At 31.2% G+C, this 60,948-nt stretch overlaps 1 protein-coding gene across 2 annotated transcripts; it reads right to left on the bottom strand.

Moving 5' to 3' along the window:
- Positions 1 to 2,912: 2,912 nt before the first annotated feature.
- EcR (Ecdysone receptor) lies at positions 2,913 to 58,871 on the bottom strand. 2 transcript variants are annotated; one of them, XM_067269291.1, is made up of 8 exons: positions 58,658 to 58,871; positions 42,750 to 43,245; positions 29,671 to 29,847; positions 10,655 to 10,795; positions 9,007 to 9,236; positions 7,974 to 8,129; positions 7,677 to 7,899; positions 2,913 to 7,145 (listed from the first exon to the last, which is right to left on the bottom strand). In XM_067269291.1, exons 2-8 carry the CDS (start codon positions 43,198 to 43,200, stop codon positions 6,904 to 6,906), a joined length of 1,620 nt encoding a protein of 539 aa, XP_067125392.1. In that variant the 5' UTR covers positions 43,201 to 43,245; positions 58,658 to 58,871; the 3' UTR covers positions 2,913 to 6,903. The 2 variants fall into 2 exon arrangements, with proteins under 2 accessions (XP_067125392.1, XP_067125393.1); XM_067269292.1 differs by lacking the exons at positions 42,750 to 43,245; positions 58,658 to 58,871 and adding an exon at positions 29,930 to 30,311.
- Positions 58,872 to 60,948: the final 2,077 nt, after the last annotated feature.

Here is a 60,948-nt window from a genome sequence, read left to right as displayed (position 1 = left end):
TTTACACGTATATCGACATTGCTGGAAACATGCTAAAGGGTCAATATAGTACCAATTTATACAGCAGTTCCTCGGGAAATTTTTTATGCCTCAATATAATGTACTACTAATTAGTATCAACCCTTTAAAGTGCCAAAAAAATGCTGGCAAATGGATCTTTCTCATAAATATTAGAGAATCTTCAGTATCTGAATTACTAAATGTATGATTTTGCATTGTAAATCATACATTCATATGTAGATTTCATTATTATGTATAATTCTTATTGCTCAGAGTTTTCTTCAGTCTAGCACCAATTTCAGAGATGAACAAATGGCAACAATAAATTGAGGTTTGACTATATGAAATGTGCAATGCCATAATGTTGTAAATGCCAAAGAACCAACACTTTTTCTAGTGAATGAATAATTTCAATTTTACAATACAATAGTAAATAACTCACTAGGTTACACAAATTCTCTGGATGTAAATGTAAGCTGTAACATTTTAAGTGCCAAAAGTCACAGGAATTGCACTTTGGCACTTTAAACGTTACGGCGTCACATAAATTCAACCACGTTGCGGCAATATAGCGGCAATATACTGCGCCATATTGCCGCACAAATATTGCGGCAATATAGCCACTTAACGGTGCCACTATTGCCGCAATATTTTTTTGCAGCAGAAAACATTGCATTTAGAATTCAATTCTTCAATAAAATATACTTAGAGAAAAATGGCATTTAAAACATTATGGCATTGCACACTTCATATATGAATTGGTTATAAATAGAACACAAGTTTTTCTTTAAAAGAATGTATATTTTCTGGAAACGGAATGGTTGCAAATTGCAAATGAGGATATGAAAATGTCGAAAAAATTCAGACCTAAAACTGTTAATAAAAAAAATCTAAAGACAAGATTGAAGAACCTTGAAAGTTAATTGAGTAAGTTCTATTTGACTTTTTAAAAACTAAAAATAATTTTTAATTATAAATTAATTATATGTCGAGTTGAAAATATGATGGAATATCTACAAAAAAAATCAAAGAATAATTCTACGTATTTCATTTTGATATAAAATGTAGTCTTTGGTTTCACAATTTATTGTTAAATAGTGGTACAGTAGACCCCCCCTATAACACAGAACATATCTACTGTGTTATAGGGGGGGTCTACTGTACATAATGTTGCAAGATAATTAAACCAAGTATTTCCGTATACGGTTCTAACGTTATTGTTTTAAAATTTGTAAATTTAGAATAAGACAATTAAAGAATTAATACAACACTCAAACTTTTATGATTTCTAACATTTAAATTAGCTTAGTCAAATTTCTAATTTCTAATTAGACAGTTACTTACAATCATTTGTTTAGTGCAGAAACGGATTCGTTAAATGTAATAGTTACCGATGCAAAAAATGTAACACTTTTAACCCTTCCTGATAATTTATCAGGCAGATTATTTAGTGTCTACTTGGGAAGTTGCCACACGGCGTGATTTATTGTTGTTTGCTTACGTCGATAATGTTAACGTTCCGTCGAACGCGAGCGTCGGATGCATCTAGAAAGAAGTGGCTAAGTAATGAAGCCAACTATATAATCTGTTTAATGTGAAACTGACTTTTGTTTGAAATTTCTCAGTTCCATTTGAATCAATGGATGAAACCTATCTATCTAGAGTACATTGTTTTGGTCTAATGGTAGAGGCTCAACCACCTAACTTTAGGCCAAATTCCACAATTTATTCATAATTAGCTTAATTCTTGCCCAAGATAATCCAATTTTAAATGTTTTTATTAAATTTATCTTTTTTAATACTGTACAGGGTGGCTACAAAGTCTGGAAATGTAGGCAAATATACACAATTAGTGGTTTATCATTATTACATTACGATACACAAAAATGTTCAGTTGCTGTCCCGTAGTAAAATGTAGTTTTATGCCATGCAAAATCACAATAAATAGTATATTTATGATATAAGTAGTAATGTTTTCCCAGATTTCATAACCTTTCTGTATTACATTTTGCACATTTTTGTTGTTATCCGAGTCTCTAGATCTAGAAATATAAATAATGTCTTTTGTAGATCTAAAAATTACACAAAGAAATGCTCGGTTATATTATCTTGCAATACTTTACCGTTCGTTAAAAAATTTAATTTGTATATAAAAGCCGAGAATCCAACTGCTGTATTGGAATTATCAATATAAAATATTGGATTTATCTTTTGAGCAGAACGCTTATTCGAAAGCTACTCAATGGAACAAAGCTACCTTACAAAATGATTAGTCTATGCTTTTAATGAAACAAAAACTAATTAAAATATTTGTTAACGTTACCTCGGGTAGCCAAGATGGCGGCTCGTCTCCGATTCCGGCAAGGAAACGGTGGGACGCACGTTCTAACCTAACCTATTCTAATAAATTACCATAATTATTAGCAACCAAATTATTAGAATAGGTTAGGTTAGGTTAGGTTAGAACGTACATCCCGCCGTTTCCTTGCTGGAATTGGAGACGGGCCGCCATCTTGGCTACCTAAGGTAACATTAACCAAAATTTTATATGAGTTTAGTTCAAATGTTTTCATGTTACTGAAGATTAAGGCAAATCTGGGTGTTTGAACTGAATTCTTCCAATTTTTAGTTCATACTTAATTTGAATATCTATATTGTTTTATATAGATTAAATTTATGGAATCGTCTTTACAAAAATAAAGAATGCCTAACACTTTACACTCTTAAAGGGAAAAAATGAACAAAATACTTAGTTTTTGTTTTCAAAAACATTAAGATGTATCCATTTTTTATATAGATAACTCCAATGAATGAATTGAATTATTGGTTTTTCCCTGTGATGTCACTATTTTTTGTTTAATTTTGTTTTTTTAAACGTATGTTTAATTTAAAAAAAAGACAGCTGACTCCAGTTAGTAAATCTGGCCAGTTTTAATTTGAAAAATATAGAACATCGCAAAAAGATACAGTCAATATCTGTACAACAGTACACCTGTCCAAAGATCTTTCTCCATAGGTGGGTGCCTCTATCCCAGGCTATTTATTTTTAAAGATCTTTACCGCCGATTGCGGTAAGTTTAATTAGAACCCATATCTGTTTATGTGCACGTACATTTGGGTTCGTATAATCTCATACTTGATGTGTTTTATTTCTATTTAATTGAAAAACAAAAAAAATGGGAGGAAACATATGTAGCAACAAGTGTGAACTGTGAACAAAACTCATTTCCAAAAATGGACATATTCTTGAAATGAATAGTTTCTCACCAGAGTCAAAATGTTTTCTCGATAAAATGAATGATTATTTTTACAGTAATAACGATGAGAAACTGATCACACAGAACTATGTTCACTTCTGGATTACAGATAAGGATTATCAATGGTGGCTTCCCTCCTCCAATTCTAATTAAAGATTATCTTTTTATTATTATTATTATTATTATTATTATTATTTACAAGTGTGGAAAATGTGCAAAGTGATAAAATCTCTAGCTTAACGCACAGACTCGAGCAGATGCGCCAGTCGACGGAAACTGGGCGAGCGCCACTCGAGCTGCACACGTAATAAAACAATTATACAAAGGCACTCGCCAGTTGCCAAAACCACAACTGTACATTTAGTAACTATAATTTTAATATTGCCCATTGTCCACTGTTTCACTCTTACTAGTTATGCCACTGTTTGCAAATCTTATCACCTTAACCGACAGCAAGCACGGCGACAATTTTAAGTACAGTTAAACCCATACAAAGAAGCACGTGGGAAGCGTGCCAGACTAATTTCTAAAAAAGTCGGTCCCAATTCTCCCTCTTTTGCCGTAATAAATTTTGAGCAATCGACTCGTACTTTGTGTTTTGGATCTAAATTACTCATTTTAACCGGTTATATACAAAAATGTTTACGTTTAGATTTTACGAATCGGAAAATCCGAAATGCGTACACGCACCTCACAAATAGCTGGCTAACTTCCCACAATTTCTAACAAATTGACTGCAATTTCTGCAATAACTTTGATTGAGACAAATCATTTAGCAATCTTTGCTACATCATCAAACATAACTTTTATTACACACGTTTAAATATTTAATTGCACTCTTTAATTCACAATATGCACTTCAACTCTCTTCTAGCACAGCTGAGAAGAGAAAAATAATAACAATAGGTAATTATTTCAGTAAACAAACAGTAATTACAAAAGTTCTACCTTATTAAACAGTAAACAGCAATTAAAATAATAATATATTTATATATATTTATATATATATATATAATATTTATCCTTCACCTATAATTCAATAATTCCTCTATTTGCGGAGGAGGGAAGCCTCGTAAACATACATTTTTATATACCTTTCACTCACACTTTTCCATTGTACACTATATTGTTAGTACTAACTCTAAAAGGTACACATATATTACAACGACAACCTGTTACCCGAAACATTCTCAAATTTTAAGGCATTTGTCTTTTTTTTTTTAATTATAGTCGTTTTTGTTTTTGTACCCAAAGATTATCTTTTATCACAATTTATTATCCGTCATCAGAATAAATACACAACTTATACACTCACTTTGCCTGAGACAGCTAAACCCTGCCATTTATTATTTTTTACAACGAAAGATCAGTTATAGCAAAGCTCACCGTGAAAACTTCTAGCGGCTGGTCTGAGAAATGAAACAAAAAAATAATAATAAAACAAAAATAAAACAAAAAATAAGTCCATGTGATGATAATGGTTGGCATATATATATATCTCGATATACACACACAGAACATGATGGTATCTACAGAAGATGAATTTGTAGCAGGTACTTTGCAAGTGATATTCTATCATAGATACCCGGTCATGCCGTAGGAAGGAGAGAGAACCCCAATATTGTCGCTGCAGAGGAAATAAAAGACCAGAAGTAATATAATGCTTTATATAACGGTAATATTCAACAATATTTTTTGTAACAAGTACGAGTAATTGGAACAATAGTATATGGTTGATCTTCAGCACAGATAACATATGAGTACTGTGATTAATATTCTCTCTATAATTCTATTACATAAATTTCTATGAAAGAACCACAAAAATGAGTACTTTACAATTTGATTTCTCCATTTGGAAAATAAGCTTTTTTTAATCTTTTTATCACATCATAAAATTAAAAAATTTTTAATAACTGGATTTGTGCTCGATTGTGATAATGTATCCCTCTTATATATATAATACATACTTTTTTTAATTCTTGAGAAGAGAAAATTATACGATACCTCAGCTATAGAATAAGATATAAAATACGATCTTGAAGTTTAAATGCGGCATGATCTCGAAGATAGATATATAGAGTTAGAATAGATTAATTAATGTGTCGAGGGAGGATTTTCTAACGTGTGGTTTCCGAACGAGACTTTGGCCAGTGGAATTTTAATCTATTTTGTATCTTTTGAATTTTTTTTTTTTTTGGTAATTGCAGAGCCCATCCATTTTTTGCAATAAACTTTAGTACAACAGAAGGAAGAAACAACAGTGACCACATGACACTAAAGACATTGTGTTTACAATTTTATGGGATATAGGCTAGTGGGTTTTTCCTTTAAATCAAATACTCCAGACTACTAAACTACTGCTACATCTAAATCTGAGGTTTATGTATAAATCTCTAGAAATTTCATCCCCAGTAATATATATTTATATATAATATATATATATGTCGTATTGTATGTGTATGTGTGTGTTATGTGTATGTGTGTGTTTAAATGTTCCATGTTTGTGTGTTTCATTTCAAATATAATGATCAACCCAACAGGGGCATACCACATTTTTCTCCCAATTTCATGTTCAACAACTTAAAACATACACAGATCAACAACTTTTTAACGAAACAATGCTTCCTGGGAAGTTGGCTGGATGAATACACGAGACTGCTCACAGAGCTAAAATATACTTTCTCTTTCCCTATAAGACAAAAAAATGAAGGACCCATTTGTGTATAAACTTCAGAAGCATGTAACAAAAGAAAAAAAAACACATGTGATACTGAGGTACCATATACAAACATATCACATGACTTTAAAGAAAGACACGCACACCTTTATAATAAATCAGAAATAACATTGTTTCCCATCCCAAGACCCTTGGGTTCAATTAGCAATAGTTATAGAGCAATATTTTAAGCTGCACATTTTCTGCACATGCAGATCCATTTTTCTTTCCGGTGTTTGGACACAGTCTAAATATGTACTATCCACAGCGTTCCGATTACTCTCGTAATAATCGCATTCGTATGATAAGTGGGCAAATTGCCAAAGTCTTTTTTGATTGGTGATTCCGTAACACAGACCAATATTATTTTCACTTTGTGGGATGACAAGCACCATTCGTTTTCAAGTGTTCTTCCTCCTCTTCCTCAAAAGGGCAGGAGAATATTTCTTTCAGATCGTTGGCGGTAATCCATTAAATGGTGATATCGCCGCCATTGGCCGATCGCTGTCAGGTGCCATCACAGGTACAGTTTATAATAATCTTGTGCGTTGCCTACCACATGCAACCTGTCTAAACTTGATGGAAAGGTTAATATTAAGTGACACTCCCAGAACAATATGTGAGAATGAAGACATCACAACCATTGGAGCAAGAGACACCTGAAGGATCGGCCATGAGCCAAATGTGCAAAGACTGTGATGGCACCCTTTTGCATATTTTGACAGTTGTACTGTCAACCATCTTATAACACAAATACTGCAGCACCAAAATGTAAAACTTGGAGAATTTGACATTAACACTGTTATGCAGATGTCGTGTACACTTTGGTTACAGCAATTGCAGTGGCGCTGATGACTGACGACGGAATGAGGATGAGAGCTGGAGACAAGAAAGTCGATGGAATGATACTATTTGTTACATAGCTTTTTCTTATCCTTGAATGTCCCAAATTTCTGCCAAGAAAGGTGGTAACTTCTTGTTTTGAACTTTTAACGAAAAGCATAGTTCAGAGTTCATATTACCAAGGGTACGTAGTTCTGTCAAGATGGAAAGGAGACGTGCAAAATAATTTTTTCCGGGGAGCCTATGATTGTCAACATAAGCCCTAAGAGTATCAATATAGAATTCTTGTATACCTTCCACTTTAGACGGTTCCATGAGACATGGTCTCTCTGTAATAAAAGACATTTCAACTTATCAATAACAATCAAATTAAAATACTGATAAATAATTCTTTACATAATTTATGTTTTCTAAAAAGACAAGGAAAAAAGGAATCCCAAAGTGTGCTACAATGCACATTGGGGAAAGAGGCTTATGGCCCTCCCTATTCGTGGTACGGCCAGAGAAGTCGATGCTAATTTTATCCCAAGACCAAGTCAGACCTCGGACCCGTATAGATTGTAACGGACGGATGCCAGTCACTACCGAGATTTGATCCTAACTCGTCCGTTCGGTAGTCCAGTGCTGTATCACTAGACCACAACAGGGCAAATTCTTGTATAGAGAAAAGAATAGTTTCAATATTGAATATTCACGTGTCTCTGAAGAAATTGTCATCATTTAACTAGTCGTGAAATATTAACAGCTCAACAGGTACATTTAGTAAAAATGCTTTAAACTCACTTTTATAATTAATTGTCTTCTTAATCGTAAGAGAATTATCATTACATAAATACTTAAATAACAAAATAGTTTCTTACCGGAAAAAATAACAATAGCCGTCAACAATGCATATTCTGCATTGTCGACTTTCATGAGACACATTTTCCTACAGAAATGGAAGATGGCATCTGCAGATTCTCCCATACTGGCACTTCGATAATTCTCTCTGGTATATGGCTGGTTATTGGCAAAAACAATGGAATCTGTTTTAATGTCATATTTTCTTGCTGTTCTTAACATCATGACTTCACTGGAACATGCCTAAAATATCAAAACAATCCTCACAATTGTGAAAAAGCAAACAAATGTTTACAAATTGCAAAGGGTCAACAAACCTTTAACAACGTGATTTGATCTTCCCTTAAAAGGGTATCAAATCCTGGCACTCGTTTTGAAAATTCGACAATAAGTTGGACTGTGAGAATGGTTATTTCTGTTATGTGCTGAAACCTTTTTAGGCTGTCTTCTTCCGTATCTCCCAGAGGAAATGCCTAGAAGACACAAATACATTTGTAAATTTTCTAACAAACAAGAATATTATTCTGTTAAAGTGTGATTATAACATAACAAAACATGTATTATTTATTTTTTAATTAACTGTTATAACAGTGCAATATACCAGTAATGGTTTTTGTTCAAGCTTTATAATCTAATCATTTTCAATTCTTAGAATAAAGTCTCAAACACTAGATAAGAATAAATTTGATTAACACTACATGAAATTTAAAGTTTTGAAAACATTTGTCCTTACACATAACAATTGAACCTTCATGCTCAACTGTGACATTTGAGTATAGTTAATCAAAAATGTCTCTAAAGCTCCAAGAAAAACAGAAACTATAAAAATGCTTTCAGACAGACATTATATTGCTTCTGGCCAAGAGTTTCTCATCATTACTTGCACTGAATCACTCTAAGGAAGTTAAAACATGTTTTCTAATTCTTGACACTGCATTGTCAGAATTGAGATTTGCTTTTAAATAAGATGATATTTATTATAATCCATTTATCCATAGATTTGCTAGAAAATTTTCCAATGTTATAAGTCTAATCAAATGAAAACAGATAGGCTCGCAAACTAAAATTTGCAATATTAAATGATTACACGAGGACGAAGTGTTCGAAAGTACGTTCAAAGCAAATAGACACACTAACATTCTTATAATAGAATATTAATTTCCTCCAAACAATGACCGAACTTAATACGTAAATAATTTTCCTGTTTATCACATTTATGCAAATACTAAACTAGATTTTATGTTGATTTAATAAGAGTCAGAGTATTACTTTCAGTTTCAAATCATATTCTTTTTAAACTCCTTTAAACATTTGCGCAAAAGAAATTCCCTTAGAAAGTTACAAACTAACTGTGATTTTTCTGAAGTCTTCTTCAGATGGTGATTCAAATTCCTCTTGAAAGAAGACTAGTTTTTGGATAACTTCTTCTTGATCTGATCTCAGAGGATTTAAATCTGATGGTTTCTCCTCCTTGATTTCAATACAAGGACTGTCCTTAGTTGTACTGTTGGGTCTGTCCTTTTCCTTTTGAACCCTTTTTGATTCTCTTTTGATGGCACATTGATATTCTGGTACAACACCTGTTAATAAAATTATATATTTTAGAAATGAAGCATAATTTAAGCGAGACATTAATACATAATTATAAATAATTTGAGTAAATCACAAAATATGAGAAAAATTATATAATCGTGTCATGCAAAAACTAACTCATTTTCTACTTAAATAGGGCAAATATTTCTTGCAAAACTTTCTAAAGACAATTATTTCATATTTGGCAAATTCTTTTGGAAGTGAGTGTAGTAATTTCGCAATAGATACAATATTCTAATTAAACTATTAAATCACAATCAGTTTATAACAAGATTGTACTTTGGGAGTTATATAGATATATTCTATTGGTATAACCATAGCAGTTTAGGTTTCTCCCCAGTTTCGAGTAAAAACCTAAGTTATTCAAACACGTTAACTGACGTTTGGGCCACCTTATATTTGGTCTTGGTACTTTCCTTAGATCCTAGACGTTGTGCCGTAATGAGTATCGTGGCAATAAATAGAACTACCTCGAGCATGCTTGATTCCTCTGAACTAATTTCCTTAAAGGAATGGAGTTCTGTGATTTGTAATGCATGGAATCTGTAGAAATTATGTGCAAACACAGACTCAGAATAAAAATATTAGTAATAAGCAAAGATTCATTCTCAAAGGAGGTCAAGGCCCCATGATATATGCGTTATATTATATAAATTATATAAAGAGACCTTGCAAATTGTACTTGCCTAGCCAATAAAACCATTACTATTATAACATGTGAGATTCATGCAAGTTCATTTTTGAATTAAAATTTTCAGAGTTAAAATATAGGGTTAATGTTAACGATGATAATCTGCTCCAGTCAGAATGAATAAAATAATTTTTAAATTATATCTACTTATAAGATTGTTCCAACGTTCCAAACAAACACTAGATAACTTGCAAATTTTTTTCATATATTAAATAACATTCAGAATTACTAATATTTGTAGTACTACTGACATTAGACAAAAAAAACAGCATCTCTAGTGTCGAATCTTTAATTAGAGGTGTAATTAATACTATCTTGTCGTATAAATCATTCTTTATGATGATTGTAAACATGGCACGATTTAGAAACTAAAATAATTGCCGTTTATATCAATGGTCTATTAAGATAATTACTTTTGAGATTTTTAATGGATGTAATGCGTTATGTATCACTTTCCTCAAAGATCTGTTTAGTAAATGGGCCTCGAGATTGGCAAGTCATTCTATTTGCAGGCAGAATCGTAATTAGCTTAAAATACTTCCGATACTTTAGAGTTTGTTTGATTCAAATTAATAATTAAGTTCGTCAAAAAGCAATCAGTTATAAACAACTTTTTAACGTTAATTTTGTAGAATTAATGTAGAAGGTCATATACCGACTAGTGACAAACAATAACTAAGATCGCTAAAAGTAAATAGGTGTACCAATACTTACATTCTGGCCGCATTCCGACACTGAGACACTTTTTGAGCCTACATTCTTGGCACTTTCTACGCATGTACATATCGATCTCGCAATTATTCCCATATTTGCATTGATATACGGCATTTTTTGTTATACTCCTTCGGAAGAAACCTAAATCGCAGAAAAAAAAAATATACGAATGAGTGCGACTTCCCTCGAATCGGTCGACGTAAATTATCCGAAAGCATTCCGTAGCAAAACTACGTATTTAATCTGCCCGGCGAGAGAGAATTTTTAAAAGATTAATTTCGAGTAAAAGAAGAATAAGGTTTCTCGGGTTTTAGAAGAATTCTTAAATTCGATATTTATAATCATAAATTCATATGTATATATATATAAATATTTTTAATGGGAGTTTGCCAAAATCGTCCAAGTGCCAAAATTTTTAACTTATTTCTCATCGGCTTTACTACTTCTAAATTTAAACAAATATTTGAAAAGTTTTATAAAAATCCTTTCCTATTGTTCTAAACAATATTTTTATATAAATAATGCAAATTCAACATTTTGATTAAGTTTTCCATTAATCAGAAATAAACTTACAATTAAATTAATTAAGAAATGTTTAAATAACGATAAGCAATTAAAAAAAATACATTTTTATTAGCTTATTTTAAAATTCATTTAAAAACTATTAAATAATAATCTTATGTCGGTTAATATAACCGAAGCATTGTTCTGCAGAGCAGTTACTGATCGGTAAAAGTTGGTATCTCCTCCAATACAGTCTATACTTTCCTTATTTCTTATACTTCGGAGGAAAATAACGCCATTTTTAGAATCTGCAGTTTCGTATATAATTATAACTTTCAAAATTTATAAATTGGCCATGTATGCTCATAACAATAGCATGTGACATTTACATATTTATAATAATAATACAAACAAAAATTGAAAATAATTACACAAAAACAAATCAAATTCAGTTTTAGTTATTCAGAAATAGGGGTATAACAATTTTATATCATCATCATATATGCACATAATACCGAAAGCAAAATGTTTTATTGGTTAATGTTACCTATGGTTCCAAGATGGCGGCTCGTCTCCGATTCCAGCAAATAGAAGGGAAACAGTGGGGATGCACGTTCTAACCTAACCTAACCTATTCTAATAAATTACCATAATTATTACCAACAAAATTATTAGAATAGGTTAGGTTAGAACGTGCATCCCCACTGTTTCCCTTCTTCTATTTGCTGGAATCGGAGATGAGCCGCAATCTTGGAACCATAGGTAACATTAACCGTTTTATTTTATGCGCTTTGGGAACAAAAGAATGAATTTGAGTAAAAGCCAGTTTAAAAAAATTTTAATGAAAATTATTGGTACTTTCTTCTCACTATATAGATTAGTTAATAATAATTGCCGGTATTTTCATTTGCACAAAAGCATCGTCGGATAAAGTATAAATACAAACGTTTGATTCTGTAGGGAAAAAACATTTGAAATTTCTTTTCTTATAAGATATCTTTCCTTTTATTGAACAAATAGTAATGATTAGTTTTATCATTTCTGTTTGACTTCATCAAATCTGTAGCATGAGTCAGAATAATTCATCTGATATGCAACATGTCATAGCAATGCATTTAAGTTTTATTTTATTAACACTTTGATATGAAATATTGCAAAATCATTCTAGCAAAGTAAATATCACATAAATGACATTAAAATTAAAAACTTTGCTTTTTTCAAAACACTATTCAAGTCCTAATTTTTTTAAATTAAATGTGTGAACTGTGACACAAAGACTCGAAAAGATTTACCAGATCTGCTACAGATGGTAAGGACTGTATCATTTTCACTTTAATTTATCATTATCATGTCAAGTAGTAATAAAATTTATTTATAAGAATATTTAAATGTAATTGTTAGCACGTTAAATTCTTATTTAAAATAACCATTACCGTTTAAAATGTTTTTGTATAGCATCGTCTGTATAGCCTTTGCCCAATGATGCTTCCACCAAAAAGCAATTTAAACACTTTAATTTTAAAAATTTTAAAATTTCTGCATAAATATATTCATTTCCATGTTTACTAACAATTATTTGAATAATTTGTGACAATTTCTGATGCTGTTTTAACTGAATAGGATCTTTGATCTGCATGTTTTTTCAATAAACTCATTAATCATATTTATTTAATTCTATTCATGTACGAATATAAATTCATAAATTAAATGTAAATATAACATATGTTTGTACAAAAAACAATAATATTACATTGCGAAAGATAAATGGCCTATAAATCTTACCTAAAGGGAACAATACGGCTTTTATAACTCAAAACCATCTCGTATATCTTTATTACTAGAATTCTGTATCTTATGATAGAAAATATATAGTTTCTAAACTAGAATATACATTATAATTTATGGATTTTCAAACTTCCGAGCCCAAACTTTGGCTGTAAGATCATCATTGCATATCTTCCATCTTTAATTATATTGTTCCCTAATATTTGTCATTCAATACAAATAAATAGGATCTAAAATCACACAAAAGCCATTTCAATTTCCAGAAAATTCAAAGAAAATCTGATTAGCCAGCAACCAATTACAAAATTTAAACCTTTTTAAGAATATTTATATGGAAAATTGACTACAATGATGGAAAGAACAAATACAGAACAGCTCAAAAATCATTTAACCAATTTAATGGCTATTTTCTTGTTTAATATTCGAAGTACGACAGCTTTAGTAAGTTAAATCATAACGCTTCTTTAAACCCTTTAATTGTTTGTTTAAACTATTTGTCTGACTTTTGAGCTAACCAGTACTTACAATAAATGTAAAAGTTTGAAAATTAAAAACTGATAATCATTACACTAACATCAGAAATAAAGAAGTGGCATTTGACAAGATATCAGTGGCGTAGCGAACACAAGTGGCGCCCCCTCCAGAAACACATACAATTTTGTCTCGGAGACCATTTGGGTGCCCCTCTGCGAGTGGTGCCCGGTGCACGATACACCCCCTCGCTACGCCACTGCAAGATAGCTCCGATTTCTTCGTCATACGACAGAAATTTGCTAATGGATAGCATCTATTACGACGACGATATTAAAAGATATGTCATTTGATCATTATTTTATTTTCAAAAAAAAAATGATTTTTAAAAGCTCCGTCGATTTGATTAAATTTAATAAAACCTAACATAGTTAATTTGAAATGTATATATAGTCTTCAAAACTTTTTTGTATTATACTATGTATTATCATTGATTTATATAAAACTTTAATAATAAGTATAGCATCAAAAACATACAACTTGCTGTTTATTTTATTACATAGTAATTTTTTCTTTAATAAAATATATGTAATTTACTAGAATAAACTAATAAAAAATACATAAATTAGTGATGTATATGGATGCCAGTAATAACATATATGATTATATATAATTGAATAAATATATGTAATTTTTTTTAACTTACTGCAATATTGAATTCTTCAGATATAAGTATTATAATTCACTAGAGTATATGGTATTATGGAATTTGAAGAGAATAATTTACAGATCCCATGTAAACTGAAAACATGCTTTAAAAACCTGTCTCTAGGTTCAAACCTCCAACTAAATATAACTATGAATTTTATAAGAAAATATAAAATCTTACTTTTAATATTTCACACTATTTTTGTTTCTTCTTTACAAGAAAAAGAAACATCATTTTAAAATTAGACATATTTTTTTACACCAAAATATGTCTAAAGTGTTTTTATTTGATTGCCAATCTTTCGGCAACCATTTTGCTTCCGTAAGAATGAATTTCGCTTTGTGTTCTTAGCGTCGGTTTGTATACTTTTCGTGTAATTCTAACAATATGTTTGCAACGTTTACAAATTTATAAAAGACAATATCGAGAATATATAAATTTAATCCGGTATTTAGGTATTAAGTTCATTTACCAAAAGCCGCTTTCTTTAAACCTCGAAAATCCATTTCTTTCTACTCGTTAGTCGGTCTCGGACAAAGAAACGACTTAAAAAATTCATTATCTCGTCTTGTCTACGTCCTTAAAAGATTAATTGACTATCAACATATATCTTTCTCTTTATTTTAATGATAAATACGCATTAATTTGTAAATTAGTCTACTTAAATTTCATTCCATCATCTATTCTAGTTAACTAGTGTTTAGATATAAACAAATCAAAATTATCTTTATATTTACATTTTATGTATACGTGCAAACTAAATGCTGATTCAAGGGATTGTAGCACCCAGGGCCAATTTAGTTGTCAGCACTCCCATACTTTTGATAAACCAAACTCATTTTTTGGGTTTTTCTGTATGTACAGGATGTTTTTTTTGTGTGTGTGTATGTGTGCACGCGCGCGCATGTGATTTTATTCACTCACTTTGAAGTTTAATAAGTTTTCTGCATTTTGTCAAAAATTTCTGGAATTTTGCAGGAAGGTTTGTGTATTAGGGAGATTGATGCTATTAAATTTTGGTGGTTAAAGGTCAAGGGGTGGAGAGATAGAAGAGGTTGTGTCATTTATTGAGTGGGAATGGATTTAACGAAGATTTTACTTATTATTAGCATTTAAAATTTTTTATAAAACTCGTCTCTATATAAATTTTGTATTATTTGAGGGTAAAGATTTTATAATAATTAATAATACAAAGGTTTTTTAATAAAATGTACTAATAAATGGCACCGCACACAATTTTAAATTTTTGCCAGAAAACTTACACAACTCATTGCTGGATTTTTTAATTTACAAATGTTGTAATTTGTTAATTAAAAAAATTAAAATTATAGTTTTGTTAAAAATGAATTTTTTTTTTATAGCAAGGTTTTTACTTCTACATCCTGAACCAATGCCTACTTGGCTCATACTTAAAACAGCACTTGGATATATGTATATACACAGGTACATTTACATGTAGAATCTTGCCAAAATTATTTCCAAGTTATATTCAAATCTTTCGGGAAAAATTCTGTCATTGCCAGCCAACCAAATTTTAACATAGTGTTTAACTTTCTCACAAAAGCTGTAACATCTTATGCATAATGATGCACTTTTTGTAGTGCTAAAAGAATGGAAATCGGAAAGAGTAAGTCGGGACTGTATGACGTGAGTGAGCACCTCCCATCCGTAATATTAAAACCACTACCGGGTGTGCCTAGATGTGTGGGTGGTTGCATATTCACGTAACAACATATTCTCTTATCTCGAGGAAGCATCCAGGACTTCTTTGAGGACTATTTTTGGTTTTCATATTGCGATATTAGAGCATTCACAGATATAAGAATAAGTTTTGTAAATCAATTGATGATAATGACACCAAATTTTATTTCTGACATATAAATTATATTTGTGTCAGGATAATTACCTGTCAAATATTAAAGAACTCGCGTACCTTCCTTGATATGTTTTCATTTTAACTAAATGTCATTTGAATAAAATGTGGTACCTTGCTTCTCAAAAATCTTGTATACTCATACAAAGTGAAATAAAAAATATACAGTGAAGTGATAAACACAGCACACTGGAAAATGAAATATAATTTGCACATAGTTTAATGAACTACTTGAAACAAATGGCATAAAACTATTTGTCATGTTGGGGTGTGGTAACAAATGTACAATCTATAAAATCTATCAATTCAGTTGAGTAAAGATTTAATCTGCATGCATGTTTATTATATATGACTGAGTGTATAAGTTCAATGCAGTTATAGCCAAATCATGATAAATATTTTTACACTAAGAAAACTGATTAACTATTCTACCCAATTTGTTTATTATCTTGCAATAATAAAAATAAAGCTGTTATGGGATGGTAAACAAATTCTTTCGTATCTTAAAAATGACATTCTCAATCTTTAACAGTCTATACAAATAATTTACAATGATAGCAGATAAAAGATTGTATAGAAATAAACGGTATTTTCTATTGTATATTCTTATTAAAATGATATTTTAAATCAATACAGAAATGAATATATGTTCATATTTACAGTGGAACTGTTCTATGAGACAATGTCGACCGCAAAGAAGCATTGCTCATTAAGCAGTTTGAAATATTGCCTTTGACAGAAAAGTTCTCATTAGTTACATATAATATTCATGCATAAACAACATTATTTTCATTTTATTAAATCCTTTTGATATTGGAAATGAATAATTAAAAATCATAATATATATTTACAATATTTATAGCAACAATTACTTTTTGCTTTACAATAACATATAGCTATTATAAAACACCTTTCTTATTTTGTAAAATGATAGCAACTTATGACAGTTATCATATGAAATGGGACTTCAATCTACTAAGTTATTTATAGATCTTATTTTAAATTTAAATTACATATGCATAAGTTTTTAAATCTAAATTACATATGATATATTTTAAATTTAAATGACAGCATATACTTATTCGGGAATGGAGAAGGAACAAAAACCTTGAAATTGTTTTTCATTTTAATAAAACTCAGACATTAATGTAATCAGCCGTTTTATTTTGCCGGTGGCTAATTAATATATAAATTCTATAAAATTTAACTAAATTTTTAAGCGAGAATAAAAGAGATAAGATTGGGTCTAGTCCTTTCACATCCACGGCTGTGAGAAATGGGGGGTCCCACCGTCCTTTGAAAGTCATTGAAATGACTTTCATACAATCTATAAAACAATAACATTTTTTACCATTTTATATTACTTTTGTATCACAGATTTTAGAGGCTCTTCTATGTTCAGAACCAGGCCAAATGGTTCTTCTGGATCTCCTCTATCTGAGCATGTACATGAATATGTATAGTATGTTCAATCGAATTTGTTACATAAAGTTATCTCCAGTTTCCTATTGAAGAAACAGACTGAACTGACAGAATAATATCTTAGAAGGAAAATTCTCATACAGCAAGACATGCCAAATATCTAATATAAAAGACAAGAAAACAACAGTAAAATTTAATAAAACCATTTGCCATTATGTGATTCAAACCTAATCCTATCAGAAGTCTGCATTTTTACAAACTGAAAGGAAAACTTCATTGCTGTATCATTGTAAGTATCAACAAAAATCAAAAAAATTATGTTATAAGCATAATATTACATAAATCTTGATGATAAAAATGTAAGATATTATCCAAAAGTCAAGAATTATAATTAAAAACATGTTTTAAAAAATTAAGGATTTATACTAAATTAAAAGACTTCCAGAAATGAATGTAATAATTTTTTCAACCAAAAATAAATAAAATTACTATTTTTTTAAATGATGTTAACTATTTATTAATGGTTATTAAGCGATTGTAAAAATGCCAAGAAAAGTAGGACAATTTTACAATTTGTTGAATTAAAAATAGGACAAATATAAAGAGCTCAAAAAGGAAAAGCTATTTATTAGAGAGTCAAAATTGCAGATTTTGAGACTGAAGTCTGCAGATAGAACAAAATCTACTGCCAAAACTCAAAATAACCACAATGAATGAAGGATGATTTTTTTTATATCGAAAGTCTTTTTTAAATGGTGCCGTTTAGTACAAAGATAAAAACCCAATGGATAGGATAAAATATTTCCATAAGTCAGATAGTTCGTACAAACATTAAAATTCATAATGAACGTCCGAGATCATTTTAAAAAGGAATTTTTAACAAACGTCGGACATTCGGTAATCTTAACTTACACTAATGCGCTGTAACGGTTTTCTATTCTGTTTAATAAATCAATATAGTAAATTGATATATTTATTATAATGAAGCACTATGTGTAAAACCAATATCCAGCAGGAACTACAAAAATCTACAAAAGCAAATGTTTTCACCCATGTTGAATTGTCATTGTCATTGTCAGGCTAAAAGACCTTTGCAGTTCAAATGCAATTCAAACTGTCAATGTCTTTTAGCTCTGTACCTAGTTTGAACTGTCGAATTTAATTATTATGTTTACTAACTAAATATTTAATTATTGTAAAATTTAAAAAATAGAAGCATCAACTTTGTATTGAAACAAGTATTGAATTATAAAGTGTCATTTAATCAAATATAAATCAGACCAACCATCATATATAGAAAGAAAAGGCAAATAAGACTTTTTTTCAGATGTTTCCCTTCTTTTATTTCCGACGTTCTTTTAGGTATTTAAGCATGGAATGGCACAAGGATGATCAACAGGTACTATCTATTGTTCACTTTGCATTAATAATTAATAAAGTTAATTGCAATTCCATGATTCTTTCTTTATCCTCTTTGTCTATTCTGCAAGTTTTATCTATATTTTTCTTTGAGAGAATTAAAAAATCTAGGAATATATCATCCCAGTAATAATTGTGTATGCATATGTATAGTACATTGGTTATTTGAAAATTAAAAATCCTTAGACTTTGTAATAATGCAAATGATTTAAGTCATTCGCAACAGTTATGCTAGATTCTTTGACTTTTATATTAATATAATGTCTAATATATTCTTGCATTACTGTATATAAATAATTTAGAAATACCTCAATTCTTTATCTAATTCAAAAACAAATATGAAACTCTGCTCGCAAATTATCAATGGCAAATTATATCAAGTTTGTTAAAGATACAGGATAAAAAAGATAATATATTGATGCAAAATGATTACTTTAAATGTTACATTTACTTATATAATTTTTAGCAGCCATTATGTTTTAATATGAAACAAACAAAAAAAAACAGAGTTAATAAAATGAGTAATAATCCTTCTAATTAATTAAAAATTTCACAGGACATATATTTTGTGATAATTTAGAAGATAAGATCAAATTCTAGTCTGAGATTTCTAGATTTTTTTTACCAATGAAGACAATTTATCAATTATAAGCTAGGCTCAATTTGCAAAGGAGTTGTGTCAATATAGATGAAAGCACAATGAACAATGCCCTTTCCAAAACTATCCACAAAATATAATTTTTCACAGATAATTATGCCAATTTAAAACTATATTCTTAAGGCAGCAAAAGATCCTTTTAAGCAATCATTCAAATCAACTCCCACTTCGGAATTATATAGTTTCGGCTAACAAGTGTTTTACCATTGTATAATTAAATATGTCCGTACAATTACAATGACGGAATCGCTCGTATGTATATCTCATTTACTATTATCTATGCGAGTATATAAAAAAAATTGGAATAATTTCAATGCACAGGCTCTTCTATTAATCTAATAATTATTTGATACAAAATTGCTTTTTGAAAAGATAAGATAATGATTTAGATACAATGTAGTGAAAATGCTTGATTTATTGTTACTTACATAGTACTTAATTAACATTAAAAATACATACTAATTACACAGAGTAATTACGATTATCAAATATAATTATTAATTATAATTTACCGATATGCATATTTATGTTACCACCGAAATATTACATCAATATTTAATTTATTTTTAAACTTTTGTTAATATATTCTTCTGTAATTGAGATGTAACTTTATATTAATTTTCTTCTAAATCATAAAGATCATATATTTGTTGTTTATTAGAGTACCGGAAGGCCTTGGGTGCAAATAAACTTTAAGACTGCTATTTAAAGCATTAGTAAAAATTGAAAAATTAAATCATAATGATGAAAATGTAACACTGAATGTTGCAGTTATGACTTTTTGAGTTTTAAGGCCTATGCAAGACTACCGGATGGATACTTTACGCACCTGTGTAATAATCTATCACTGCTAACAATGCAATATTTGCCAATTTAGAAAAACCTAATAAAAATCTATATCATCTTATCTTGAATTACATCATCTTAAATCTTTCTCTTCCTATCAGAAGTATCTGCACACTCTTTGTTAAATTGATTCCTAATGAGTTTTTCTTCACAGATCCAAAACAATGTCTACTTAATCTTCTTAAATGAGATTCAATAAGATATTATTTACCTAAAACTATGATTATAGATGCAATATTCATTAATAAACTTATTTATGACAAGAATATCTGAATGCCATGATCAGTGTAATAAATATTGGGATAACGGTTTGTGCATTCAATAATTTTATTCTACGCTTAACAGACCTCTCCACGTTACTTCGCTTTTCTTTTCTAGACATCAGACTTCATCAATATTAAAATAATTTTTATTTATTGATGCTAAATCTAACCTTTTTAAGAGATTCAAACCTATAAATTTTGCTTGTAGAAAATTTCAAATTTTCTTTTTTTAATCGAGGGATAAACAGCTGCTCTATCATGTATCAGTTTTATGACTTCAAACTTAGTGACAAAAAACAAAAGAAAAACTTTAACAACACTTAGATTGCTATGATTATTTCCAATTCTGACATCTCTTTATACCTCCAGGAATTATTTTCCACATTGTTAGACACTAAAAATATGCCAAAATTAACTAGTTATTTGTCCCTCGGTAGAACAAGTTTTACAGTTTCTCTCAAAAAGAATTTAAAAAAGTAATTAATCTTTGGAAAAGTAAAAGTTTTAAAAATCCAAGACAGAGCCGACTATCTTCCAACAGTTGGAATGGACATGTAGAAGACTTCAAAATATTTCTGTATTAATCTTCGTAGGAAATGAAAAAACCAGTTGTTACTTTTGAATTAAAATTCAAATAATAATTCATTTGTTTTTATACATAATGAAGTTGCTTAATTATGATTATGCAGTAAGTGACAATGATGTAAAATATATAATAAAAATTCTGTATTTATCGTAATTAATACATATTAAATTCTGGTTTATAGTAACGAATTCAAAATTTTCAGTACCCAGACACCTTAGCAAACACGTTAATGAACTAAAAATAACTCCAGAGATTTATATCTGTTTAGAATAATTCTCCTGACTTTATTTTACACTACGTTCACATAGTGCATAAAAATACAAGACACTATACACAGTGTAGTACACAGTTCTTTTTCAAAATTTGCAATCATGGACCCGAGAAAAAGCAAATGCATTTTAATTAGTAAATGACTTTTATTAGTTACAGTGTAAAAAAAATTGCCAAAGTAATTTTAGATAACATACGTGAGTTACTTGATCTGTTTAACAAATTTGTAATTGTCATACCATCATAATAATGTACAATTCTTCAAGAAGCATTCTATATACGAAGTGGTACAAGTTTCTTATTATATATTCGAAATACACTTGTGGATATGAATCATTAACTAATTTTGTTAAGTGATAAAGTATTTGAGTAAGACAGCATTTTAGTCTTTACAATGGCTGACTTTTATCCCATCTCATAGGTAGAAAAAGTGGCAAATTCCATTTCTGAAATCACTAGTATTTCCCAAAATAATTGCTTTTAACAAAGAAATACTTAAATATTATTTATTCTAGCATTTAAATAAAATTTTAAGATTTCTATTCAACTCAAGCTGTAATAAATTCTGTAAATTGTTTATTGATTTTATGTTTGTATCCTGTCATTTTTCCATTGTGTTTTTTTGATGTACGAGTGCATAAAATTTTTAAAATGACAAGAATTCTTTTGGACAGTTAAACTAATCACTAAATTCTCTTTAGAAGAGTTTTGTCTTATGTAATAACTAAAATATGTAGTACGGATCTGCCGGATTTTTATCAAGCTGAAATGTGTAGTAATTTCATATACAAAATCAATAAATAAAGCATTGGATGGTCAATACAACCATATATTTTTATTTATAACCCTTAAAATATCTCATTAATTAATTATTGGAAGCTATCTTGCATTTCTTAATGACCTTAATGTTATGCTTGTAATATATTACAATTCACCAGTTTAATTATGTAGCCATGTCAATGATCTTATTTCACAAGTAACAATTAGATCTTGTAAAATTAATTTAAATGGTTAATTTATAAACCTAATTTATATATTTATTTTAAAATGTTGAAAATTAATAAATAAAGAAAAATTAAGATTATAAAACTTATAATTTCTAATATTTTATTCAAGGTTTATGGCTCTTAGAGTATTGTCATATTTTAAAGTTCTAAATATTGAAGTGAAACTGTAATGTTTCACTTCATGCCTTAGAATAAAATAAAGTCTGCTATTTTTTAAATATTTATCTTTTGTATTTATTTCAAATTTAATTCAAAATTTCCTGCAGCAAAATATAGATCTGATCTTTATGATTATTCTGTTTCACTTTCCAAAGATCCATCAGAGATTAATTAATTATTATTGTCTGTCAGATATTCAACCAACAGTTTTTTATGAAGAATTTACAATACAGCAAAGATATAAGCTCATTGAATTCAAATGAAACAATTTCTATAAACTGATATTCAAGAATAAGCTTCAGAATGCAAATCTTGATTGAAATTAAGGTTAATGTTACCTTAGGTAGCCAAGATGGCGGCTCGTCTCTAATTCCAGCAAAGAAACAGTGGGACGCACGTTCTAACCTAACCTAACCTATTATAATAATTTATTAGAATAGGTTAGGTTAGGTTAGAACGTGCGTCCCACTGTTTCTTTGCTGGAATTAGAGACGAGCCGCCATCTTGGCTACCTAAGGTAACATTAACCGAAATGAATAAATTATAAATTTTTGATATATATCAATATTATTTTGTAATGGACATTCGATTACAAAATAAATATATATCACAATAAAGGCCAGTTTAAACTTATTATGGCCCTAAGCTGTAATAGATAAGAGACCATTCTCCTCTATCAAATAAGTGTAAAACCTTAAGTTTAGCTCATTTAGCTTACATGTAAATTCAACCTTGGTTACAATACTCAGAAGGTTTCAACCATTCCTGAGCAATATCAATGTTTGCATTAAAAATGGTAAAGTAAGGCTAATACATATTTACAACATTCTCAAGTATTTCAAGATTCAATTAATGTTAACTTCTCAATCACTTTTAATAGTCAGCCATTTTATTTTTAATTTTTATAAAGCAATTCAAATATAAAAGATCAAAACAATTACTATTATGTAGAAATGAATAGGTAATATAAAAATATTTAATTAAAAAGTTCAATTTTTTCAGTTTTACAAAGTAAGAAAAATAACTTTATATAAAAACACTGATTTGTGGATAAATAAGAATGTTCAACTATTAAATGAAGGCAAAAGAATTTAACATAATTTGCATTATCATTATTTTATATGTTAAAATTTACTTATATTCTGGATTCTGTAACCAACTAAATATACAATTTTATCAACTTATATAGAGAATTTTCAATTAATTTTAATTAAATGCCAAATTTAGTTATGCCAATGGCTTAAAAGCACTAATATTGATACAATGAGCCATTGTTAACTTGTTCCTATCCTCCAGAATGTTTAAGTCCTCCAAAATTTATCTAATTTGGTCCACTGCCTAAAAATGTAGGCTACCCTGAGGTAAAGAAAGCAAGACATTCCATTACAAAATAACAATGAGCATTGTCACTGCCTGTTACATTAATCATAATTTTCTGAAGAGAAAATTATCCAATGCAAAAAAAAAAAAGACTGGTATGCATTTTAATTTCCAAAATTTAAATTTTATTATTTTGCTACATGAAAATAAACATAAATACAAAATAATTCAAATATTAAAAGTATTTAACTATTCGATAACCTCAATTATTATTTTTTGTCCTCTTTCAACTCAGTTTTATCTGATTTTAAATTCGGTGTTCTGCATAAATAATGAGAAAAACAATAAAATTGTACATTTTAAATTATTTAGGCCTATACTAATTTTTTCCGTTTCAAATTTTTTATGAATTATGTACTAAATTGCATGTATGAAAGGATCATTATTTAAATTTTCTCACATTCATCTCGCTAAGATAATTAAAGTTTTCATCCTTTCAATAGATGGTAAAAAATTTTCCATAGATGGATAATTAATATAAGGAATGATGAGAAAGACAGTGTTATTGATTCTATATTGTCTGAAAAATGATAAAAACTAGTGATACTTTAAAATTCTTGCTAATTACAGAAATTAATAGAGAAAGTATAGCTGTAGTCTAAGTAACAGAAGATAAAATGATGAGATAATTGAGAATCTTTCTTTTTTCTATTTAGTTTATAGAAATGATTACTATATTTGATAATACAATATTGATTACTAGCATTAATACAAATTAAGTTAATAAACTTATTTAGAACATGAGATAAATCAGCACTTCTATCTGTGTCAGCAATTGAATTCAAACAACATTAAAAATTATATTGAATGGCATTTTATAGCAATATGGTAGTATTAATAGCAGATATAACAACATTTAGTAACAGTCACAGCAATAGTATGTGAATTAGTAACAGGTATTAATATTAATCATGGTAATATATTAGATAACAGCAACAGTTAGTAATAATCAATGTAATATCAGACTAATATAAGAAGCAGTTATAACAACAATTATTATTCTTCAGCAACACAATTTTTGACTAATAGAAAAATTTTCAATCAACAAACAACAAATTCTTGTTAATGAGTATCGTCGAATGATAATTTATTCCGAATTTTAACTTTCTTAACTTCATTTTATTAAAAAATTTATGTTAACAACAAAGTAAAATGATTATCATTTAAAAATACTGGGAACTGTCAATTATCTTGAAGACATATCCTGTTCTTAATATTAATTGTTTTTATACTGTTCTTAATTGACACTAGAGGAAATTGGATAACAGAAATTTATATACTTTTTTCCCTACTTTGTAATCTCAAAATTATGAGTTAGAAAAAAATCTAAAAGCATTAATTATTTATTTTTTAATTTAAAATATTGATAATTTATTCAATGGGACAACTCAAATGTCATTAATTTTATTAAGGTTGTTCTGTTGTAAGTTGTTAGTAAAATTCAATGAATAGAATCACCAGACCAGATTTAAATAAATAAACTAATTAGAAAATAATTTAAACAAAAACAGCACAGATTCCCAAGAAAGTGTCTAAATGATTAAACATGCACTTAATTTTAAATATTTAAGTTTTATCAGTTTTAAATGACAACGCTAAAGAAACTGCGCATGAATTTATTTATTTAGTGAAGTAATAAAGGCTTTGCCTTGTTACCAGAAACAAAAATATTTAAATAAATTATTAATTAAAATATAAATTAAACATATAAACTGGATATGTATGTCTCAACTAGTGTATGTTACAAAATAATATAAAGTTATATCAATATTTCATATAATAAATTCTTGGCAAATATTCCATTTAACAAAAGCAAACTTCTCAATTCTTTTGATCCTAATTAATTTACTTAAAAAATAGCTTCAATATTAAATTTACAATTCTAAATATGAATTAACAGAAATGCATTTGTCATTAAAAATAACTAAAGCAAAAATTTTGGGATATTTATATATATATATATATATAATATATATATGAGAAATTCTGCAAAATTAATTTGCTGAATTATCAGAATTTAGAATTGTTTACTTAATAAATAAGCTATTTTATTAAGTAAATTAATTAGGATCAAAAGAATTGAAAAGTTTGCTTTTGTTAAATGGGATATTTATCAAGACTTTACTTTGTTTGTCAACAAGTAGCCTCTTTGAAAGGAAGCTCTGATATAAACTGATAGGACTATTAAATTATTTACAAAGTTTACAGTATTCAATTTGGCAGATTAAATGCTTCTAAACAATTTCAATATTTGACAAGACTTTTGTTTTAATGCAAAGAATTCAAAAACTAAATCATTACATTAATTTTAATTATTTAAAATTTTCACGTATAAAAAATAAACTCCAACTTTCCTAATAAAATCTAAAGTTTTCTTTACCGGGTTGGACAGATATACATATGTCAATATGTTAAATATATAAGTATAAATTCATCAATGCAAACTTTAACGAAACAAATTAAAATTAAAAAGTTTTAATTCGTCTCATTAAAGTTTATACTTTTTGCATTTGTTAAACTAGAGAAAATTTTCTTTCGAGTCTCGTCATATCTATCGGTATTCGGTAACTATTTGTCAAATATGTATTCCGAATCCAAGTGTATTCAAGCTTTTAGTCTAATCTAATCTAGTCTAAGCAAATTTAGTTTGAATAAATATAATAGGAATTTCAAAATCACTCCCTCTACAGAGCAACTAATGGACACAAAATAGAGAAAAACCACAAATTAAGTTCTGGCAATATGTGATGCAAAAGTCAAATCTCTCTCCGGCATCTTCAATTTTGCTTAAGACAGAGAGGCGCGGAGAAATCGAGTCCCGCGTATAGTAACCCTTTGTCCGTATTGTTTCCCTATTCGCAAATGCAATAAATAATATATCGTAAATCGTAAAAATTTTAATATTCGAGATATCTATCAAATGTAAACGTACCGTACAAAGTACCGACAAAGTCGTTTTTAACGATTAAAAACTTTTATACGTGGCAAATTTTTTCACACGACAAAAAGCTTATCGTGTCCTTATACAGAACCGTCTTTGACTTAAAAAACACTACAGAAATCGGGCAAACTAGTAGTAAGATACGTCTATTATCACGAGAAATGGTTTCGTGAATGGTTTATATTAGAGCTCTCTATGCCATTTAACAATATAGAAGATTAGGTTAACCAATTACAGATAAAAACTAAGGATAACACCAATCTAAGCAACTTCTTACGAAAGCCACGCTTGAACAAATTGATTGAAAATCATAAGAAAAATCTTCAATTTTGATAGGAATTAATTAGGAATATATTAATAAGTTTATTTAATTATTTTTTAAATATAAATAAAGATTTGAAAAAATTATCGGATTAAAATAAAACATTTGGTTAATGTTACCTATGGTTCCAAGATGGCGGCTCGTCTCTGATTCCAGCAAATAGAAGGGAAACAGTGGGGACTCAAGTTCTAACCTAACCTAACCTATTCTAATAAATTACCATAATTATTACCAACAAAATTATTAGAATAGGTTAGGTTAGGTTAAAATGTTCGCCCCCACTGTTACTTGCTGGAATCAGACGAGCCGCCATCTTGGAACCATAGGTAACATTAACCAAAAATCTATGGTCAAACTTCAGCAGTTTGATTCATTATATAAGTCATAGAGGTAAAATATTAATTAAAAAACAAACCTACAAAGAACAAATTACAGAATCTTCCATCCCAGATCGCTAAAACTGTCAATTTTGAATGAAAGAAGAAGAAAAAACAATTTGGGGTAAAGCAATTTTTGTTCCTAAAGCCAAAGAACCCCCCCCAAAAAAAAGAAAAAATTGTAATAAACGTCACGCGATTCTACAGTTCATATTAATACCTAAAGCGATTTATTTTTCTATATAAAACCGAATTTAAATAATCGATATGCAAAATAAAAATCATAGATTCATCAATATAAGCTTTAATGAGACGAATTGAAACTTTTTAAATATTTATTACATTTATTAAACTAAAGGAAATTTTCGTCCAGTCTTCTTGTATCTATTATACTAATCATTAAATATTCATCTGAGATCAAACATATTTCAAGATAGAAAAATGTGGGCTATGACTCAAAATTTGGACTTTGGACCAAAAAAAAAAATTCAAAGTTGGAATATAATAATTTGGCATTTTAGAAAAGTCGCATCCTTACAACTCATGGTTAATGTAACCTCTGGTGCCAAGATGGTGGCTCGTCTCTGATTCCAGCAAGGAAACAGTGGGACGCACGTTCTAACCTAACCTATTCGAATAATTTTGTTGGTAATAATTATGGTAATTCATTAGAATAGGTTAGGTTAGGTTAGAACCTGCGTCCCACTGTTTCCTTGCTGGAATCAGAGACGAGCCGCCATCTTGGCACCAAGGGTTACATTAACCCAACTCGCTAACGCGTAGAACAATTAATAGAGTTTTTGTATTTTTATCATTTTTTTTAATAATATTAAATTCAAAAGTATTTAATTTTAACAAATTCGAAAAAATTCGATTCAAATTCTAAGTTTTCTATAAAAAATCCACTTAAAAAACTGTTTATTAAACCGATTAAAACATCAATCAACCCGAAGCCAACGATATAAAATATGGCATCGACGATTGATTCGAAAGCGTCTGAGAAGCGAAATAAGTCTAGTCACATACGAAAACCAGACTATAACGTCCGACATTTTGATCACCAAAAACTTTACTTTTATATATTTTATTTTTTCGTCTCCAAGGAATCTCGCAGTCATTTCACATGCGACGACTCTCGCGTAAAATCTAATACAATACTATTTTGCGGCAAGGAACCGTCATTTAAATCTTTATTTTTGTTAACTGTAACTTAATAAACGTTTTATTAATTTTAATGACGAATTCTACGTTTAATTTACTCCTTATTTAATCGTGTAATAATCTGTTCGCGTTTGATTTATTCGTGTATCAATCGTTAAATGGCGTTAAAAGTCGACACTTTATCATTGAGTAAATAGCTTATATCCGACAAATAGGTTGGAGGTTCGCTATGGTCTTCCTCCTATATACATTTATATTGATAAACTTTTCAATTATTTAAATATTCTTTCAATAAACTTATCGTTTGTTTGTTCATTTTTCTTTCGTCGGAGTGATTATTTGTTCAAATAAAAAATCAAGCAGACCTCTAAACGCCTAAAAATATAACACATAATGAATACTTAAGGCCAGTAATCTTAAGCAAATAAACAGGAATTTCTATGATTAAAAAACTAGCAAAAAATTGTTTTTTAAGTAAATTAAGTTTAAAAAAAGTGATTTTGAAATAAAAAGTCGTATTAAAATCTATGTACAGTATAAGATGCTTTCTAGACCGAAAACCCTTAAAGTTTAACACAGTAAAATGGTTAAAATCACAGAAAATGTGGATTTAAGTTTCTTAAATGTAGGACTAAAGTCCTTACAATTTCGTAACAACCTACGCGAGTCTATTTTTTGGCAAAAAATTCCCGAATATAGAACAGAAAAATCGGTATTAAATTACAAAGATGTCTAAAAAAATGAAGGAAAAAACATCCGTAACAGTAAAGAGGAGAATTTGATCCGTTAAGCGATGCCCTTACTCGGATATTTACAGAATAAACTTATTACAAAGAAAAAATAATAATAAAGATTCCACTTACCTTTACATCCTTCGCACGTCAAAGCATTATAATGATACCCCGATGCTCTGTCCCCACAGACTAAACATAACTCTTCTTGCTGCCTCGGTGTTGGACCTTTTTTCTTCTTTGCTTCAAAACTATCCACTCCATAACATCCATTTATACCGCTACTGGGAGGACTCATATCTTCCTTACCTAAAATCAATGAGACAAACACATAAAACTCCCACACAAATATACGAAAAAATTATATAAAAAAAATATATATATAATTTACCCCAGATAGTCATGTTTTTAGATTTTTATAGCTCTCTTTTTAGCTTTAGAAGCGAGAGAAGTTTGAATCGGTTTTGAAATACTCCTAAGCCATCTGGTTACGTCTGGACTAATGGCTGCTGCTTGGTCAGATACTTTTACCTGCTTAATTATGTCACATGTGGGTACAACAGTATTTCAAACGTAACCGACATAGGATTAAGATCTGGCTTTCTAGGACACTGTCCTAGAAACCAGTAGAACACCAACAAAGGAAATTATTACAGGACTTTTGTTTGCTGTAAGAGGTTTCGGTTAGTGCTACTAGAAAAACTGTGAGAACTCGACTAAAAATAATCTTAATAATTCCCCCTTTATGACTCATCTAGAGTTGTAGTATTTTTTTTTTCTTTCTTTTCTAAAAGCATCCATTTGTAATTTTAGCTTTAAAATTACGTAAGAATTTTCAAGCGTAAGATATAATTATACTTTAAAAATATACATTAAAAAAGGCGCGGTTTTCACGTGTTTAGTGCATTATATTTATTATTAATTCTTGAAAATACATGGGAAAAGTTGGAAGATTTCTCTAACCACTGGCAACAGTAGTCAATAACCTTATTGCGAAAAAGATTCTACGAAAGTTAACTGAGACAAGTACAAAACTTCAACCATGCAAACAGAATTACTTGGCCCGAGGGTGAAATGCCTTTCAAACAGCGAGTCCTGCAATTTGCACAACTGGTCATGCAACAGGTTTGTGTGTAGGGTATATTAGGGTGGGGTGATGATTGGATAGGCTATGCCCATGTTATGAAATAGGGGTGAGGGCTACTTGGATACATTCGAATATAAACAATCCGAAAAGCTATTAATTAACAAATAAAATAAAATACATTACTAAACAAGTGCCTAACTCTCACTAAATATTTACTTTTGTTGGTTTATGAGTCGTTATATATACATATATATATATAAATGATTAATTAATTTGGATGAGGATTATATATAAATTATGCCCTGTACTTATAAGTGAAAATGTAGCAATGGGGAGATGTTTTGTTTAATAGAGAGGGGAGGGGAAGGAATTATGTGACGCAGACAAGTCAAGGGCAAAACACGATAGACACACACACACACACCACACAACTGTCAACGAATTGATGGGTGGTATTTTCGAATTTGTAATTCTGTACGCAAACTATACGAAGAAAGTGTTTTTATTTAGCTCCGATAATGTAGATTTTTATCACGCATTAATTAAATTGCATGTAGCGAAGCGAACGTTCTTGAAAAATAAATTATTTTTACATCCGCTTTCATTTTATTTTTTAAAACGCCAAAATTATTTCTGTTTTAAATAAATAAAAAAAAAGATAAATAAATAAAACGAATTTTAATGAATTTAGAATATTTTACATATCTTCTTCGAAGATGGAAGCAGCGTTAACAATTAATGTAATTAATAATTTATTTATTTAACAATTTAATCGATATATTTTATGTTTTATGTAAAAAATAATTGTTAAAATGATACATTCGAAGTTAATTAAAGATCATTTGAATTAATCGTTTATGTGTTGAATGTGATTTAATCGATTAAGGACATTTTCTAACGCAACGAGCGCCACTTCACTTTTATTACACATACACTCAAAATGAACCTAACACGGCGTGAAATATAGGTCACAAGGCCAAACATACAAAAAAATACATTTTTGAATAAATCGATTTATTCTCTCTTTCTTCGCTCTCTTCGCTTCGATCATAACAAAATTTAGTTATTTTTTTTAGATATTTAATAATTTTGTGACCAAATCAATCATTTTTATTATATGTACAGTACGTATATTTTTGGTTAAATTACATCCACCGGATTTTAACTTTAAAATAATAAAATAATTCGGTCACTGACGCGTGCGTGTTATGTTATACGTTACATCCTGTTTCGTAAATATCCCCGATATTGTGTAAATTAGAATACATAATCGATTATTTAAAATTAATTTTTTAAGCATTTCGCCATTATAACGCTGCCGTAAATTACCATTAATTTAAAATCTATCATAGTTACGGAGAGAAATAAAATCAAGTATTTTCTTAGAACTGTAAATATATACTGTGTATATATATATAATAGGTACTTCAATCATAAACGATTTGTTTCATAGAAATGAAAAAAGAATGTATTCGTTATCCTATAAATCAATATAACTGGAAAAATACTCTGCCATTAAAATACACCTATCCATTCATTTCTTTCATCCATTCTTTGCTCTATTTGATGGTGCAATAGTCTTGAATTATGTTTAAAAACTCATAGATGTACGGTATAGTATTCAATATTTTCAAACTTAGCATAAATTAGAATTACAACTATACAAACAGCGGATGATAAAAAAATTTATCAGAAAGAACCTCTCATTTTCCCGAAAAACCACGGGTGATAGGATGATAAACTAGAAATATTTGGGTAGAACGACCGTATCGTGCATCCATGCATTTCTTTTATCCATTCTTTACTCTATTTGATAATGCAACAATCTTGAATTATATTTTCAAAAATCATACCTACATCGCATAATATTCAATGCAAATATTCATTAAAATTACGCATCGCATAATTTTAATCTATAATAATTGGATCTAAGAAATAAGAAGATATTAGAAAGGACCTTCACCTGCCTACTTTTCCAAAGAAACATGGAAGATCGGAATGATAAATCAACGACATTTGGGGAAATACACATTGATAAAATAATAATAATAAATTTGAAACTATTTTTATGTTGCTGTGGATCATACAAATAGTTAAATATGATGGATGATACTATTGAATCAACACTCGCCTATCCGTTTCAAAGGATATTTAAGCTCTGCAACACTTAATTAGTTAACGAAATAATGGAACAAAATTTATCATCTTTAATTTAAAACCATAGTTTCGAGTATATTCAAACATAACGAAAGTGTAGCAAGACGACAGAACCTTCTTTAGAAAGAACAAGAACTTAATAACTAGTTTGAATTATAAATACTTAATCCGAATCCTTTTTGGTTTTTTATATTTCGCTTCGCCAGTAGGCATTGTCTGGCATAAATGATACGCTCTACGTATCTTCTTTACAGGTGACATCAAAACAAACAATATGGCATTATAAACCAGGCTACTGTACTGCGAAGTAGGCGAGGGTCGTTACAAATACAGGTTCATCCCTATTTCTTTTTTTGCTTAAATTTAGGCTCATCGATTCGCGTGATAAAAACCACTCTTTCGAACGTGTAATCTCACTTTGTCCGTGGCAAATAAAAAAATCGAATACAATCTTCAAAAAATAACAATAAATCGGAAACTCGGTTCATATGGATCCCATAAAATTTATTGGAAGAAAACAAAACAAAAAAAATGGTGGAAGTATGTTTTAAATCTACGCCCCGAATCGATTGTTTCTTAAGCCCATCTTTTTTTTTAGATTTAGTTAAAAGATTTAGAAATTCCAATTTTCTTCCATATAAATATATATAAAAGTAACAATTTACTTGAAAGACTTCATAAAGGATTCGTGTTTTTAGATATCCGTGCCAAGAAATAAAAATTAATGCAAGAAACTCACGAGGGAGGAAGAAAGTGAACGAGTTTTAGTAGTTTAAGTCACGTGCCGTGAGAATATGCAAATTTATTTTTTTTTAAAGAAATGAATAATTATTCCGACTTTTTACCTTCAGACATTTATATATAACGCGTCGCAACAACCGAAGTACGGTTTGAAAAAACGTTCACGTTTCGTAAGCCAACGTACTGTACATTTTACACAATTAAACCCGATTTCGGACATAGAATATGAGTTAATGCAGAACTTTAGGAGTTACGTATCAATAAAGCGATAATTAACGATATTAACTTAGCATAACTTCTAGTTAATTTAAGCGTATAGACCGTGTGCAGCGGAGCAGGATCTCGTCAAAAGGTAAGAATCGGTGCCATTCCGTACCATCGCGATGTCTGGCTCGGAGCTACAGGTGACCTTCACAGGTGCGTAGAGGGCACGAAGGCTAGCAAAGCGGGAAAAGTTACTGGGCGATAAAAAAAAAGATCCTGTCATTACGTGTACAGGGTGAAAGACACTGGCTTGTTATGCATCGTCGGCCGGATATAACAAAAGATAACTTCTCCCCCGCTCTTCGTTCCATACTTTCGCTAATTGTAAATAATTCCAATTTTCTACATAAATATGTTACAATATTGATTAAAAAAAATAAGCGAAATTTTTCTAAAAGAAAATAAAAATGACGTAAAAGATTTCGAAACTCATTTCTTTTCATATTTTGTTTTTTCTAATACGTAATATTTATCAATGGACTTTGACCTTATTTATATATAAAAGTTTAATTCTTTATTTATCGGTTGATATATTTTTGTCGTGTTTACATAAGAATATTTTATTATTATTATTATTATTAATAATATAATTATATAAATATTATATACGACAGTAACATTATTATTATTATTTTAATTATTCTTTCGGGCGACGATAATCCGATTTCGATTTATAGCACATAATTCGCCCAACTGGTTAAAAGAAAAATGACGTCCGAAATATTCGCCCTTACGGCACAAGAATCAGGTCAGTTTAGTGGTTGTCTTGGTAACGAGGATAATCGTTTGGTCTTCGCCGCGCAAAACGAGGTCAAATTCGCCAAAAGTTCGTCTTTCGAAAAAAAGAAGAAAAAATAATAATGCTTTAATATTTCCCACATTCGATTACATTTTAACGTTCGATATTCAGGATGTTTAAGATTAAGGTAATGCGGATGAAGTATTATTATTATTATTATTTCTTTTTAATCTATAGATATGCTGCGTCAATCCCGTCGCCATATTGATTTTAATTCGCTCGACGCGCTTCTTTCCTTTTAAGGCTAATTACTCGATGAAGTTTTTCATTCATTAATTACTAATTCTTCTCGTTTTCGTGCAACCATCTTAAAGTTAATATATACACACGTATTATACAGTGTATGGCGTTATATAAGCCATATACTGTATATTTTTATATGAAACGGAATTGAGGTTTAGTTCTTTTGTTTCTTTAAAAAGAGGAAAAGATTGAGTAATATAATAATAATAATAATAACGAGTGTGGAGGTTTTGATATACTTCAAGTTTTTAATATGGAGGAAATTTTAAATTCTTTCCTCTATAAATATTTTGATGTTTAGATGAAAGCAGAATGGTAATATTAAATCGTAGAAGCCGTATACAGTGACATTTCCAGGGTTTCTGATTAAAAACAACCATCGCCGATATTTTAAAAAATATTATATGTAGGCCCGTATAAAATATCTGCGTACAGGTATGTTTATGTCCATATACTGATACATACACAAAGAAGTATATATACACATACACGTTCTGTATACATAGCGTAATTATATCCATTTATATACATTATAAATATGAATGTCTAAAGATTTCGATTTAGCTTTAAATAGATTCATTTATTCAGCTTTTTTTTTGATTAAAAAACGATTACTTTTAATGGGAATTTAGAAAGAGGTCGAGGTCTATTGCGAATTCTTAAAAGCAAAAAAGCGGGTTTAAAGTATTTTTCTATCATAACTTACAGAGGGCGTTGTAAAATGTACTGCATCCTCTTGTGTAGCACGTAAATGATCGGACAGCGACCTTGAAATGTCCTGGATGGATGGTTGGAAGAGAGCCAAAAGAGACAATTCTGCATTATCCTTGAAAGCGGGCGGCCCGATAACAGATGCTGCCGCAACCAACAACTACGAAGTTTATCCCCAGTTAAATTCTGACATCATAATGACATATTATATCGAATATCAAAATAACTCGCTTAAAACCGAGATAGCTTAAATAGCTGCGGGATGACAATCGAATTTAACTTCGTTTTTTATACAAAGTATGCTGAAAAAATATACGAGAGATCTATTCAATTTCGACTCGAGTGTTGGTTTTTTTTTCTTTCTTTTTGCCTCCAGTCAAGAGTTTCGGATGGGTTAATCTCTTCCAAGATCTCGGGCATACCGATCGATTCATTAAGAGTTAACTACTGCATTGACATTGTTAGGGGACGAGAAATAAAATACCTCATTAAAAAAGGATTTTTATGCACCTGAGCATGCGTGAAACATATCATCCTAGTGGAACACTGACATACAGTGCGACTGTGCAGTGGGAAATTTGCCACGCGATCAGCCAACGACCCTGGCCATCAAGTGAGCGTGACCCGTTCTGCAGGAACCAGTTAGAGATGGACAAAAATGGACGCTTGTGTTATGTTAGTGCGTGGGTCGTTCACACACCGTCACACAATGACCGGATGTGTAAACACTGGAACAGGTGACAGTGACCTCGTGCTGGCTCGATTACTATCATCCCATGATCGGTTGCATGGTAACGAGGGAATGTATCCCCCTCCCCTGTCAAGGTTAGTGGGTTGGCGTGCCGCCGAGTCATTTACCGCACTCTCGCACGAGTTATAAAAAAAATCTAGAGGGGAATTTTTTTGCCTATCCCCATAGTTATTGTCACGCTGTTACTGTATTGATAATTGTAAACACGGGCATCGCTCACAACCCCTAGTACGTCCCGATCGTCACCTAAACAAAGCGAGTAATGTCACGAAAGTAAAAAAAAGTATCAGTAAGGGACTAAATGCATAAGTATACACAAAACAGGTTTTTGAGGCAATTGTACATAATGTCCAGGTCATAGAACCGCAGGTGTTCTATTTATGTTGACGTCATTGGTGGCGCAAATATATGTTGTGGTTTCGTCAATTTTTATTTCCGAACAAAATTTTGCAATAAAACTTCCTCGAAATCACTCTTAAGGTCATTAAATCAGCTCAATAGGTCATGTACTAGGTAGGTTAAAACGGCAGGGGAAATTTGAATATGCTGTTCGAAAAAACTCTGTTTTAAACAAGAAAAAATTAACGAACCTACCTGGCACGACAGACAATTATCAATGGCAACACAAATCCCGATATTAATAAAGCATGTCAGCGTTAGATTTAAAAAAAAAAAAAGAAACTATCGTGTATTTCAAAAAGCAAGAAAACATATAATGATAAAAGTTAGCGTGGTGCAATAGACTTCATTCGTAAGTAAGTAGTTCATTACTAGAGCAACCTATTACATCTATTAACCATAAAACTAATTCAAAAAATCCCAGGCGATTCTCTAATTAAATAATAAGCACGCAAAAGTTAGGAAAAAGATTTAGAGTTCATTCCATTCGAGTAACAAAAACAAGAAAAAAAATTAATAAGGGTTTGTCTGTCATGCAATCTCCTCGCAATTATGGATTCTGAGATCGTTTATCAGATTATCTAAACTTTTCTTTAGATAATTATATAATATGAAACGATATTTTCACTTCGATTGCTAAAGATTGTGCCAAACCGAATATTAAGTTCAGCTATTTTTCAAACAAAAAAGAAATTTAACGCAGTATCGAGTAATTAAGGCCATCGTTGGAAGTTCAGAGATTACAAGGGAATTTCAAAATTTATATTTTGCTTTCCGCCGGTTGAGTAATAATTTCACGTCACTAACTATAACGTCAGCCAGTAGGTCGCTGGGCTTTCATGTTTGCTCACCTGCAAAAGAGGTCTATAACCTTACTATACTTAAGAGAATAATATTTTTGCTTTTTTTAGCATCATCTCAGGATAGATGATTCATTAGGGTGGGGCACAACTACGCACAAATGAGTTCTTTTCGTCTATGGTTCCTTTTTCGGATCGCAACTATTGATGAATATCCTGTTTATTACAAATAATAATGAGCCTTAGAGGAAGAATCATGCTTCAGTTGCGGTGCTTTTCGAGCAAACTCGAATTTTGATTCAACTAACTGATTATGGACATCCACGTAAAAACAATCGTAAATGCAAATTATAACTAAGCATCCGAATTTTTCCGAATAAAGTGGTACCACTAATTTACACATTCTTGACAGATTAATTTACAAGGAAAACTGGATACCTGAGGAAGAGCTATGAGCAACGGATGATTCGTTATTGATGTCCAGTTCCCAAAAATCCAAATCCACTTCTCCTATATCTGAAGGTGTTAGACTAGGCACGGGACTTATTCCACTCACAGTTTGATGAGTACGTTCGGGACTTATGTTACTGGAAGACACTTCCGAAGAGCTGCCATCACCCAAAGATCTTTTCCTAGTAAGAGATGATGATGTTGACATGGATGGTGTGGTCGAAGTTGCAACTACTTTGGTGGCTTTCTTCTTGTTTTTATCGGGCGTATTGTCGACCCTATCGGCACGGGTCTGACTCAGCCACAACAATACCAAGGGATCCAGGTTGAATGTCAACAATTTTCCAATATCATTCGAATATAATCAAAAATCCCAGACATGGTCAACGAAGAAATTCTCATCAAAATCTCCAGACGTCGTAAGCACATGGCAAAACACGAACCATCGTAGGTAGTTATCCGTGTATTCGCATGCTAGTGCGGAACTCGTCGCAGCCATCCAAAAAGTGAAAGTGTAGGTTTGGCCCACGGGTTCCGTTCACCCCGACTTCTACCAGAGTCACGTGACACCGCGCACGAGTTGTCTGCGGGGGGGAAGAACCGGTCCGCAAAAGCAAGCAATGTCAGGTGTACAACGTACAAGTGTTCTAGTGGCCGATTGGCATTTGAAGAGGCAATTTTAACCGGGACCGACGGGCGAGTGCTAATTCCGACTTTCCCCCACTTCATAATGTTTTCCTGTAAATATCGTTATCATTTTTTCAGTGTTTCAATTTTGCGCGCAGCTGTCGCGAAAGCTGCCATTCGCGGAAAGCGATGGCACCGAATGAAAGAGGGAAATTATAAATTGCAAAAATCCACCTGCGAAGTCGAGTTGTAGCATTTTGGCGGATCATCCCGTTGAGCCAATGCAAAATGTTAAAATTTCGCATGTTCTGGTCAGAAAAAAAAACTATAAAAGATTGTTACGGTTCCGCGTGTTGGTAGTGCCCTATCTAACGACCTAAACGGTTCAGTGTTCACTAAGTGATAAGTGTAAATCGTTTATCTGTAAACATTTTAAATACAGAATGTGCTCAGATTAATCGACTTAGCAAAGCATTTCTTCGGGAACAAATATTTCTGCTCCCAACCGATAAAAAGGCCATCGACGTCCTCTAAAAGAATCGCGATTACATCACACCGTCCGACAATGGGAAGTGCTGGAAAAGGGCTCCCCTACCAATGACCTTTTGTACAAGTTCAAGGTTGCTCGGATCGTTCGAGGAGGAAGAAGCTGGGGAGCGCAGAAGAGAATTTCTCCAGACTGTTAGGAAAAGTGGACATGGAAAAACCTGTTCTTGATTACTTGATCACTTTGCTGTTTTTCCCTTCGTGCAGCGTCTTCTTATTGGCCTTTCGCACGTTGCGCATTCGCCATTGGTCGAAATTCGTTGGTGAGATCAACGGGGTCACTGAACCTTTTTACCTTGGCATAGATTTTTTTAATGTTAATCAGTCGTAAATGTCGATACAATTTTTGACGAAGATAATTGCGCATGGCTTATGTTTTCTTCCAACAACTTCAAATGCGTACCCGCGTTTTGAGGAAAGTTTCAAAGGATCCGGGTTGAAGGGCGTGCCGTCAAAGTGCGACAGTAATTCCTAGAATGCGTCGGTGGTACGAGAAACAATCTCGCGCTATCCACCGCAATCGTCCATTTATCCTTTCCCCCTCCAGCGCGTGTAGTGCCACCTGTCTGCCCCAAACCTTCGGCTATGAAGACCTCACAAGGTGATTATGAATGAAAACCAATTGAGATACTGTTGTGAAAGATGAGATCGTATACCCCCGTCGGCGCCCCAAAACTGGGAATGGGGTTCGTTAGGGGACGAAAACATCCCCTTAACGGGCACGGGGATCACATGGTAGCCTCTAGCGCTACCGACGGCATACGGCGCGGTAGTGTATAGGGAATAATTACAGATATCTATCATACAGTAACGGATTTATTCGATAAATCTTCAATCCTATCCACGAAGTAACATTTGAAAAAAAAAAGAAAAAATATCCTAAAATGTACATTTCTGTAATGTCTGTCTAATGGAATTTTTATTCCAGTTTTCCAATTATGAATGCCGAGTTCAAAGGTCAGTTGCGGAGGGGGGAGAAAAAATTAAAAAAAACAAACGTAACCGGTTTTTGGATAATTTTTACTTTCAGCTTTAAGTCCCAGCCGACTTGCCGGATCTCCCTAAGGCTGATCGAATTAACCGGTCGCAACTTCAGACTTAAAACTAAACTCCATAGGGCGACCGGTTTTTCTTTCTTTTTTTTAACTCTTAACCAAAACTGGCCATCAAGTTTTTCTCTTTAAGCTCCAGCTGTGCCTCGATACCGTCAAAGTAGCAACAGTAGTAGTAGTAGTAGTAGTAGTAATAGAAGCAGAAGTAGAAGTTGTGCCAGCATTAAGGGTTACGTGTTTTTTAAAACCTCCTTTCCTCCTTCCTATTAGCGAACGAGTGCGACGTTACGACAATTCCCTTAATTATTCGAGACGATCGGCATCCGACCTTACGGTAGTGCTTCCGTCTGATTGGCCAACAGGTTATCCTACACCGCGGCCGCCCCCTGGTGTCAGAAATAGGGCGTTTGTCGAAAGGACGACTAGTTTTTCGCTTAGGGGTATTGTTTTTTTTATTCTCGAAAAGGACAGAGGAAAGCCACACATACCTTGGCTGCTGTCAGAGTCCTCCCCCACAGGGGACGGCTTATTAGTTATGGTGTCGCACAGCCTGTACTCGGTAGCCTGTAACGCGGGACAGATATTACGGAGCGCCCTGTAGGTGCTCGGATGGAGAGAAAACAGCAGAATGTAATCGGAATGGACATCCAAACCGCCGAGTGGCTCCCTCTGTCGATAGAAGACAGACTTATTCGATTTTCAGCCCGAAAAGGTCAGCAGACGGTTAGGTTGCTATAGCAACACGTGCACACCGTATCGTTGCTATAGCAGTGGCACCGTCAACAAATGAGAAGCCGATGGGCGTGACCTGGTAGCACGTGTGATCGACTACCGAACCGAACCGATCGTTTGCTGAAAAATCCTCCCGGTTTAAAGTGCTCTCCAGACCGTTTAGCGCGATGAAAGACTCTATCTATTTTTAGTGTTTTCTTATATATACTTTCGATGAAGGAAGAGCAAAAAATAAAAATTACGAAAAAAAATCTGCAGATGTGACGGAAACCCGGTTCAACCCGTACAAGCGCGCGTTCGACGAAACCATTCCTCCGACTAGTGCCACATTATTGACAAGATGCGTACGGTCTCCTATTTTGAAAAATAATGCAAATAACTGCGAATTCGTCAACTAAGGATTTCTTATTCCAGAAATTTACAAGTAGAAACAAAGAAAGTCGCGGGTTACAATCGGTTGGCAATCGTCCAGTTCGCCATCTTTCGTGTGTATGTATGTATGTATGTGTGTGTTGTGACATCATAGGTACACACGTTTAATTTCTGAGAACGCATGCTCGGGAACAACTCACCAGAAGCCGATAATATTAACAGTAGAAATGGGGGAGGCGAAAGAGTGCATTGGCCGTCTATGATTGGCTGTTAATAAATCAGAAAGCATCGCCACGATCTTTTCGTGTTGTGCAATACGCTCGAGTTCCATCAGGTTTCTAAAACAGTGAAAGTATACAAAGCGACACTCTTCACTTTCACCATTTCTTTTACTTGTTTCCCATGTAAATAGCGGGCAAAATATATATAATTTTTTTGCTTTTATTTTTTTAGATTCTGGTTTTTGCCAAAACCAGTTCTGGTATATATCCGCTTTTATTATTTTTTTTAAATGAAAGAAGGCTTTTACAATAGGATGCACAAAGGATGGAGCCGTCCAGATAATAATATGAAGGTGCAATTATGCAATCCGCTATTCTTCCAACGTTAAAATTGTGATCCAAAGATTCGGATGTGGGAAATAATAATAATAATAATAGTAACAACACCAGACTAATATGGGAAAAATTTGTTGCTTGCGATTTTCGCGTGATTGGAATGCATCGTATGGCACGTTATTTTCTTGGAAGAATCTCGTCATTTTTCTATATTTATCTTTTATTATTATTATTATTATTAAATGTCAGTAAAGAAACGTTCGTCTCGACTCTATTTTGTCTAGTCCTAATTAATTACGCTCCTTCCATCCATTCCTCGTTTACAGTAACCCTTCCGATACATATTTAGCGATTTGTTTAAGAAACGTGTCAAACAAAAGGGAAACGCTGACGTCACTCTCACGTGACTCGGACGGTGACCTCGGAGTTGGCCTTGACACGATGAGGAGGACAACGGACGACACCGGAACGCACAGTCGACCATGTGTAAAAAATGACCGACCACGAGATCCATAGCGAGTCCGGGAACGTCGTGGGAACCCCTCTAACGATATTTACATCATTAATTTACTTGCCCCCACCTTGTTTTCGTCTTCATTCGGGTAGTAATGAAAGGTGTGTGTGTGTGTGTGTGTACTGCTAACCTGAAAAAATATGGATCGCTCCGATAAATCGGGGAGCATTAAAACACGATTTCTTTCTTTTTTTCTTTTTGAACTTGGAAAAAAGTTTTTAAGTTGTGGCCCACGTGACTAAGGATGCCGTCTGAAAATTAGCGTAAACACGGTAGCGTCAGACGACTTTTAAAAATAGAATTCTGCGATGGCATTTAAGTAAGATAATTATCGCAAATAAACGAGGAAGGCTTTCGGCGGTTTACCGACTAAAGGCGAAGAGAAAGATGATTTATTTTTAGTTTTTACCTTTCGGGCTGTAAGGATCGTAGCTGCTGACCATAGATACGGGAGATAATCCATTAGTGGTCATCATAGAATGCCCATTAACCATAGGAGGTGGAGATAACGATCCCATAGACATTTGGGACGGTGAAGGAATCCATGTTCCATCTTCTTGCCTCAGTCTTTTGCTCGGAGAAAACGTTGTTCCGTTACTGACCGTACTAACATTTCCACCATTACCGATATTTTGGTCGAGATTGTTGAGACACGGGCTAGGTAGCCTAGGTTCCATTTTCACTATACTTGGTAGATTTGGAGAAAGGGCGGGAGGCGAGGCATGTCCAGCCACTGCACCCCCACCAGAATTAGCGTCGCTTATACGTAATGAGCTTGACAACATCACAGGTTTCATACCGTAGCTGCTAATATTTGTATATGTGGTGAGGTGGGCCAAGGGTTCCCTGGCATTATCCATCCCACTTTTATCGTCCTCGAAAGGACCGTTTTCTCGTCATGGCGCCTAGAAATAAAAAATTTCAATTAATGAATTTGCTTAAATATTTCATAAGTATTTTAATTACAAACTATTTCGTTTTATAACTAAAAATAGGACAAATTCGCTTTCGTGTTTCGTGTACTTTTTCGAGCCAAGTTCTTTGGTACTCACACACCTACTCAATGGCATTAAACGCATAAATAAAAAACATTTAGTAGGAAAAAATTAAACAACTAAAAAGTAAGATTATACAGTAGCATCGTACGGCATGTTAACTTAATCTCGCTGTTTATTATTATTATTTATAAACCAGGATGTTTCTGAAAGTTGACGCCATTGCTTGTTTATTTTTTTCTCGTTCCCTCTCGCTCTCTTCTACTTACATCTTGCAACCGTGTTACTGAAATTTTATAAAACTTGTTTGGCGTATGGAAGCACGAAATTAATTTATTATAAGAAAGATAATTTTTCTGAAAATCTAAAAGAGGATAGAAAGAATCTTACTTTAATTAATTCTATTGAGACTGACACGAAAGAGGATTAACATCCATAAGGTCAATAAATCAATTTCCATTTTTGTAAAGGAGAGTAGTAAGCGCTGTTTGCGAATACAGCTAGGGTTCGAATTCCACTTAAAAGAAACCTTAGTCTAATTTTTATCCCTTCCTCCTCCTTTTCTTTTTTCTATTTCTCAAAAGTCTAAATGAGTTACTTTTTGACTTTTCTATTTTTAAAAGCTTAAAAACAGTTGGTAAGATATCAACAGGAGGTAGCATTGAAGCTATAAACGAGGCCATTGTATGCTCTAAGACAAAAGACTGCTTTGCAACATGGCAAACCTCAGAAATTTCTCCAACATATTTTTATATATAAGTCAGTTAAAGTAAAATTTATATATAATACATTCCTATTCGCTTTGTAAATAGATTCAAAAATAATCACGCATCCAATAAATAAAGACACACATTTAGAGAGAGAGAGAGAGAGAGAGAGAGAGAAAAAAAAAAAAGATTTAAAATGGATAAATAAACATGGCAAAATATATAACTCGAAACGAATTTAGTGCCTTATCACAAATAGTTTGCTTCGAATCATTTCAAATTTTCGAAAATTAAATTTCATCACTGTGACGTCATCTCCTATTTGTAGGATAATTGGTCATCAACCCGAGACTACGGGCCAATTGCTACAAATAGAGTAGCTACGAAGTCAAGGTCACAAAAGCCACTCCATCGGAGGATATGTAAACAATTTAAAGGCCGCCAGAAAATATTTTATTCCGTAGAGGCCAACGAAATTTTTCTTTTTGAAAGTAACGTATCGATTTGTATTTTGTATATATCATATACCCTCTACACATAAGATGAAAAATCTGTAAATAAATAACCAGATGAACACAGCTTTTACACGTTATTGCATATATGTAACGTGTAAAAAATGTGTCCATATATACACAATACAGCGTGCTGTGTGTATATTGTGCATAACGTTTGTGTATTGTACGTGTGTTATGTGTACTGTATTGTGTCTGTGTCCGTATACGGTACACAAAACAATGATTTCTAACAAAACGGGATGTTCTTTTACAAGATTCAAGGTGAGGCCGAAAGTAAATTCAATCATTTTTATATCAGATTTGTCTTTAAATAAATACATTTCGCCATTTTTAAGAATTTGTTAATCAAATTGCACAAAAACTTGTCATATTTTAACATTGTTTAAGCAACGCTAAAAATACATTATTATATACGTAAGCCTTCTCCAAGGGAAAATATTTTTACGATAATTATGTAGCTTTATGTTTTATATATAATTATATCGATAAGAATCACATCAGTTGATAAAAGTAACTAAGTTTTAATCGTAAGATAAATTTTTAAAATATATATAAGAAAGCTGGAGACATGAGAATTCGATAAGCTTAAAAGGATGTTTTATATAAAAAATTACAGAATAATACATATTATATTATATTATATATATATATATATATATTATATATATGAAATAATTGCTTGCTGCTGCCATCTGTCGAGAAGGAAATTTAAAATTTTTCAGAATAATAAGATATTTTTAAATCGAGTAATTTCTATTCCTGTTTTGTAAATTTATTTATTATTAAATTTATAAAATTATAAATTTGGTAAATTTTTTTTATTCGTTAAAATAAAGGTAAATTAAATAAAATATAAATTAAAGTTATGCGAATAACGAAAATGAATAAATTTGTAAATGATTTTAATTAGTCATAATTTAATAATAATTATTTCATTAAATAAATTTATAAAATGCTTTAAAAACTTTTAAAAAAATGAATTTAGATTAAGAAATGTGTGTCTAGTGCAAATATTTTTATATTAAAAGTAAAATTTAAAAAAACACATTTAAAAAATAATTTGTGTTTTAAAATATATACGTGGTCATCCTACAAAAAATAATTAGTTTAGATAATTATAAAATTATTTATTTATTTATTTATTTTTTAATTTTAATTACATCTCCGAAATTTGATACATGCATGGAATTAGATTTTATTTCGTTTTATTTTTAAATTATTTATTTATTTCTTCCTTTTTCTTTTAATAGAATTACTATTTCTTTATTCGATTCATTCATATCGGAATTATGTGAACGGGCCGAATTCTGAAACGACACCGGAAATGACGTCACGGCGCGCTCACAATCCAAGGTGATTGTCACACAGCGACGTTACGTAACCGGCAAGGCGCATGCGTTACGAAACTCCGATGACGTGAGAGCCACATGACACGCGCGCGCCGAGCCCTAACCTCTCCGTCAGAAATTCCGGGAACGAGACGGTCACGTGTTCGGCACGCCCACTGGGTTGCCATAGGAACGTAACTCCTCCCACCTCGGCCGTTTACTAGCCCGTGCGAAGATAATTACTGATAAAAACGCTGGTTCTAATGAATTGATTGATGATTGGATGGAAAAAGACCAATTCCGTCGAACTTGTCGAATTTATTAGTTCATATTCATAAGATTTGACCATCGTTCATTACGAACAAGTTATTTTTATAAGCCAAAGTTCCATTTTTAAACTATCCGATCGACGATTAATTGCACTAAATGGAGTTTCGCTTTTCGCCGCATTTACTTGCCGCCGGTGTAAATAACCGACCGATACGCCGACCGGTGCCAATTTTTGCAACTAATTCTTTTTTAATTTTAATAACACATTAATCGGCGAAAGTGGCATTTGAACCGTCGTCACCACCGGTGTAAACAAACGAATTGTACAAAGTTAACAAATCCGTTTCCAATCAATTTAAAAACGAATATTTTTGAAAGCAATTTTACAACTAACGCGATCGATCGGCATTTTAATTCGCCAGAGAGTTCGAATTTTCGTCATATCGGTGTAAATAACCGAACGCAGGACACCGTTCCGAGTTAATAACGAACACCATTTTATTAATACGTTTTTTTTCTTTTTTAATTTAAGTAATATATAGATGATCGGATCGTATGATCGAACATCTTATAAATAAACATTCGTTGACTGACATCTCAGTTTTTGGCACACCTTAAATCAACAAAAACGTTACACAAACTTTCTTTTTAACTATAAATAAACCGAGGATAACCATTGCCAAAACCTTTAGAAGAGAACCAAGCCCGCTGCTCTTCCCTAACTTTAAATTCGATTACCTCTTTCCCTCACGGAAAATTTAAAAAAAATTCTTTTTTTTTTAATATACATGTAACAATTTTAAAGATTAGATAATATAAAAAACATATATATATATATTAAGTTAACGCTAAGATAACTTATCTGACATAATTTCGAACGGCAATAATGTTACTGTCGTCAGGGCGGACGATCAGAATATTCCCATTATCACGTGAGAGGATATATTCTATAATAAAATGCCCGCGCGCGAGTCAGCATCGATCGAAATATTTCCAAGGTCGCTAAAATATAATGTCAGCAACCCGAGAATGCGAAAAATCCGCGGTGGCAGAAGTTTTGCTTAGCACACGTATGTAACAAACACGTTTTAAATGGCGATTAATCGAAAAGCTTCATTTACGGAGAAGAGACGACGTTTTCGATGATAACCGCTCTGATAAAGGTCATGAGGTGTGTGGAACCAAGGACAACGTTCAAGGTCCTGATGATGCGGTTGCCATGACAACCGCCGGCACCAAAGCGGGATCGAATGAGGACGCGCGCGAGCGCGCGCGCGCGCGTTTCGGTCCAGACGGGATCTCGATTTTCGTTCGAAAACGTTTCGGTCCGACCCAATGGACGCGGAACTGTTTACGTGTTGCGTTTCGTCCCTCTCCTCCCCTCCCCGGCCGAGGTCAAGGACGCAGACGAGACCGTCTCCCCGGATGGGTCTAGTGGTGGGTCCCCCTGTCTGGGGTGAGTGGAGGTGTGTGTAGTCTACGAAAACAGGAAATTGTATACGGTCTCCCCCCCTCTAACTGGCGTTTCCGTAATCGCCGCTTTATTTTATTTTATTGTTTTTCCCCCCTTTTTTTTGAGAACCGAAACGTTTTGATATTTACTAAACATTCCCTTCGACAAATGAATTGAAATTGTTACGAATTTAAGTTGAAAAATAATAAATAAATAAATAAGTAAATTTTTAAAACCGATTGCGATAATATTTTTGTCACATTTACTCAGGAAACTGTTTACAAAACCAATCGGAAATACTGATTTTAAGTAGTGATTCGTTAGAAAACATTTTACATATCTGGCTAGAATAATAAATATATAAAAAATTTACATTTAAATTTAATTTATTATATTTTAAATAAATGTGTAGAATTTGTAAATAATTTTTTAAAATATATTTTTTGTAAATTTATTCAATAATTTTTATATTTGTAGAAGTGACAAGCTGTATACAAAAGAGAAAGAAGGCAAGTTCGCATTGTGACGCCCCCTCACCTGTTTCAGGTGTGTGTGTATGAGGCAAGTCAGCCCCTCACTTTCTATGACTAGTTTCATCAGTCAGCTGTTTATTTCGCTTTCTTCTTATTTTTTAATTATTAAAATATATATATATATATATATATATATTAATATATAAAAACCAGACGTACTGTACAATTATAAAATATGAGGAATATGAAGTTGTTTTCGAGTTAACAGCAATTTAATAATGGATTTTTAAGTGTAAATATAGAGAAAAAATCTTCATAAAATACCTTAAAATCAATGTATTGTAATAAAAGTCGATTATAAATTCTAGAAATTAATCGAGTTTATATATTTTTTAAATAAGTAGAGCAATCTTTTCATAGGAACTGTACACGTTAGATATGCATTAAAAAACATGGTATATTATCGATTAAATGTTAGAGAAAAAATATAAATGCATTTAGATTTTTATATAATATATATATTTTTTCCAGACCAATAGATATATTTTTTTATATTAAAAAACAGTAGAGAAAGCTGATTCAGCTGCTTTTAAAAACGAATTTATCCATATATTTTTTCTCATTTGCTTAATAATAAAATCTTACGGTGTGATTGAATCCGTCGATTCGACTGAAATAATATCATCTCCACAGAATATTAATCGATTTTTAGTTGTTTAAATAATCGATTATGTTTCGTTCAACGAAGCAAATTTATAAAACACAGAGACACTCACACATATATAAATTCTTCCTTTAAAGTAATGTTTGCACAGCTTGATTTGATTTCTGTTTGCGTAATTTAAGCTTTAGTCTTTGTTAAATATATATATATATATATTTTAAAAATAAAAATAACCTTTCAAAGTTTCAAATTATAGACATAATTTAAGCTTAAAGTATAAGAAAATCTTAGAGGTGTAAAAGACATGCTTGGAGTTTTTTATATAGCTTTATTATGCTTAAATAAATGCAACCAAACACGAATTATTGAAATTAACCGGGTCAAAACTAAAAACTAGATATCAAAACCATATAAAATGTACTGAACATTCCCTTTACGTGGCTCATACTACTTTACATATTAATATGGATGTTAATGATACAGTGAACCCTATTCATGTATGGATAATTATGAGCAGTTCACAACATTGTTCAATTAACTTTTAATTTATTCTTTATTTTAGTGCATTCGACGACTAATACGAAGCATAAATTGTAAATATAATTTTTAAATTTTTACATTTATTTAATAGAAAATTTATTAATAGTAAGCTATTTTAGTTCTAAGAAATCAGATTGATTTTCATTAATTTTTTTTTTTAGTCTGTTACATTTCCATGAATTATAACTTTCTTTTTCAGGCAGTTTTCCCCCATTATTCAGCATTAAGTCCGGTTAATCGAAAAACTGTCTGTACGTGTATTTTTTTTTAAACTTATGTCATTGAACAGAAAACAAATCAATTGTTTTAACCGTATATCGATTTCGTATTATACCTAACGTACACTATTCTTTCTCCCTTTTAAAATATTCATGGCAAACAGACCCGAATTATACGTATATAGAATTCGATAAATATTCCTATAATTTTCCTAGAAACCTTCAAAATAATAATAATAATTATTATTTTATATAAATGCTCGCTTCATGCCGAATGATTCAGAATATATTTTTCTATACGAATTATCATAGGAAAAAATATATATATATATATATAAACACATTTATTTTACTGTAGTGTATCAAAAATATAGAGAATAACATTTTATACACAATATGAGGCGCTATATACATTGAATAAAGGTAAAATTTTAGTCTAAATCACGACAAATTACCATATGACTAATCTAAGACTTTTATATGCAACGTAGAAATATCTGAGTCATTATGTGACTCTATGCTACAGGTAAAACTTATAGACATGTAAAATATGGTGAAGGGAAATTCATATAAATTAAATTCATGTATTCATTACTATTAATATCCTAAAAATTTTGCATTAGCATAATATCATCTTAATCATTATATAACTATGCTCATGTAAAATTCAGATAAACTAAATTTCGTTTACAATTCTTCATATTTTTAAAATTCATTTTCTAAATTAAAATTTTGATTTATACGAAGCTATATATTTTGTTTCGATCAGAAAATCCGAAAACAGAATTGTGATGAATTTCACTTACATGTTTCTTTCTCCTCTACCTGAAATCTCTTAACCATATTTACCAATTATATAGCAACATAACCGCACAAAACTATTATTTTACACAATATAATTTCGAAGAAATTGCAAATATTATTGAAACAATTGACCCGAAACTCACTGAATGATTTATATTTACATCTTAAAGATATTCAAAACTATTAAGATATGCTAATCAGATGGAAAAATTCTTTACGAATAAAGAATAATCCTTAATACTCTATTCTTTTTTTAAGTATTCAAAACTGTTGGGCTTGTTGTCTATTATATAAACATAAATATATAAGAACATATTCCTTGTATCTCGAGACACAGATTAGTAAATAATAAACGATCATTAAGAGATATAAATAATCCCAACAGACTGATAACAACTGATTGAACCTATGTGGACCGAAATAATCTGTTCTATTAGTCGAATAATACAAAGAATATAATAAAGAGCATTATACCGAAGTTATATTAATGCATAAATTTATATTTTCAGTTCAATTAACTTCTATAATCTTCAACGAGAGTATTCAGAAGAAGCAAAACAAGTAAAAACTAATCAATTCGTTATCAATGAAACACAACTACAAGGATTAACTGTAAGAATATTTTTAATTTTCTTAGCTAAATGCGCAATTGTTAAACAATTCACGGCATAACATCAAGCGTTTAGTTTAAGTTATTAGTCCTTTAATTACCATTATAACAATGCTTCAATGCTGCTTTAATTATCAGTTCTTTAATAAGATGCCAATCAGTCTTGCCATTATGCTTCTATTAAACAATCGAATGTATTCTGTCCTTATCTACGTACATAGAAAACTTATATATATATATAAAGAAGTTCTTGAAAGGCAATGCATTATAACAATATTATAAGTAATATATAAAAACAAAATTGATTAAAAATTGCCCTACCTTTCAAACTTTCAATAAGAATAATTTTGAAAAAAAAAAAATCTGTAGGTAATTAATTTTATCGATTATATTTAAAAAATAAGAAATTAGACGTAAATTTTAAAATTCACTTTATCTGATTGTGCTGCCTACATTAAGCTATTCTAAATGGCAACTACTGCTAATTTTAGCAATGGTATCTACAGACAGATTCCTTAGGCTACATTCTTATAAAAGTTTTGTAAATTAACTCGATTAAAATTATAAGGTTTTATTTTATAAAGGAAAATTAATTAATTTTTTTATGCATTTTAATTAATAAATTTATATCACCTGTAATAATTTTATTTTTAAATTAATAATTCAAAATGTCTAGTCAGAAGGGTGTATTATTTGAACGGTTGGAATATTGTGAATTTTTATTTGATAGTCTATAACCAATGAAAGGTTAGTTTTAGTTTTACAATTCGTATCGATAAAATCAATTAGAAAGAGAATCCTATTTTAAAAATAAAATAAAAATACCATTTACTCAAGAGATTTTTTAGACTTTCAATTCATTCATAGAATAACCAAAATAGAGGAGAATATAAGAAAAGTTTCTCGAAAAGTTAATTGCTTCAACTTTATTTTCAATTCTAGTCCTTTTACCGATCGACGTAACATTAATAATAATAATAATAATTTTTTTCCGGCATTTTCTCGACCAGAAACAATAACAACACGAGATAAATTCTCAGTCATTTGGAAACCTTATAAAAGTAGAGGTTTGCTTTTCTGACCCACATGTTTCCTCCAAAATAAATCGAGTCAGGAAAATGTCTTGGGAAAATCTTTTTTATTAATGTGAAAATGGACCGATACAGATACACGATACTTTAAATTTTGCAGGAAGAAATGGAAACCATCAATTTTCATATATATAATATATAATATTTAAGTTTTAAAGGAAAAATTCGACAATATTCAATTTTTCCTCTATTAAGAACGAAATCAGTCTGGCAAAATTTCATAGAATTTTCAGGATGTAATTGTGAGAGCTTTTCGTCGCCCCTTCTCTGGCTAAAAGGGTGAAGTTTGAGAGAAAAATCGGAGAAAATTTCGAAGGTGTAGAAGAGAATGACGATGTTGGAAAGTAAAAGAGAGACAGACATTGGCCTCGACAATTATAGTTTATAAAGATGGCGTCTTGTTTTGGGAACAAACAAGAGAAAAGAGGTTTTCAACTATCATTGCTCACGCAAAACTAGCCGGAAAATGCATCAAACACGCGACCGACTATCTCCTATTTCAGATCAATGTCCCTAAACCACCTTTGGAAATATTCTCAAAGTAAATTAGGCATTTAGTTATTTAAAAGTAGAAATTTCTAGAAATATATCTCTCGGCTTCGATAAATTAAAGTAAAAAGAAAAAAAAATGTATGTAAAACAAATCACGCTAGTCCTCTACACAAATACAACAGCTGCGAACATTAGAAGGGAATAGGGTATGAGAAGCATATATATGTGACAAACGGACGGGTTCATTATTAAACAAACGAAGGAAGACCATCGGGAGAGTTAAAACAAAAATAAAAAAAAAGCAAGCGGAGAAAAAATAATGTTTAAACGTTGATTACAGCATACGGCATCCGGTTAAGGGTAATTAAAAACTTCAGCAGTTGTTAAGTCATCGGACATGCTCTCGACGGACGTTTTAAAAGATTGTTGTCTGGGGTCCAACCCTTCTTTACATTGGTCTCTCCCATCCGACGAAAATCGACTCTTCTGTCCTCCAATTTGACCTTTATACGGTCACGGAATGCGAGTTGAGTCGATTATACATTAAAGGTGACTAGAACTCCGTCTGACCTACAAAATCTCACTGGCATTTTCGATTCCCAACTTGGGGGAAAAAGCCTTTCGAAAAACAATCCGCCATGTTTAATTTTTTTTTTTTAATACACTACGTCACGGCACTTTTTACGTCATAACCTTTACTCTGGCTTATTTATTTATAATAAATATTTTTTTATTATTTTAATCACACGATTTTTTTAAAATAATAATAATGTATATATATAAGTGTTATCGATTTATTACTAGGAGTTCATTACCATTTTTAACAATTGCCGACTGGAGATGAATCTTAACATAAGGTCGTGACGCCATCAGTGTTTTCACTGGTTGCCCTAGAAACGACAGAGTGCAGACACCTTTTGGGCTACGTTGAAACTCGGGCAATGTACAGTACATGCGTATTGATTGTGCCGCTTTCGTGCAATAATTCCAACCGGTTTTTCTATTACTATCCCAATAGAAAATTACTATTCAAAACCATACAATTAATGAGAATCCAATCGAAAAATCCGTCTCGGCACGTGCCCAATACCAAACGATGACGAAACTACTAAGGGAGGGAAAGGAATCTTTCCTCGACCAAGACACGATTTTAAAACAAGCTTTTAAAAAAAAAAATACGTCACTTACGCCATTAGTTTATGTATTAATGCTATACTAAATATCGAATGAATTAATATAGGATTTTTCAAAAACAGAAAGAAAAAAAAACACGATCGAAGTAAGGAGCGCTTCGACATTTTTAACCCACATAATCTCCACTACGAGACTTGACCTCTGAGCCAAGGTCAGTCAGGATACGATCAGGTAGGGGTGGAAGACCGGTTTTCGAATCACGTGATCTCTGCAGGAATCAATGCGGCATTAGAGACGTGTGCAAGCTAGTCACGTGACAACTGCCCCAGTTATGTAGAAGTGAAGCTTTTTGATGTTATTCCGATTTCGGATCGCATTTTTTCTTTTTTTCTTTTAAATATTTAAATTAACAATACGGGACGTGTTCGATTTCTTAAATACAATGTATCCTTACCAGCGCGTAATTTATCATTAAAGATTATTACTGTTATTTTTTAATTTTATGTCATAAAAGAAAAAAAAAGTCGAAGACTATTTTAATATTTTATTAACATATAAGCAGTAATGTAATTTATTAATAAGAGGAAAAACATGTAGGAGAATGCACCTCCCAGCTAACAGCCATAGCTTGCCGAGCTGTGTGTGTGTCAAGGACACGCAGTAAACGCCATCTTATCGATTGAACGTCTGGTCGTCCAACTTGCATCGAGAGCAGCTTACGTTTATACATTTTTATATGGATATATATATATTTTTTTATTTATAAAATCGTGTTTACGATTTTAAAATAATAAATAGCTTTAATTCAAATCAAATTTATTTCTACCAATTACATTTAAGCTTTCATCTTCTCTTTAAACGCATCCTTATCCTGTTTTTAAAAATCTCGCAAGAGGGCGAGAGTAAAAGGGAAAATTATGGAAAAAAAAATATATATATATATATATATATATTCTCGTAATTATTTTAATACATTTAAAAACGATAATAGATTTTGCAATCGTTTTTAATAAAGATAATTTTGTAGTTTCGAGAGGAATAAAAAGGAGTATATTTTATATTTATTTTTGTCCTCGAACTCTGCCACATAAGAGGAACACGCTAAAGCGGTTGTTGTAGATATCCTCGTTCAAGGTCGTTTTAGTGGCGCGTGCGTCAACCGACCAATCGCCTGTCGTTTTACAAAATTATAACGGAAGCGGAGGATGTTTAAAAAAATAATAATAATAAAAAAGGTGAATATTAATAATAATACCAAATCACGGCTAATTAAAAATAAATAAATAAGTAGGGATTAACATATTACAACTACTTTCCGACCGGACGTTTTATTTTAAAAAGTAAAAAAATATGAAGCGAGGTAAGGCAATATATGTGTATATATATATATATATATACATATATACATATATATAGATATAGAAGTAATATTATTTATTTAAATTTTTTCTCTTTTATTTTGGTATTCCGTTAACAATAAAACATTGACCACTGCCAAGATTGAAATGTGAATGGCAGAAAGCCAAAGAAACCGTTCGGAGATTGCGCATTCGATGTTGGAAACTGGGGCATTTTACGATCAATAATGTCCCGACGGGATGTTCGTTGCTTGAGCATATTCTTCGCTTTCTCTCCCTTCATCCACGTGTTCCATACACTAAACTTTTACAATATTTGCCGTTAAAAAACCGGATCCGATGCACTCCGAAAAAAATAAATAATTTACATACAAATCCGAACTAAACCAAAATTGATTTTGTTTTTTTTTCCTCCCTTTAAATTACAAAATGGCGGCGGCGTCGGCGGCGGCATTTTACTTCTTGTAAAATAGGGGAAGGATTGTAAATAAATTAATCGATATAATCTAAACTCGCGGCGCTGAAGACCTCGTGATTTTCTATATGATTTTCCCCTATTTTTGTACGTTTTTTGTACCCAAACCCACGCTTCTGAAAAGGGAAATCGGGTTGAATTGATAAATTTCTCTACCATTAAATCTCTTCTAACAACATTTTTAAAAATCTCTCTACAAATTAACGGGAACTTTAGTTTTTCTGCAACCAAAATTGAGGAAATATTTTAAATATTTTTTGAATAAAATAAATCTTTAAGAATTACTTTGCTTTTTCTATAAAAACAAGTAAAAACTTTATAATATTTAAATAAACTTAAATTATTATATATTTTTTAATTTATTTGTTTAAAAGTTGATTCGAATTACTTTTAAACAAAGTAACAATAAGCAATACTTAAGTATGTGACTTAAATAACTTGTTTAATTTTTATCTTGTTTCTTTTATATATATATATATATATTTATTTATTTATTTATAAAATGCTTTTAATAAAGTTTAGATTAAATAATCTAGTAAATATATAAATTTTACCGCTTAAAAAACTTTAAAAAATTAATATATACAGTCATAGGTTTGAAGGTTTGATTATATATAAAATAAAACAATAAAAATATTTATTATTTAATAATTTCATTTATATAGGTCAACGAATGTCAATAGCTAAACTTCTAACTTTTACCTCATTTTTTCGACTCTCGCTGCATTATTTTTAATTAATATTTTAAAAATCCGATTGGGAATCGAGCCAACCTATCAAAAATATGGGCGTAGAATGACGAAATTGGGAATTCTTTTATAAGAATTAATGTCACATTAGAAGGTCTATAGAGCTACAAGAAGGTCCCTTTACTTAGCACAGTAGCCTAACATGAAAGCAATCTTTAAAGGGGTCATTACGTCCCGTCCCTCTGTAAGGTCAAGGTGTGTTAACGTGCTTTAAACATATAGAAAATAATTTTATTTAAATAATAATTTAAAATCGATTACTGATAATTTGCCATCCGTGTTGTAATTGATATTATAGCGCTGTAATGTAAGAAAAGTGAAATTTACGTATGGTTCCGAGCTCGAAATACATTTTATAAAGTTGTAATCAGCTTCAACTTGACAAAATAACGAGAGTTTGCGTATGATCCCGAGTTCAATCAGAGTTTCCGATTTTACTTCTTCGTAATTAAACTGTGCCGAAGCGTACGGTACCGGGTTCGAATCGGGTTTTATAGCAGTGTGCAAAATATGTCTATGGTTCCACGTTGGAAACAGGCTTTATAACATAATTAATTACAGCAAATTTGCGTACGAATCCGAGTTGGCTTTATTACTAATCCTATAGATAACAGTTTGAACCTATTTATTACAGCTAAATATATAACGATAACCCGATCGAAATGACAAAATCTAACATCGATAATCAAAAGTTCGACGTCATCTAAGTTCATTATAGGTCAATAATGTATTTTTGAAATTCAATATTTAGAAAAAAAAGCATTGCACAACTATAGTAAAACGACTAAAATGTATATAACGTCATTCTATTGCAAACCTTCTTATATTTCTCAATAGTATACCTCGTATTTTGATATTCAAAAACATAATAATACATATTTAATATAATTTCATCATTTTATTTTAAAGTTTTATTTTATTTTTAATTTTTCCTATTTAAAATATGAACTTCGGGTTACTATTTTTAGTTAAGTCTACCGAATAATTAGCCTATAAAAATGCTACTTTTATACATTTTGGCATGAGTGCGACGAGTCTACGATCGAGAGAAACTAATTTTACACCCCCAAAAAAATTATGTATTTATATTTGTGTTTTATAAGGGGGCCTCCGATGCATTTTTTTTAGATTTGGAAAATATTTTATCGTATAAAATAATATTTGATAAGTACTTTTATAACAGAACCTATCATTTTTTCTCTTGTTTCATTTTTATCGCAAGGTCAAGGTAAGCGCAAAATGTCTGCGCTCCAAGTTGAGATAAGAATATTTTGGGTAAGTAACCAGTGGCCATGTCGGCATTTGCCGTTTCTTAATAATATAAGGCTTGTGCTGGCAAATTTGCATAGTTTAGCGCCGATTACGGCTTATATATTATATTATATAAATCGACCGAATTGAATGTAGTGTACAGTCTTGGAGAGCAGAAGCGTCAATTGCGAGTAACGAATTCATATTTTGATTGTGCATTAGCTACTGTGTATTTATAAGAAACACAGGGGGAGGGATGGAGAAAAAAAAAGAAAATGAAACACCTTCGGTTTCGTGTTCATCTTAACGACGCGGTCAACGTTGTTACCATGACGACCGTCTACAGTCACGTGATGTATCAAGGGAAAGGTCGGGTGTGGAAACCATTGAAGTGTCTTTTACCTTCGTGTTCTAGTATTAAGTATAATGTCTTTCTATTGACACTTACTTTCGTTACTTTTTATACCAATTTGGACAACAGAACGCAGAAAAGCGTCTGGAAAAATCAATCGAGCCTTTTATTGAATTTTCCTCCCTCCGCTACCCACATAATATTTTAATTTTCTTAGCTAACTCGTCTCCATTTTACGCAACCTAAATGTATTTTAACACAGAGAATTTGTGCTATATGATTTTATAATAGGAATAAATGAAATTCTATGTCGGTTCGTCAATTAATTCTGACCTAGAACTGTTCGATTGTAGCACACAACTGGATTTATAGTTTAAGTGTAGGTTGAGGGTGGAAGATGACCCTTTAATGATTTTTTTACTGTATCAATCAACACGCTAACGTTTTTCTGTCCACAATTAATTTCTCATCCTTCAGTCTACAGTATATAGGTCAACGCCGCTTCGACCACAAACTACCCGCAGGTTGAGTTTCACATACGTTCGTACGACTACCAGAAGGATAAACAGTGATAGCGGTAATACATAAGAAGTGATCGACTAAATAACGTAACCCAGTTACACCAGATGAAGTAACCCCTATACGTAACACACTACCTAGGGTCTAAAGTATGGTAAACAATAACAGATAAGGGGTAAGTTTATCCGACTTATGATGTAAGTACATTGCTTTGTGAGTATGCCCTTGACTCGGTCGCAAGTAGCCTGGGAACGCCCACGTCAAACGGGATTTGGCGGGCATACACGAGGACTACAAACAAAAATTTAACACTACTCACCTCCTCCTTACTCTCTGTCGTAAGCCGGTAACGTGTTATCCTTAATAAATATATCCAAAAATACGTAGTTAGTACACAATAACGTTGTGCCGTATAACAAAGTATGTCCTTAGAGAGAGAGCATCACGCAGAATACACCTCACGTGCTGAAGCTGGGACAGTCACAACTCGGATGCTATGTAGGCCAACCGGACCAAGTCGCTCCGTCAACCAATGGCGTGTTGCGAGACTACAGCAAAGTGCTGCCCTCTAGACAGTTTGTATACACGTACATTAACGTCTAGTGATTCGTTTTACGACTACATTGTTTCCGAGTGTTGACGAACTTTGCCGAGTACTTGCGAAACTCTACGCTCCTGTAGCGAATACACTTGTCTATTTATTGTTTTTCCTACACCTTTTACAATTGTGCTTACACTAAGATATGAAGTCATTTTTTTGGGCCGACACTCGGACCGAAATACTCCTACTTCTTTAAGAAATCTCTTACAGATTTAGTTTACGAAATACTTTCATCCCCTTTTTTATAATCATCAAACGAGCGAAATCATTTCTTTTAAATTAACCTGTATGTGATTATAATTCGGGGCCTTATACGTTTAATTATACTATTTCTATGTGAAAATTCGGGATTTACAGGCTTGGGACCTCACTTTAAGAGAATATGGGCTAAGGTCTAACGTTTTAAACTTATTATTACAGTATTTGGTAGAGGAAAAAGGTCTCTTATATTTTATTACTTACGTGTTAGAGCTACAATTAAGTTTAAACCTGTACTAAAAATCGAATTAACTTGCGCTTAGATCTACTGTAGATGAAGTGTTATGATTTTCAGAATAATAGAGCCTAATTAATAGAGTAATTGTGCATTTTCTAGCCTCATAAACTTATTTTAAAATATATATACTGTATTATAGACTAGAATATCATATCATTTTTTTTCAATTTTCTATTTCTAATCAAACAGATTTTACTTGATTCTACAAATATTTTAAGGTACCCTATTTATATGTGCCTTTATTTTAAATATATATATATAATTAGAAATTCTCCTTTCTAACGATTTAAAACTTTATGCTTAGACTTAAAAATATGGGCTGTAAACCTCCTGAGGAATTTTGCTTTTTAAATTATAAAGCCTCTAAATTGCTAATTAACCTACGTAAAGCCTCATATTTTAAGACATACGAATGTATAAAATATCTAATATTAAACCACGTTAAAATCCTATACGAAACTAGGAAAATTAAAATTGAAAAAATAAAGATAAATGCTTAAAGGCTCAATGGATCAGTTATAAAGCCAGTCATTTAAGTAAATATCTTTATTAGACATATCATTTCTGACGTCAATCCAATGGCTATCAGTCGTTAACTTAAATGTAATAAAAATCGTATTTTAATATTTATTTTAGGTTGAAACTAAATGAATTTTGCTATAGGCTACATTTTCCTTCGCTAATAACATTTTGCTTTCCTTGAACTTATAGGCTTCGTCTTAAAGGTTATTTATTTGCTTATATGCCTTACTGTATTGATTTCTACCGCTGTAAGGCCTATTACACTATAGTAGTGCAATGAAAGGCCTTATTTTATTTAATAGCTACTGAATATTATGTATTATTAAGTTATTAATAGTAAGAGCCACTACAGTAGTAGTAATTAGTACAAATAACAATAGTTTTTTTAGTATAATAGAAGCCTACTGTTAGTTTTAATCGCTATTATTGTACTACTGTTACTGTCACTCTTAGTGTAACAATTATACATTTTTTACTATTGTCTGTACTAATTGCTACTGTTATCGAGCTGTTACTACCACTAAACTGTAGTAATAATAGGAAATAGTAAATTAGTACAAACAGTAAACTCTAACATGGTATTATAGTAATTGCTGTATAGTAATACTATATTGAACTATACTGTTATACTATTATACTAGCAATAGTATAGTGGTAGTATTAATACAAGAAACAACTTTTAGTTTACAGTAGACGTTAATATAAGTATTAATTACTATAACAGTACTATTCTACTAGTTAAACTGCTATTAGTAATCACTACTATTATGCCACTGTTATTACCGTAGTGGTATAAAAGCCTATTTCTGTACTAATTACCTCTGTTATGCTCGTATGCAACTCTCCACTGTCACAACATCCAGTTGAACAACTAACTATAGTTAGTATTTAACAAATAGTACAAACGATCGGTAGGACCTAGTATATTATATCTAACGGAAGCTAGAATGTAGAATATCGAGATCTTAGTGCAAACGGTATAATAGAAAAA

This window comes from Centruroides vittatus, unplaced genomic scaffold (assembly GCF_030686945.1).
Source record: "Centruroides vittatus isolate TY-2023 unplaced genomic scaffold, ASM3068694v2 contig_349, whole genome shotgun sequence".
Lineage (NCBI taxonomy): Eukaryota > Metazoa > Arthropoda > Arachnida > Scorpiones > Buthidae > Centruroides > Centruroides vittatus.
Note: the sequence above shows the minus strand (reverse complement) of the source record. Positions and strands in the feature narration are given on the sequence as shown.

What these genes read in the sequence shown, in the direction of transcription:
- EcR (XM_067269291.1), bottom strand. Translation starts at nt 43,200, where the DNA reads ATGGATAATGCCAGGGAACCCTTGGCCCACCTCACCACATATACAAAT. An exon ending in CGATCCTTACAGCCCGAAAG is followed by an intron (nt 29,848 to 42,749) that starts GTAAAAACTAAA and finishes CATTGATTTTAG; the next exon opens with GTAAGGAAGATATGAGTCCT. An exon ending in ATCAAATCACGTTGTTAAAG is followed by an intron (nt 7,900 to 7,973) that starts GTTTGTTGACCC and finishes TTGATATTTTAG; the next exon opens with GCATGTTCCAGTGAAGTCAT.